Genomic DNA, 69,959 nt, shown 5'->3' with positions numbered 1-69,959 from the left:
GTTATCCTGGCTCTTTTTCTTTTAAAGATCTAGTTATTAAAAATTTAGTAGTAGGGGCACCAGGTAGGCTCAGTTGGTAGAGCATGTGACTCAGTCTCAGGGTCATGAGTTCAAGCCCCACACTGGGGGGCATGGAGCCTACTTAAAATAAAAATAATAATAATTTAAAAATAAAAATTTAGTTGGATTTCATGAGATAACTCTGGAATTAATCCTCGATAACTCTTTTCCAACACCTCTAAGCAATTCTCCAATTCTTATGGACACCAACCGAATGTCCTACAAATTTAACTCCATTCTGACACTGTCCACCTACAGATAGTGTCAGATCCCATGGGTTAAGGGCTCCATCCCACAAGATTGCCCTCACCTCAGATGCCATTCACAAGTCCAGGTTGTCACCTGGGCTTCTGATTGGCCATAAACCAGGGGGGTCCTATAACTCCCTCCTCAGATTCGATAACTTATTAGAATGGCTCACAAAGCTCAGGGGAACACTTCTTTACATTTACCCGTTTATTATAAAGGATATTACAGGTGATACAGATGAACAGGCGATGAAGGGGTACTTTAAGAGTGAGGTCCAGAAGGGTTCTGAGCACAAGAGGTTCTGTCTTCATGGAACTGGGGTGTGCCACCCTCCCAGCATGTAGATATGTTTACCAACCTGGAAGCTGATCAAATCTCCTAATTAAAGAGTTTATAGAGGGGCGCCTGCGTGGCTCAGTTGGTAGTGGGTTAAGCGTCTGCCTTCAGCTCAGGTCATGATCCCAGGGTCCTGGGATTGAGTCTCCAATCGGGCTCCCTGCTCAGCAGGGAGTCTGCTTCTCCCTCTACCCGTCTCCCCTGCTTGTGCGCACGCTCTCTCTCTCTCTCTGTCAAATAAATAAAATCTCTTTTTAAAAAAGATTTTATTTATTTATCCGAGAGAGAGGAAGAGAGAGAGATCATGAGCAGGGGGTAGGGGCAGAGGGAGAAGGAGACTCTCCGCTGAGCAGGGAGCCCCGTTCGGAACTCGATCCCAGGGCCCCAGGATCACGATCTGAACAGAAGGCAAATGCTTAACTGACTGAGCCACCCAGGTGCCCAAATAAATAAAATCTTTAACGAGTTTATAGAATTTAATCTACAGCTCTTCTCCTTCCCCTTCCCTGAGGTCAGTGGGTGGGGCTGAAAGTTTCAACTTTCTAATCACTTGGTCTTTCTGTTGACCAGCCCCATTTTAAGGCTATCTAAGGTCCCACCCTCAGTCACCTTATTATCATAAACTTAAGTGTGCTCATTAGGGGCTCCTTATGAATAACCAAAGACACTCCTATCAGGAAATTCCAAGGGTTTTAGGGACTTTGTGCTAGAAACGGGGAAAAGGCCAAATACATTTCATATTACACACAATGACCTAATAACTTCTGTATTAGTCAGGATTCTCCAGAGAAACAGAACCAACAGGATGTGGATATATATAGAGATTTATTTTAAGGAATTGGCTCATGCAGTTGTGACGGCTTGGCAAGTCCAAAGTCTGCAGGGTAGGCCAGCAGCTGGAGACCTGGGGAAGAGCCGCACTCAAGTCTGAAGGCTGTCTGCTGGCAGAATTTCTTCTTGCTTGGGGATATCACTTTGTTCTACTAAGGCCTTCAACTGATTGCATGAGGGCCACCCACATCATGGAAGTAATCTGCTTTACTCAAAATTCACCAATTTAAATGTAAATCTCATCCAAAAAACACTTGCACAAAGACCTCCAGAATATTGTATGTCTAAATATTTGGGCACCATGGCTGAGCCAGGTTGACACATCAAATTAACACCATCACACCGTCTAATTGATTCCATTTTTAGTTTAAACCAGCTCAAATTGGTGCTGTTACTTGCAAAAAGAAAAAAAATTAAATATTCTTGAATTGTTTAAAACTCTAATAATAATAGCTGCCAGGAACACAGGTTTTGTTCTACAATGATGAGTAAGACATGGTCCCTATCTTTGAAAAGCTCATAGGGTTTTGGAGGTATTTTTTTGCTTTTTGTTTGTTTTTTTGTTCTGTGGCGGTTCAAGATATTGTAGCCGGGGTGCAGGGGTGCAAGAGCACCCGGCTCCGGGGGGGTCCCAAACGGACTAGTAGTTTCAGCCACTCGCTGCCAACAAAATCCCAAAGGCGGAGAGATGAGTGGTGGTGAATCACGAAAGGAATGTATTTTGGTGAGGCCACCACCGGGGAGACCACGGACTAGCATCTCAAAGACTGTCTCCAAAGTGCCGAAAATATTTCCAGGTTTATATAAGGAAAATGTGGGACAGAGGGCAGTGGGTACGTGCAGGTGGGCCGGAAAGGGCAGGTGGATCGCTGTCTAGGAGTCACTGACACAGGGTCTCACTGGCTCAGGGCAGTCTTTATTGCTTGAGGGGGAGGTTGCTTTGCCTGCAGGGTCTTTTGCCTGAGTTAAGACGTAAGCTGGAAAGAAGAACTTAATCAATTAGAAAGTACAGACTGATGTCACCATGGGGGTAGTTGAAATCCTCTTGAAATACAATAAAAAATACATACATCATGAGGTGGTGAATCATTAAGTCCAATTGTCACAAACAAGAGTTCTATGTATGGAGACCTCTTTGAGGACTGGGATGGTCAAAGGCTATACTCCTTTGTCCCGAGAAAAGGTTACATTGCAATGTTCTTGGTGATTCATTGGGCACCCAAGAGACGATCTCACTTGAATGCTGGATTTTTAGAAGGGAGCAGGCAAAGACACATTTGGAAAGCCAGCTTGGCATCAGCCTGGGGAGAACCTTGCATCTCAGACTAAGGAGTCTAGAATTTTCCCTGTCAGTAGTGGAGAAGCCTCTGGAGGTTTCTGCATGACGAAATAAGGTGATCTTAATCCTTTCTGTGTTTTAGGAAGAAGAAAGTGATAGGTGTGAAGAGAGAGGGGGAGGGATAAAGCAGTCTGGGAGGCTGTGTCAATCAGGGGTTTTAGGTATAAGTAAGAAGTCTCAACTCTTGGCGAACTTAAGCTGGAAATAAAATGATTGAAAGTCAATTGTGCAGTTCACAGTATTGATGAGAAATATACAGAACAAGGCTCCAAAAATCCCTCCTGCTGCTTGTTATCCACATACATTCTTCTCCTATACTTAGTCTTCCAAAAAGTAATTCTATCTGACACATTTTAGATATTCTCTCCCTTTTTTTGAAAGATTATATTTTAGGGACGCCTGGATGGCTCAGTCAGTTAAGTGTCTGCATTTGGCTCAGGTCATCATCCCAGGGTCCTGGGATGGAACCCCAAGTCAGGCTCCCTGCTCAGTGGAGAGCCTGCTTCTCCCGCTCCCTCTGCTCCCCTGCTTGTGCTCACGTGCTCTCGCTCTCCAACAAATAAATAAATAAGATCCTTAAAAAAGAATTTTAAAAAAAGATTTTATTTTATTTGAGAGAGAGAGGGCGTGTGCATACAAGCACAAGCGGGGGGAAGGGGCAGAGGGACAAGCCGACTCCCCACTGAGGGCTCAATCCCAGGACCCTGAGATCATGACCTGAGCTGAAGTTGGATGCTTAACTGACTGAGCCACCCAGGCGCCCCTAGATATTCTTTAAACAAATGAAATCATTCACTCTTTCCTCCCAAAAAGACAACCTCAGGTTTCAACAGTCACTGCATCCAGCTCCAAGTCTAGTGTCGGCTGATGACCACTTCCCTCCTAGTTCTCATCTGCTCATCTGCTATTTCTCTAAACTAACTTGTAAAGTTATCAATCACCAATTACGGCATTTATGTTTTTCAAAAAGTGGGAAAATAGGGGCACTTGGCCGGCTCAGTTGGAAGAGCATGTGACTCTTGATTTCAGGGTCATGAGTTCGAGCCCCATGTTGGGTGCAGAAATTATGAAAATAAATAAATAAACTTTTTTTTTTTAAGTGGGAAAGGAATTCAAAGAAAAGAGAAATTAATTTAGATAGATGAATATATTTAGTAAAAATAGAGGAAGGAAATACGGGTGGAGACTACAATTCTCATTTCCACAACAAATGGTATAAGGCTGTGGGTATTTATGACTTCTGCCCTCTCTAATTGGTCCATGTTCTCTATGCCTTTAGGCAGAACTTCAGCTGGTTAATTTTCATCCAGGGTGTGTCCCAAATCTCATTTCTGAGGGATCCAAGCCCTTGGTGGTCCTGCTTATATAAGAAGTTGAAGGAGTCTTTCATTAACTTCTAGTACTGGTCATGGCTGTGTACGGGTGTACCGCTGGGAGCCCTCTGGGTCCCATCCATATGCCTCTTGACCCCATCATGTAGTCACAAACTTATTTCTCCTTGAAAATTAGGATTAATGATTCTAGTCAATGCTGGAAACTTTACTTTTCCCTGTTGACCCACTGCAATGAGGAGTCCAAAATGGTGAAGTGGCAACCTGGCCCTCTCTAATGTGCCAACTTGGTCAAACCAAACCTTTCCTACTAGCAGAGCACAGAGTTGATGTTGTGGTAGGCAGAATAATGGTCCCCAAAGATGGCTTTGTCTTAATACCTAAAACTTGTGAATATGTTAGGTTGCATGGCATGAGGGATTAAGGTTGCAGATGGCATTAAAATTGTTAATCAGTTGACCTTGAGATGGGGAGAGTGTCCTAGATTATCCAGGGGCCCAATGTAATCACAAGTGTTTACCTTATAAATGAAAGAGGAAGGCAGGAGATTCAATTTCAGTGATGAAGCCTGAAAAAGAGTTGACCAGTCATCACCAGCTTTGAAAATGGAAGGGGGTCACTTCCATAATTTGGCTATTGTAAATAATGCTGCTATAAACATATGCGTGCATGTATCCCTTTGAATTAGTGTTTTTGTATTTTGGGGGTAAATACCCAGTAGTGTGATTGCTGGATTGTAGGGTAGTTCTATTTTTAACTTTTTGAGGAAACTCCATAAAAAGTTTCCACAGCGGCTGCACCCATTTGCATTCCCACCAACAGTGCAAGAGCTTTCTTTTTCTCTACATTCTTGCCAGCATTCGTTGCTTCATGTCTTTTTGATTTTAGCCATTCTGACAGGTGTGAGGTGATATCTCATTGTGGTTTTGATTTGCATTTCCCTGATGATGGATGACGTTGAACATCTTTTCATGTGTCTGTTGGCCATCTGTATGTCTTCTTTGGAGAAATGTCTCTTCATGTCTTCTGCCCATTTTTTAATTGGATTATTTGTTTCTGGGGTGTTGAGTTGTAGAAGTTCTTTATATAGTTTGTGTATTAACCCTTTATTGGACATATAATTTGCAAATATCTTCTTCCATTCAGTAGGTTGCCTTTTAGTTTTGTTGTTTCCTTTACTGTGCAGAAGCTTTTTATTTTGATGTAGTCCCAATAGTTTATTTTTGCTTTTATTTCTCTTTTGCCATTTGCAATGACATGGATGGAGCTAGAGAGTACAATGCCAAGTGAAGTAAATCAAAGAAAGACAAATGCCATATGATTTCACTTATATGTGGAATTTAAGAAACAAAACAAACGAGCAAAGAAAAGAGAGAGAGAGAGACAAACCAAGAAACAGACTCCTAACTTTGGAGAACAAACTGATGGTTACCAGAGGGGAGGTGGGTGGGAGCATGGGGGAAATGGTTGATGGGGATTAAGGAGTGTGCTTGCTGTGATGAGCACAGTGTGGTGTATGGAATTGTTGAATCACTATATTGTACACCTAAAACTAATATAATACTGTATGTTAACTATACTGGAATTAAAATAAAAAATAAAAAAAAAAAAAAAGAAAGAAAATGGAAGGGGGCCATGATTGGCCAGGAAGCTACAAGGTCACCATGACATGAAGACAGCTTAAGTTTCCTAGAAGAGTTAGCACTGTGGGCAGTCTCTAGAAGTCAGAAAAGGCAAGGAAACAGGTTTGCCCCTAGAACCTCCAAGTCATACAGCCATAACGTCATTTGATTTTAGCTCAGTGAGAACCATTTCAGACTTCTTTTTTTTTTTTTTAAGATTTTATTTATTTATTTGAGAGAGACAGAATGAGAGACAGAGAGCATGAGAGGGAGGAGGGTCAGAGGGAGAAGCAGACTCCCCGCCGAGCAGGGAGCCCGATGCAGGACTCGATCCCGGGACTCCAGGATCATGACCTGAGCCGAAGGCAGTCGCCTACCCAACTGAGCCACCCAGGCGCCCCCATTTCAGACTTCTGACCTCCAGAACTGTAAGACCATAAATGTGTTGTTTTGGGCCACTAAGTTTGTGGTGATTTCTCACAGATGCAAGTGTAATTTTAAGGGGCACCACTTATGAATTCTGGGTATGAGAAAAATAGCTCCATTAGAGTTGGCCTCTGGTGCAGAGCACATGGCACATTCTATCGTATAGCACTCTAATATTACAAGATGTTGTCTTCTGGTTGGCAAAATAACTAAGACTGCAATAGGTCTATCTGATAAGGCCAGCTAGAATACATGATAAGTCAAAGGAGTACCATAAGGGTTAACTTGTGTATCCCGACTGCCCTACTTCTTTCACTGTGAATTCCCTGGATCAAAAGCACTGATGTGTGGAATGTCATCTTGATGTAGAAGGCATCCCATAACTTCCTGGATGACGGTGCTGGCAAAAGTATGGTAGGCAGGGAAAATATATAGAAATCCAAAATAGGTTTCTTCTATGGTGAGGACATTAGTGCCCCCTCCTAAGGGGTCCAAGTTGGCACTAGCCAGGTCCATCTTAGTATGAGAAAGTCCATATTGTTGAGCCCTTGCATAACCCCCACCAATCACCCCATGACCCCTTTGTTCATGAGCTCTTAGAGCAAGCTCTGGGCTAACTAGGGTTGAGGCTGGACACCATTCACAGAACAGGTCATGTTGTCCACCTGTTTAGATTGCTTAGAGCCTCTTCTACTCCTGGGACATAAATATTCTCACTACAGTAGATTGTTTGCTCAACACACATTCCAACCTCCTTCTAGTGTGCCTTTCCTCACAGTGGGGAAAGCTAAAACTCTTAAATCTTGTTGCAGTTAGGGTTCCAGATGTGATGGAGAATCTATCTTTTTTTTTTTTTTTTAAGATTTTATTTATTTGACAGAGAGAGAGACTGCACGCACGAGCAGGGGGAGTGGCAGGCAGAGGGAGAGGGAGAAACAGACTCCCCGCCAAACAGAGAGGCCCGAGAGCCCCGAGAGCCCCGAAAGCCTGATGAGTTGGGGCTCGATTCCAGGACCCTGAGATCATGACCTGAGGTGAAGGCAGACGCTTAACTGACTGAGCCACCCAGGCACCCCAAGAGAATCTGTCAATCTTGCACTTACATGAGACTTGAATTTAAAACTGAACTCACTGAGTTAAGTACACAGGAGGCAGAGTGCGAATTATCTACTTTGCTGCTGTGGATCATGGCAGAGAAACCAGCTCTGTGGTTACTAGTTCACTAATTTGATAGTTTCCTGTGGTGGCAGCCATAACTTACCCAACCATAGCCGAACCCGTGAGATTCTAGGGGCAGGAAGTTGCTCTTACAAGTCCCGTGTAAAACTTATTCCTCTAGCCCTTCCAAATATTGTATAAGCCACCTAATCCCTGATAGTAAATCCCTTTTCCCTTCAACTAGATAGAGTGATATCTGCAGTCTGCAACTGAAGCCTGACAGATAGTCTCACATTCGAGGCCCTTCTGAGAGTTTCATCTATATTCTTCCTCTCCAAACTACCCCCCCATTTTTTAAAAGATTTTATTTATTTATTTGTCAGAGAGAGGGAGAGAGAGCACAAGCAGAGGGAGCAGCAGAAGGAGAGGGAGAAGCAGGCTCCCCGCGGGAGCAGGGAGCCCGATGCGGGGCTCGATCCCAGGACCCCGGGATCATGACCTGACCCAAAGGCAGATGCTGAACCGACTGAGCCACCCAGGCATCCCTCCAAACTTCCTTTTAATATTACTTCTAATTCTCCATATAGCCAAACCATTAGCCTCTTTCCAAGAATCAGTGCAGGTTTTTACCTCAGGCCCTCTCTCCTTTTGGGAAAACTACATAGATGTAGTTCTTGAAGTTCTGCCTACCCCTAATGTCTTCCAGGGTCAACCTTGATTTGGGGCCATAATAGTTCAGCAGTCCATATCTTTCTTTTTTTTTTTTTTTAAAGATTTTATTTATTTACTTGACAGAGAGAGAGACAGCGAGAGAGGGAACACAAGCAGGGGGAGTGGGAGAGGGAGAAGCAGGCTTCCCGCTGAGCAGGGAGCCCGATGCGGGGCTCGATCCCAGGACACTGGGACCATGACCTGAGCCGAAGGCAGACGCTTAACGACTGAGCCACCCAGGCGCCCCTGTTGTGATTTAACTTTGCTTCATGATTGACTAAAGCTGACACTGTGGAAAGATACAACTTGTGTGTGTGCTTTCATAGCATTTGACACTTACCAATTTTTAAGAATTCTTCATATATTCTGCCAAGTCATTTGTCACCTATATGCATCACACATAGTTTCTTCCATACAGTGGCTTGCCTTCTTACTTTTTTTTTTTCTGCCTTCTTACTTTCTTAATGGCATCTTTTGATGTCTTAATCAACACTTGCATTTTAAAATTGCTATTTTAGGGGCACCTGGGTGGCTCATTTGGTTGAGTGTCTGCCTTTGGCTCAAGTCCTGATCCTGGGGTCCTGGAATTGAGCCCCACGTCGGGCTTCCTGCTCATCCGGGAGTCTACTTCTCCCTCTCCCTCTATGCTCTCTCTCTCAAGTAAATAAACAAAATCTTTATTTAAAAAAAAAATTCCTGTGTCAGGGAAGAAGGGGAAGTCAAAGGTAAGGCAAAGAACTTGGACTTTCAGAGATTTAAGAGGTGGGTGACTTGCATCTCTCTTCACCTCCCTCCCTTGCCATGCATAAAAATGTAGATGTGGTAATGTGCCCTAACTAGGCAAAGAGGGCATGAAACAGCCTCCGAAATTTCCTGAGACCCCACAGTGTTTCAGAAGAATCACGTTTCAGCTTGAACCAGGATCGTTCCAGGACATGAGTGAGACTCAGAGAGATCGTTAGAGCCAACAGGAGCCCGTATGAGACAGTTATCGGTGTATGTACCGCCGAGTCATAACTGAACCAAGAGATTAGACCAACTCATCGCATGCGGACTTCAAGGGCAGTAGCCAACAAGGTTCCCCGGTGATCAGAAAGGCAGAAAAGGAAAAGTACTTCAGAAACCACAGGTGCCAAAGACCCTGTGAGAGCAGATCTAAGACTCTCTCTCCCCATTTACCAGGAGGTCACACAGCCATTGCACACTCCAGAAGACATATCAGAAAGAAGAGGAGGAGGAGACAATCTCAAGACTTTAGAATTTGCCTGAAGGAATTGTTTTGCCACAAAGAGTCTGTTGAAACCGAAAGACACAGAGATTCTATTAATTGGCAAGTTTAAGGTACCAACCCACTAGTGGTATTGGGGTTGTGAAGATTTGATCACTTACAAAAAATGAACTATGTTTTCTTAGCACATGTGATTGTGTAATTTTGTAACCACGTAATGATTCTAATTGCTTTCCTGCCTCTGGAGGGCGCTTCTTTCACAATTATTCTCATTCTTTGGTACTAATTTACATGAGACCAGACTCAATCTCCTTGTGAAAATAAAAAAACCTAGCACAGTTAGGAGTTTTTATGTTTTGCATTATGCCAATCATCCTCTTCTGATTTGAGGAGACAGTATTTATACTTAGAGTATTTGCAGTGTTTAGGAACATAAAAATAGCAATTAGCACAATATTATTAGGGCAATAAATCAAACATATGATCAAGTAAGAAAACTAATAAGAACTATAGGTTTATTTTGTAAGTGATTTTCCCAGGACGAAAGTCTTTTATGACCCCTTTATTCAAATTACACTTCCAAGGACATATTTAAATTAAGAGAGAACATAGCAAGTTGATAATAGTTATCATCACCAAGTCTCCAATTGGCACAAATGGAAATGGAAAACAAGACCGACATTTTTTTTTTTTTTTTTTTTTAAAGATTTTTTATTTATTTATTTGAGAGAGAGAGAATGAGAGAGAGAGCACATGAGAGGGGGGAGGGTCAGAGGGAGGAGCAGACTCCCTGCAGAGCAGGGAGCCCGATGCGGGACTCGATCCCGGGACTCCAGGATCATGACCCGAGCCGAAGGCAGTCGCTTAACCAACTGGGCCACCCAGGCGCCCGACATTTTTTTTTTTAAAAGATTTTATTTATTTATTTGACAGTGAGAGAGAGAACACAAGCAGGAGGTAGCTGGAGAGGGAGAAGCAGGCTTCCTGCTGAGCAGGGAGGCCGATGCGGGGCTCAGTTTCAGGACCCCGGGATCATGACCTGAGCTGAAGGCAGATGCTTAACTGACTGAGCCACCCAGGTGCCCCAAGTCTCACAATTTTTAACAAAAGTGTCTGTGAAAGAAATGAAGATGTCCCCTCTTCCTTGCAGCAACAGAGGAAGGAATAGCATTCTGCATTATCAAAGTAGTTCAAAGAATCTGATTTGACAAGGAGTTAAATTGAGAACGTTTATAAAAATGTCAGTCTTGGGGTTCCTGGGTGGCTCAGTCGGTTAAGTGTCTGCCTTCAGCTCGGGTCGTGATCCCAGGGTCCTGGGATTGAGCCCCACATCGGGCTCCCTGCTCAGGAGGAGCCTACTTCTCCCTCTGCCCCCTGCTCTTGCTCTTTATCTCAAATAAATAAATAAAATCTTTAAAAAAAATTGTGAGACTTCCTTTTATTTATTTTTTTAAAAATTTTTATTTATTTATTTGAGAGAGCACGCACAAGCGAGAGAGCACAAGCAGAGGGAAATGGCAAGCAGAGAGAGAGGGAGAAGCAGTCTCCCCACTGAGCAGGGAGCCCCCCAAGACCCTGAGATCATGACGTGAGCTGAAGGCAGACACTTAACCGACTGAGCTACGCAGGCACCCCGAGACTTGCTTTTAAAGGCCAGGCTCTGGCATTTCATTAGTTAGCATTAAAAGCAAAATTCAGTCCTTTAAATCTTGATTTAACTGACTGAAGAAACAGATGGGAAGATTTTCTTTAATAAAGAATATACAGCAGAAATCTACCATATTAACCTTCCATGTTAGTGACTCTCCTCTTCCCCTGTTCATTGACTCCTTTTTCTCTGTCCTGTAATATACAGAAATCTTATCTCAAAAATTACCTGAACGTGATATATCTAAACGCTGGATTACTACTCAGCAACAAAAAGGAATGAGCCACTGACATATATAAGAGAATGTGGATAGATCTCCAAAACATTGTGACGAACGGAAGAAGTCAGGCCGAAGAGTCCATATTGCCTGATTCTGATGAGGGAGCAGAAGGCTAGCTGAGAACAAAGCAGAAGCTGACACCCTACACCCACCTCCCCCCATGTGGTATGTGTGACATTCCTCAGGTAGTCCCGGCTGCCCTAAAGGAAAAACAAATGGTTAACTGATAAGAGATCACAGTCCTGCAGGACAGAAGTCTCCCTCAGTTTACAAAAGTCTTAGCAATTTACAAGGACAAAGCATTTCTATCAATGGCCTAGCTTCCAGAAGGGAATGTAGATACAATGAAATGTCCTTATAATCTGTAGCCCATTGACAGACACTTGAAGTGGGCAAAGTGTAATGTCTCTCCAGGAAGCTCCCAACTATCTTGCTGTTAATGCCTTACTAGAAGGAAAAACACCTTAACTTGACAATGGCAAGCCCTCTGGTATCCTGTGAGTCTTCTTTAACATACAAAAATCCTTTTGAAACCTCCCTTTTCCTTACCTCCCCCCATTCTCAAGTATATAATCAGCCACCCCTCACAACCCCAGGGCAGCAGCTCTTTCTGCCCACGGGTCTTGTCCCCGTGCTTTAATAAAACCACCTATTTGCACCAAAGATGGCTTAAGAATTCTTTTTTGGCCATCAGCTCCAAATCCCAACCTTCAAACTACATCAAAAAAGATGCTCAACATCATTAGTCACTGAGGAAATGCAAATCAAAACCATGAAATATGGGGCAGCTGGGTGGCTCAGTTGTTAAGCATCTGCCTTCAGCTCAGGTCATGATCCCAGGGTCCTGGGATCGAGTCCTGCATCAGGCTCCCTGCTCAGGGGGAAGCCTCCTTCTCCCTCTCTCACTCCCCCTGCTTGTGTTCCCTCTCTCGCTGTGTCTCTTTCTGTCAAGTAAATAAATAAAATCTTTAAAAAAAAAAAACAAACCATGAAATACTACTTGACCCCACTAGGACATCTTTTTGCATCAAAAAGAATAAATTACTTATGAATAAATTTAACCAAAGAGGTGAAAGATCTGTATACTAAAAATTATAAGTCACTGATGATAGAAATTGAAGAAGACACAAATAAATGGGAAAATATTCTGTGCTCATCGATTGGAAGAGCTGATATTGTTAAAATGCCCATACTACCCAAAGCAACCTACAGATTCAATGCAATCCCTATCAAAATTCCAATGGCATTTTTCACAGAAATAGAACAAAAAATCCTAAAATTTGTATGGAACCATGAAAGACCCCAAATAGCCAAAGCAATCTTGAGAAAGAAGAACAAAGCTAGAGGCATCACACCTCTTGATTTCAAAATATATTACAAAATAGGGGCGCCTGGGTGGCGCAGCTGGCTGAGCAGCCCACTCTTGGTTTTGCTGGCTCAGGTCATGATCTGGGGGTCGTGAAATCAGGCCCCACGTTGGGCTCCGCACTCGGTGAGGAGTCTGCTTGAGTCTCTCTCTCCCCCTCCCTCTGCCCCTCCCTCCCCACTCTCTCTCTCTCAAATAAATGGATAAATCTTTAAAAATATAGATATAGATTACAAAATATATCACAAAGCCTTAGTAATCAAAACAGTGTGGCACTGACATAAAAATAGACACCTAGATCAATGGAACAGAATAGAGACCCCACAAATAAACGCATACATATATGGTCAGTTAATTTACAACAAAGGAGCCAGGAACATACAATGGGGAAAGGATAGTCTTTTCAATAAATTGTGTTGGGAAAACTGGATCGTCACATGCAAAAGAATGAAACTAGACCCCTATCTCTCACCATACACAAAAATCCATTCAAAATGGATTAAAGATGAACATAAGACCTAAAATCATAAAACTCTTAAAAGACATAGGGGGTAAGCTGGTTGATATTGGTCTTGGCAACAATTTTTTGGATTTGACACCAAAAGCAAAGGCATCAGAAGCTGAAATAAACAAGTGAGGCTACATCAAACTAAAGAGCTTCTACAGAGCAAGGGAAACAATAAATTGAAAAGGGCAAACTACAGAATGGGAGAAAATAATTACAAATTATTTATCTGATAATGAGTAAGGGACAGGCGGGGCTAGGTAGGGAGAAATAGATAGGGGGCTATGTGATCAGGCTCACAGAAATCCCAAAAATGTGGAGGTATAAGGAAACCAGAGAAAAAGGAACACACCAGACTACCCTGCCCTAGGTGTCTGGGGGTGGGGGTGGGGGGGGCTTATTTATGACAGTCTCCTGTGGTCAACAGAAAATAACCAGACCCTAAAAAGGAGTAAGCCATTAAAGATGTTATCACTAGTCCTTAATCAGTGGTGCTACCAGTAGAGAAGTCAAAAAGATTTAAGTTCTAGGGCGCCTGGGTGGCTCAGTCGTTAAGCGTCTGTCTGCCTTTGGCTCAGGTCATGATCCCATGGTCCTGGGATCGAGCCCCACATCGGGCTCCCTGCTCAGTGGGAAGCCTGCTTCTCCCTCTCCCACTCCCCCTGCTTGTGTTCCCTCTCTCACTGTGTCTCTCTCTCTCTGTCAAAATAAATAAATAAAATCTTAAAAAAAAAAAAAAGATTTAAGTTCCCTGGTTAGCCTTCAATAAGAGAGCAACCCTAAAAGCCCTCAGTGGCAACCCTGTTGGGATCCCTCTCACCCCTGAGATAGATTAAACTCTATCGCTTTGCTCACTCTCCTTTGTCTGCAAGATTCACTCTTCAACTCCATGAGACAAGAACCTAGCTCTCCGCTTCTATAAGAGATTAATATCCATATTATAAAAGGACCCATACAACTTAATAGCAAAAAAAAAAAAAAAAATCTGAATTAAAAATGAGCAGAGAAACTGAGTAGACATTTTCCCCAAGAAGACATACAAATGGCCAACAGGTACATGAAAAGGTGCTCAACATCACTAATCATCAGGGAAATGCAAATCAAAATCACAATGAGATACCACCTCACACCTATTACGATGGCTATCATCAAAAAAGCCTGGGGTGGCTCAGTCGGTTAAGTGTCCGCCTTTAGCTCAGGTCATTATGCCAGGGTCCTGGGATTGACTCCTGCATCGGGCTCCTTGCTTGGTCGGGAGCCTCCTTCTCCCCTGCCTGCTGCTTCTCCTGCTTGTGCTTTCTCTCTCTCTCTCTGTCAAATAAATAAATAAAATCTTAAAAAAAAAAAGAGAGATAAGTGTGGTTGAGAATGTGGAGAAAATGGAATCCTTGTGCACCATTGGTGGGAATGTAAATTGCTGCAACCACTATGGAAAACAGCATGAAGTTTCCTCCAAAAATTAAAAATAGAATCACCATATGATCCAGCAATCCCACTTCTGGATATAAATCCAAAGGAAATGAAAACAGGATATCAAAGAGATATCTGCATTCCCATGTTCACTGCAGCAATATTCACAGTAGCCAAGATAGAGAAACAAGCTAAGTGTCCATCAATGAATGAATAAAGATGTGATTATATATACGTGGCATATTATGCAGCCATGAGAAAGAAGGAAATCCTGCCACTTGCAGCAACATGGATAGACCCTGAGGGCATTATGCTATGTGAAACAAACCAGAGAAAGATAAACACTGCATGGTGTCACTTAGGTGTTGGGGGGGAAAATCGAACTCAGAAAGAGAGAGTAAAAAAGTGTTTGCCAGAGGTAGAAGTGGGGGGTGGGGGATGGGAGCAGGAGGTAGGGAGAGGTTGGTGAAAAGGTAAAAACTTTCAGTTATAAAATAAGTTAAGTTCTGAGGGTCTAATGTAAAACATGGTGACTGCATTTGATTACACTATATTGTATAATTGAAATTTGCTGAGAGAACTTAAATGTTATCAACAACAACAAAAAAGATAAATATGTGAGGTGATGGATGTGTTAATTAACTAGATGGGGGTTCCCTTCACAATGTATCCATTTATCAAAACACCATGATGTACATTTTAAATGTCTTACAAGTTTTTTTTCAACTACCTTGATAAAGCTGCAATTAAAAAAATAAATGCAATCAATGTACTTATAGAACAATTATACTTATGTTTGAGAGCATAAATGTATTTTATCAAAATAAGTACTAAAATTATTATGTATTATCTCCGTATTTCCTTTGTTTACAACTTGTTGACAAAAATAGATTTCTTTTTTTTAAAAGACTATTTATTTATTTGACAGAGAGAGAGAGAGCACAAGCAGGGGGAGTGGCAGAGGGAGCTGCAGAGGGAGAGGGAGAAGCAGGATCTCCGCTGAGCAGGGAGGCTGACGCGAGGCTCGATCCCAGGACCCTGGGATCATGACCTGAGCCGAAGGCAGATGCTTAACCAACTGAGCCACTCACGAGCCCAACAAAAATAAATTTAAATAACATTGTCACCAGCTAGTCCCCAAGACCTATCTTTACTGCCCACCTACTTGTACTCACCGACCTTTGTCCCACTTTTTCTTTAACCTCTTCTTTCCAGCTTATCTCTTAACTCAAGCAAATGGAAAGCAAAACTGCCCATGGAGAAATAATGACTGCCTTGACAAGACCTCCAACCAGCCCAGATGGCCCAGACCAGTTTGAACTTAACCCTGACTCGCACCTGCACAGATGGACCATGGAAAGACCATGGAATGACCATGGAATGATTGACAACTACCTTTATCTCATTATAATACTAAAATCTCCACCCAAGGAGGAACACAAGCCTCATTTACATAACATACAATGTGTGTGTAGGCATGTTTCCTTAGGCACATGTACAACCTTATGCCACCGCTACACATTACAAGGCTTCCTTATCTAAATACTCATCCTAACCCTAAATTAACTCAACCTGGTGCAGTTTCTGACTCACCAAGGAAGGAACTCGCGTAGGTTCCTTACAGAATCGTACAAAAAAAGGAAGGAAGAAATATGTTTGGTCTTTGTCCCCAGTTCCTGGTACAGAATTTCTAAAACCCTTGTAATCATCTGAGTGATAAGAGTATCTTTATATGCTAATGAGATGACTAGTGGCTGGGAACCTGTAAATGGCTTGGGGTGGGGGAAAGGGTTGGTTGCCGAAAGACCAGGGCTTCATTAGAGGGTTGGAACTTTCAGTCCCATCGGCCACTCCTCACCTCCAGGAAGGGGAGAGGAGCTGGAGATTGAGTTAATTCTCAATGGCCAATGATTTAATCAATCGTGCTTAAATAATGGAACCCCTAAATGATGGCGTTGGGAGAGCTTCCAAATTGGTGACCACATCAAAGTGCTGGGAGGGTAGCATGCCCAAAGGAAGCTCCTTGTCCCTTACCCCACATCTTGTCCTATGTGTCTCTTCCATTTGGCTAACCCTGAGTTGTGTCACTTATAATAAGCCAGTAATAGTAAATAAAGGATTTTCTTCAGTTCTGTGAGTCATTCCAGCAAATTATTGAATCTGAGGTGGGAGTTGTGAGAACCCTCACAAGTTAGAGCCAGTTGGTCAGAAGTGCAGGTGGTAACTTGGAACTTTTGATGGGTGTCTGCAGGCAGGGCAGTTTTGGGAGATTAAGCCCTTAAACCTGTAGAGTCCAAACTTACTCTGGGTAGTTAGTGTCAAAAATGAATTGAGGGATACCTGGGTAGCTCAGTCGGTTAAGCATCTGCCTTTGGCTCAGGTCATGATCCCAGGGTCCTAGGATCGAGTCCCAAGTCTGGCTCCTTGCTCAGCGGGGAGCCTGCTTCTCCCTCGGCCTGCCGCTCCCCCTGCTTGTACTCTCTCTCTCTGACAAATAAATAAAATCTTAAAAAAAAAAATTAACTGAATTGTAAGACACTCAGTTGATGTCAGCAGAAAATGCTTGGTATGGAAAAAAACTCACATTTGATGTCAGAAGTATTGTAAGTGAAAAAAAGATCATACAGCCCTAGCCAACTAATACAATACAGAATGACTTCACAGTCTCGGGGTAGACAAAGATTGATGGAATCTTTGTCTAAAGATTAGATGTGATGTAAAAGTCACTAGCCATAAAAGAAAAGAAAAAAGAAAAGACAAATTGAACTTTATTAAAATTAATAACTCCTGCTGGAAAACTGGAAACAACCCAAATTTCCATCAACAGATGAAAGAATAAGCAAATTGGGATTACATCTTTGCAGTGAAATATTGCATAGAAATAAAAAGAACAAACTACTGATAAACACAATAGCATGGACTAATCTCAAAAATAGGATGTTGAATCGCCAAAGGCAAGGGAAGCAAGGGCAAAAATGAACTATTGGGACTTCATCAAGATAAAAAGCTTTTGCACAGCAAAGGAAACAGTCAACAAAACCAAAAGACAACTGACAGAATGGGAGAAGATATTTGCAAATGACATATCAGATAAAGGGCTAGTATCCAAAATCTATAAAGAACTTATCAAACTCAACACCCAAAGAAAAAGAATCCAATCAAGAAATGGGCAGAAAACATGAACAGACATTTCTGCAAAGAAGACATCCAAATGGCCAACAGACACATGAAAAAGTGTTCAACATCACTCGGCATCAGGGAAATCCAAATCAAAACCTCAATGAGATGCCATCTCACACCAGTCAGAATGGCTAAAATTAACAAGTCAGGAAATGACAGATGTTGGCGGGGATGCGGAGAAAGGGGAACCCTCCTACACTGTTGGTGGGAATGCAAGCTGGTGCAGCCACTCTGGAAATCAGTATGGAGGTTCCTCAAAAAGTTGAAAATAGAGCTACCCTACGACCCAGCAATTGCACTACTGGCTATTTACTCCAAAGATACAAATGTACTGATCCAAAGGGGTATGTGCACCCCAATGTTTATAGCATCAACGTCTACAATAGCCAAACTATGGAAAGAGCCAAGATGTCCATCAACAGATGGATAAAGAAGATGTGGTGTATATATATATATATATATATATATATATATATATACACATACAGACACAATGGAATATCATGCAGCCATCAAAAAACACGAAATCTTGCCATTTGCAACAATGTGGACGGAACTAGAGGGTATTATGCTAAGCGAAATAAGTCAGTCAGAGAAAGACAAGTATCATATGAGCTCACTGATATGAAGAATTCTTAATCTCAGGAAACAAACTGAGGATTGTTGTGGGAGGGATGGGGTGGCTGGGTGATAGGCATTGGGGAAGGTATGTGCTATGGTGAGCGCTGTGAATTGTGTAAGACTGATGAATCACAGACCTGTACCTCTGAAACAAATAATACATTATATGTTTAAAAAAAAAAAAAGAAGAAGATAGTCGGAAGGGAAAAATGAAGGGGGGGAAATCGGAGGGGGAGACGAACCATGAAAGGCTATGGCCTCTGAGAAACAAACTGAGGGTTTTAGAGGGGAGGGGGGTGGGGGGATGGGTTAGCCTGGTGATGGGTATTAAGGAGGGCATGTATTGAACAGAGCACTGGGTGTTATATGCAAACAACGAATCATGGAACACTACATCAAAAACTAATGATGTAATGCATGGTGACTAACATAACATAAAAAAAAAAAATGGATGTTAAAGAAAAGAAGCCAGACACAAAAGAATCCACGCTGTATTCATATAAAGTGCAGAAGCTAGCAAAATCAATCCATGGTGATACGAACCAGAATTTTGGTTGCCTCTATGGGGGGCCAGGAATTGATTAGAAAGCGGTAGGAGGGAAATTTCTGGGGTGATGAAAATGTTCTAGAATTTGATTAGGGTGATGATAGTATATATTTGTCATCATAACTATTCAAACTTATTTGAGATCTGTGCATACATATGTGTATGTAAATTATATCTGAATGAACAAAAACAAAAAGGATTTTTAAAAGATTGTATGAGATACTACCTATAGCCACCAGTTTCTTAAAAACTAAGAAGTCTCATAATGCCCAGTATCAGAAAATATATGAAATTCTTAACCACTCCTAATAGGAATGTAATTTGGTTCAACTACTTGGCAAAACAACATGACACCATCTTGTGAATTTGAACACTTGGGAACCAATGACCCAGCAATTCTACTCAAGAAACACTTCCACTTAACTGACAGGCCATGTGGATTAAAGAAGATCCAGATAAAATAATAAAAATATAGAGGAAAATCATGGCAAACATTTGTATAACTTTAGGATGAAAGCAACTTTCTGAAGCAAGAAGGAAAAGACACACTTACCAACGTAAAATTTAAAATTGTATTGCAAAAGACACCATAAACGGAGTCCAAAGACAATAAACTGGGAATAAATATTTGCAACACATATGACAGGTAAAGGGTTAATACCTGTAATCAATGAAAAGCACCTGTAATTCCTGGGAGAAAAACACCTCAGCAGAAAAATAAGCAAAATATATGAATAGGCAGTTCACAAAAGAGGAATACAAGTGTCCAAAACAAAATAAAACACTGAAACATGTTTATCTTCACGAGTAATCAAAACACATTGTGTGGGGTGCCTGGGTGGCTTAGTCGGTTAAGCGTCTGCCTTCGGCTGGGGTCATGGTCCCAGGCTCCTGGGATCGAGCCCCATATGGGGCTCTCCGCTCAGCTGCAAGTCGGCTTCTCCCTCTCCTCTGTGATCTCTCTCACTTTTGCTCTCTCTCAAATAATCTTAAAAAAAACAAAGCAAAACACAACACAACACGTTTTGTTTTTGTGATGATTAACAGTGGCAAACATTTTCAATATTTTTTAAGATTTTATTATTTTTTTAAGATTTTATTTATTTGTCAGACAGAGAGAGAGAGAGAGCACAAGCAGGGGGAGTGGCAGGCAGAGGGAGAAACAGGCTCCCCGCTGAGCAAGGAGCCCGATGCGGGGCTCAATCCCAGGACCCTGACTTGAGCCGAAGGCAGACGCTTAATCGAATGAGCCACCCAGGTGTCCCTAAGATTTCATTTTTAAGTAATCTCTGCACCCAACGTGGGGCTCGACCTCACAACCCCGAAATCAAGAGTTGCACCAACTGAGCCAGCCAGGCACCCCTCAATCTTTTTGATGTCAGATTCCTCCCTGTCTTTATCCTCATGTTCTCCCCAATTCCCTGTAATTGGCTTTGACCTCGACATTCCACTGAAATTGCCCTTGGTGAGATCTTCCAAATACAAAGAGCACTCCTAACCCTCTCTAGAATTCTCCAAGGCACTTGGCCCCTCCACTTTCCTTCCAATACTCCTCCCAGGCTTCTTTTTTTTTTTTTTTAAGATTTTATTTATTTATTTGTCAGAGAGAGAGAGAGAGCACAAACAGGGGGAGCAGCAGGGAGAGGGAAAAGCAGACTCTCCACTGAGCAAGGACCCTGATGCGGGACTTGATCCCAAGACCCTGGGATCGTGACCTGAGCCGAAGGCAGACACTTAACCAACTGAGCTACCCAGGCATCCCTCCTCCCAGGCTTCTTGAAGAATCATTCCCACCGGGCTCCTGGGTAGCTTAGTCAGTTAAGTGTCTGCGTTTGGCTTGGATCACGGTCCCAGGGTCCTGGGATTGAGTCCTGTGTCAGGCTCCTTGCTCAGTGGGGAGCCTGCTTCTTCCTCTGCCTCCACTCCCCCTGCTTGTGTGCTGTCTCGCAAATAAGTAAGATCTTATTAAAAATTTTTTTAAAAAGATTTATTCCCACCATCGTAGACCACTTCTATCTCTTGACCAGCCATTCTCCTTCCTTTTCCTGCGCTCTAGGTTTGGCCAACGGTGGGTGGACATTTCTTTTTTGAGGGGTGGGCGAGGGAGGCTGCTCAGCATCTGAGAATTTCCCACCTTATGAATCTTTTATGCAGACCTCACTGTCACTCTAGAAGCTGAAAATGCCAGGTATGTGCTTTCCCAGCCCCTTCTGCAACGGGCGCTGGCACTGACCTGGGCTGGGCTGGGCTGATCAGATGCAGGTATGGTAGACTTTGACTCTGGACTTACTGGTGGAAAAAAGCAGAATCAATGGACCGGTGTTCCTGGCAGTTTCCCTGGCAGTCCTGTGGAGCTCGGTTCTCAGCCCGACCGTGTCAGCGGTGTGAGGTGTGACATCTAGTGGACAGTGGTATCCTCACCAAACAGTGTTTATAGAGTGATTTTTGGCTCTGGTTTTAGCCATTTAGGCTCTGAGCCTGGTTCTCCAGCTTTCCCAGTGATTCTGTGAGCTATCTATAGCTTAACTTAAAAAATCAGAATCTATTTCCGTTGCTTGCGACTGAGAACTCTGACAAATATAGCATTTCAAAAAGCTGTCCTCCATTCTGTGTCTCTATACCACTTAAAACCACACTTATCTACCTTCTAAACTTCTTTTTTTTTTTTAAAGATTTTATTTATTTATTTGACAGAGAGAGACATAGCGAGAGCAGGAACACAAGCAGGGGGAGTGGGAGAGGGACAAGCAGGCTTCCCGCAGAGCAGAGAGCCCGATGCAGGGCTCGATCCCAGGACCCTGGGATCATGACCTGAGCCGAAGGCAGACGCCTAACGACTGAGCCACCCAGGCGCCCTACCTTCTAAACTTCTATTTTAAATAAGCCATGAAACTCAGCACATTATCATTTGCTACCTTATACTTTAATATTTCATTTTCATATGTTTATTACAAGCCCTGTTATGCCTATAAATTATGTTTCTCTAACAATACCATCAACAATGAGCACAATTACAGTGAAAGATCACATAGCCTTATATATTTGCTAATGGAGATGACGGGAACAGGACAAACTGAAAACAGAGGGGTACACGGCTGGCAGGTGCAGTGTCCCCGAGCAGTGGAGAGAAGAGATCTAGAACCCAAGTCAAGGAGTTGGCCTTGGGAGCAGAGACGGTTCAGCTGTAGGAGGAGGGCAGACAGAGTGTAAGCGTACAGATGCTTTCAGTGGTAGGTGTGGTAGTGAGTGCCTTAATTTTCTCTGTGCATCAGGCAAACAAATGAAACTACCCAAATTTCCATCAACAGGTGAAAGGATAAAAGAAATTTTCACCTACTAATCTCCACTCTTCTGCTCTCTACTATCAAAGCTCCTCCTGAGGGAAGGTCCCGTGAGAACAAAGCAAACAGAATGTAGGTAAGAAATACAGCAGATAAAGTCACTTTATTTTGTTCAAGGATAAATTCATGGCAAGTAGCCATATCTTCTCAGGCTATTTAGCCGTTAAACTTCAGAATGAGATATTGTTGTTATTACAGGGCTATCATTAACCTGTTTATTTCAATTGGAAGACAAAGTATTTGACAGAGGACAGACTTTGTCAACACATTTAGCAGACACTTTCCGTAGATTGAATGAGTTAAAAATATAGAGCTCTGAGACTTTGACCAAAAAAAAAAAAAAAAAAGTATTTAAAATATGTCATAAGATAAACATGATGTATTGTAAATATTTTTTAAATTTTCTGTAAATTATGACATTTTGATGTATATTTGACATTATGACATTAAAAAACCTTTCTGGCTAGGGAGAGACTGCCCCTCCCAGAGTAGCCTACGAGCACGCCTTTTGTATGCCTACCAACCAATTCAGAGTTCATACTCCCAACTACCTTCTGATCTCTCACACACTAAGCCAGTATAGTTGGTCCTTGAACAACACGGGTTTGAACTGTGTGGGTCCACTTATAAATGGATTTTTTTCAATAAATATACTACAGTACTATAAAGGTACTTTCTCAGTCTTCTATTTTCTCAATAATATTTTCTTTTTCTCTAGCTTACTTTATTGTAAGAATACAGTATATAAAATATATAACATACAAAATATGTGTTAGTTGACTGTTTATGTTAGTGGTATGGCATCCAGTCATCAGTACGCTATTAGTAAAATTTGGGGGGAGTCAAAAGTTATATGCAGATTTTTGACTGCGCACAGGGTGGGAGACAGGGTGTCCTGGTGCCCAACCCCCACACTGCTCAAGGGTAAACTGTATTGCCCTTGCCCTAAATGATTCCAGATCCCAGTACCAGGTAACTAGGGACCACCCCTAGAGCTCACAGCTGACGAAAATTATTTCAAAACTAGCCAATCCTAAACTGTTCGTCCTGCATTGTCTTTTCCATGGAAAGCCCAGAAAGGGCCATGGACTAGGCTCTACCTTCTGATCAATGCCGGTGCTTGCTACGTGGCCCTGCCTAGTGTGTGGTGACCTCTCTCTAGGATATGGGAGTATAATAATTTTCTTCCTTTTGGGGTACCTGGCTGGCTCAGTCAGTAGAGCATGTGACTCTTGATCTCAAGAGACCCACAATGGGCATGGAGCCTACTTAAGAAAAAAAAATTCTTCCTCTCAAGCCTCATTCTCGTCTCCTCCTGTGCCTGTACTGACTTTACCATACCATATCCAACATGTACATTCTTTCTTTTTATTATTATTATTGAAGTATGGTTGACACATAATGTTACATTAGTCTCAGGTACGCAACATAGTGATTCCACAAGTCTATATGTTATTCTATGCTGACCACAAGTGTAGCTACCATCTGTCACCATACGATGCCATTAAAACATAGGTCTTGTCAAAACAACACAATTTAAAAATGGGCAAAAGAATTCAATACACATTTCACCAAAGAAGATATATGAATGGCTAAAAAACACATGAAAATAAGCAGTTGAGGGGCACCTGGGTGGCTCTGTTGGTTAGGCGTCTGCCTTTGGCCCAGGTCATAATCTCAGCATCCTGGGATCGAGCCCCACGGGGAGTCTGCTTCTCCCTCTCATGCTCTCTTTCTCTCTCTTTCAAATAAATAAATAAAATATTTTTTAAAAAAAGAAAATAAGCAGTTGAAAAAATGTTCAACATCATTATCCATCGGGGAAATGCAAATTAAAACCACAATGAATAACGGGGCACCTGGGTGGCTCAGTTGTTAAGCGTCTGCCTTCGGCTCAGGTCATGGTCCCAGGGTCCTGGGATCGAGCCCCGCATCGGGCTCCCTGCTCCGCAGGAAGCCTGCTTCTCCCTCTCCCATTCCCCCTGCTTGTGTTCCCTCTCATGCTGTGTCTCTCTCTGTCAAATAAATAAAATCTTAAAAAAAAAAACAAAACACAATGAATAAAAAAGAAACCACAATGAGATACCATTTTGCACCACTGGAATGACTAAAATTAAAAAGAGAAACAATTAGGGCGCCTGGGTGGCTCAGATGGTTAAGCATCTGCCTTCGGCTCAGGTCATGATCCCAGAGTCCTGGGATCGAGTCCCGCATCGGGCTCCCTGCTAGGCGGGGAGCCTGCTTCTCCCTCTGCCTCTGCCTCTCTCTCTCTCTCTGTCTCTCTGACTCTCATGAATAAATAAATAAAACATTTAAAAAAAAATAAAAAAATAAAAAAAAAATAAAAAAAAATAAAAAGAGAAACAATTAAAAGTGCCGGCCCATGGAGAGGAAATTCGCAATGGTTATCTCTATGAAATGGAATTTTAGATATCGATCATGTATTTGTGTACTTTTTCATATGTCCCTAAGTGTCTTTAATTAATATCTTTAATCTGTAAAAATCTAAAAAGAAATGTTATTATTAATAATTTTAAAACTAAGCTGGGGTGCCTGGGTGGCTCAGTCGGTTGAGTGCTAACTCTTGGTTTCAGCTCAGGTTGTGATCTAATGGGTCATGGGATAGAGCCCCGTGCTGGGCTCTGTGCTCAGCGAGGAGTCTGCTTGAGAGTCTCTCCCTCTGCCCCACCCCCACTCGCACACACTCTCACTCTTCCTAAAATAAATAAATGTATTTTTAAAACTTAAAAAAAAAAGTGCTGGCCCAGATGTGAAAAAACAGGAGATCTCAGACACCGAGAATATAAAACGCACAGCAACTTTGGAAAATAGTCTGTCAGTTTCTTAAAAGGATAAACATAAAGTTACCATTAAGATCTAGCAATTTCACAACTAAGTATCTACCCAAGAGAAATGAAAACCTATGTCCACACAAATACTTTTACATGAACGTTTATAGCAGTGTTATTCATAATAGCCCAAACTGGAAACAACCCAAATTTTCTTCAATGGATGAATGGATATACAAAATGTGGTATATCCATACAATGGGATACCATTCAGGAATAAAAAGGAAAGCACTACAATGCCAGGATGGTTCAACATCTGAAAATCAATTCATGTAATACATTCTGTTACTAGAATAGAAAAAAATTACATGATCATCTCAATATACAAAGAAGAATTTGACAAAACCCAACACTCTTTCATGCTAAAAAACACTCAACAAATTAGGACTAGAAGGGAACTTCCTCAACCTGATAAAGGTCTTCTATTAAAAACACACAGCTGGGGTGCCTGGGGGGCTCAGTTGCTTAAGTGTCTGACTCTTGACCTTGGCTTAGGTCTTGATGTCATGGTTGTGAGTTCGAGCCCTGCATTAAAAAAAAAAAAAAATCAAACCCACACAGCTAATATCATACTTAATGGTGAAAGACTGAATGCTTTACCCCTAAGATCAGGAACAAGACTAGGCTCTCTGCTCTCCCCACTTCTATTCAACATTGTACTGGAGGGGCTGGCCAGGGCAACTGGGCAAGAAAAAGAAATAAAAGGCATCCAAATTGGAAAGGAAGAAGGCTATCTCTATTTACAGGTGACATGATTGTGTAAATAAGAAATCCAAGGAATCCACTAGAGATTCTTATAACTAAGAAACTAGTTCAGCAAGATTGTAGGATACAAGATCAGTATTTTTTTAAAGGATTATTTATTTAGTACCTTCTACACCCAAAGTGGGGCTCGAACTTACTACCCTGATCAAGAGTCACATGTTCTTCCGACTGAGCCGGCCAGGTGTCCCAAGATCAATATTTTAAAAAATTCTATTTTTATACACTTGCAATGAAAACCCGGAAATGAAAGTTAAAAAAAAAAAAAAAAAGTTAAGTGGAATAGGCTAGTCACAAAAAGACAAATTTGTATGATTCCACTTATATGAAATACCTAGACTATTCAAATTTATAGAGAGAAAACAGAATAGTGGCTGCCAGGGGTTGGAGAGAGGAGGAATGCAGAACTAGCATGTAATAGGTATAGAGTTTCAGTTTGGGAAGATGGAAAAAGGAGTATAGATAGATAGTGGTGATGGCTGGACAACAATGTAAATATACTTAATACCACTGAACTGTATGGACAGTTAAAATGTTTAAAATGGTAAATTCTATGGTATGTGCATTTTACCACAATAAAAGGAAGTAAGGAATGAAGTATTGATACGTGCTACAACTTGCATGAACACTGAAAACATTATGCTAGGTGAAAATAAGTCGGTCACAAAAGTTCACATATATTGTGCCTGAAAGTCTAAAATAGGTAAATCTATACATACAGATAGATTAGGGGTGGGGGCGGGGGGGGGGGGGGAGGGGGGTGGTGAGAGGAGGTGATGAATAAAAGATGGATAGCTAAAGGGTACTTTAGGGTTTACTTAAGTACTTTAGGTATTTAAAGTGTTTCTTTTTGAGGTGATGAAAATGTTCTAAAGTTCACTGTGGTGGTGACTGAATATTTATGTGAATATAGTCAAAACCACTGAATTGTACACTTGAAGTGGTACAATTTGAATGAGTTGTTTATGTGAATTATCTCTCAATAAGGCTAGTTTTTTTCATTAAAGATTTTATTTATTCATTTGAGAGAAAGAGACAGAGCACAAGCAGGTGGAGAGGCAGAGGAGAGGGAGAAGCAGATTCCCCACTGAACTGAGAGCTCAATCCCAGGACCTGGAGATCATGACCACAGCCAAAGGCAGAGGCTTAACCATCTGAGTCACCCAGGTGCCCCAATAAGGCTGTTTTATAAAAAAAGAATGGGGGCGCCCGGGTGGCACAGTTGGTTAAGTGTCCAACTCTTAGTTTGGCTCAGGTTGTGATCTTAGGGTCATGAGATTGAGCATGCATCAGGCTCTGTGCTCAGTGCAGAGTCTGCTTGAGATTCTCTCTCTCTCTTCCTCTCCCCTCCCAACCCTACTCTCTCTCTCCCCCACCTCGAAAATAATAAACAAATCTTTTAAAAAATAAATAAAAGAAGAATGAACTATCAATATATACTACAACACCGGTGAACCTCAAAAACATTACGCAAAGTGAAAGAAGCCAGACACAAAAGGCCACATACTGTATGATTTCATTTATATGAAAGGTCATCTTTGGAAAAGAGAAGCCGATGACCGGTGGGGTGGGCAGCCCTAGTTCCTATTGCCTTCCTAGTTCCTATTCCCTTCGAAGCCTTCAGACTAGCACCACTCAAGTGACCTCTCAAATGGTGACCTCGCATGAAGAAGATGTGGGTGGGATGAACATCTGGGTGAGGCAAGAAACTTGCGCAGATTCAGCAGTAGCCACACTTGCCCCCTTACTCTCCAGCAAATCACCTTGCTGATAACTGTGGAGCAAAGTGCAAGCAGCAAGGAGAAAGTAAGCCAAGAGGGGACCTGGGAGACAGAACCTATTGCCTTGGGAAGCTACCATCTGAGAAAGCTCTTCTTCATTCCTCAGAAGTACCTCTACTGCATTCTCTTCCCTCCCAGCCCCTCCTAGGCACTCAGCTGAATCTGCTCACACCCACTCCCTCTATCTCTGTGAGTGCTTGGGCACCCATGCTCAGTTCTGTGAAAATGAATAAAGGAAACCTCCTTCAAAACGGAATAGGGAAGCCACGAAGGGGGGGCTCTCATGCACCACGACTCATGGAAGCTTGCAGCTCAGTAGGAAGAAGGAAGTTTTCCTCCCCGCCCAGCAACAGCAAGCTGCCCTCACCTGCAGCCACTTCAAATGCTCATTTTCTTCCAATGGATTTCTGTTCAAAACCACCCCTTCCAGCTTCCTCCTTTCCTCTATAAAAGGACCCTCTCCTTCTCTGTTCTCTGCACGTGCCTAGGGTTCGCCATCATTTGGGTGTCCTGAATTGCATCTCCTCTGCTATTCCTGAATAAACTCATTTACTGCTCCATAACCTTTGTTTAATTTTTAAGGTGGACGGGTCACATCAGATCTGGATGAGTGTGAAGTCGGTTTTCAAAGTTGTACAATCTTCCTTTAGCCATCCAGATTTTGGAGAATTTGGCCATCCTTTCTCTATGGAATGTGAATTATCTAGTGACCAATGACTTCCTCTTCTCTCTCTTTACCTCGTATTCGCACCTGGTGGTCGCTCCACTTACCAACAACTCCCCAAAGTGTAAGGAAGAAGACAAATTTATACTTTTAGCCTCATTTTTTAGAAACCATGGAGTAAAATTTCTCTGGGAAACTGGCTGAAACTAAGGGGTCAAAGGACACGGACTGGAGAAATTATTTGTTTCAAATGATCTTTCGTCCTCTATGTTCTGGGAAAATGTAAATTATTTGGTTGTTTGTAACAGTCAGAAATTATCCTGTCAGTAGTGTGACTCCTTTGCCAAACTTCCCATTGAAAATTAGGGCATTAGAGTGTTATGCAAATGAGGGGGCTTTGGGGCACCTGGGTGGCTCAGTTGTTAAGTGACTGCCTTTGGCTCAGGTCATAATCCCAGGATCCATGATCCCAGGGTCCGCAGGAAGCCTGCTTCTCCCTCTCCCACTCCCCCTGCTTGTGTTCCCTCTTGCTGTGTCTCTCTCTGTCAAATAAATAAATAAAATCTTTAAAAAAAAATGAGGGGGCCGAATTCTGCACCACCTTCTTCAGATGGGCAGTGGGAACTTGGGCTTTCCCAATGTGCCTGAGCACCTAGTTGACCCTGGGTTGGGGCAGAAGGTGGCAGAGCAGGAGTAATCTTTAACAGGAGTGTTAACTGTCCCTCTTACCCTCTTTTTAGAAGTGGCCTCTCTAAAGAGCCCTCTTGTCCTCTGGCACTTAGATCTCCACACTTAACTTCACCCCATCCTGCTTGGATAGAGGCAATGAAACACCCTTTAGCTCAGACCTCTGGATAGGATGATGTATTTGTCTCCAGTGGCTAATGTAAATTTGCAAACAGCTGCTCACTTGCAAATAGCCCTGTAGTATTGCTTAACTGTCTCCTGTATCTCTTGCCAGTAGATGATTAGATAGAGGGGCTTGATTCAAGTTAGATTTTTTTGACGAGAATATTTTATTTTTCACCAGGAGGCATCTAATGTGTGGTTGTCTCTCTTTTTGTGAGTCAGCAGCCATTGACGGTCATTGCCTAAATGATCCATTAATTATTAGCAGTTATGAAATGCAAATCTACATTTTGTTATTTTCTTTCTTTCTTTCCTTCTTTCTCTCTCTCTCTCTTTCTTTTTTTAGAGAGAGAGAGACTGTGGGGGGGGGGGAAGGGGAGCGAGAGAATCTTAGGCAGGCTCCATGCTCAGCGCACAGCCCAACTCAGGGCTCGATTTCAGGACCTTGAGATCATGACCTGAGCAGACATCAAGAATCTGACGCTTAATCGACTGAGCCACCCAGGTGCCTCACAAATCTACATTTCTTTTTTCTTTTCTTTTTTTCGGAATCTAATCTTTATTTACAGGACACTGCAACATAGGAGATTCCACATAGAAATAAGAAACCCACTGAGAGGAGGAGCTTCATATAGTTTGCACAGTTTGGAACTAGTCAAGTATAGTTTCATTGTAAAAAGTGCTACAGTAACAAAACATATTTAAAAAGAGTTCCTAGTAGAGAAAGAGTAAGACAAACTTCTACCAAACGGAGTACACAACAAACAACTTTCTGCCTCGGCTGTACCATCTAAAAGTTAAAGGTCCCAGGAGTGCCATCCTGAACCTGGAACGTATAGCCTTCAGAGGTGTTTCTGGCACAACATTCTGATCTTCCTCTCCCTCTACAGAGCAATACTTCTCAATCAAGTTTAACGAAGCTTCGTACAGAGGCTCATCTTCATGGTTTTGTAGAGCTTCAATTTTGTCCAAACCTCCACATTCTTCAATCATTATAGTAAGTTTCCCAGTTTCACCTAATTTCTCAGCAGCCTGAAAGATGTTTGAAATGGCATCCAGAATAACCAGAATAATTTGGTATCTTTTGCAGTTAAGAGGTTCATCCATGGTTCTATTATGCCACCATGAATGAGGTATACAATCTGTTCAACTGTTCTGCTACTTGTATAGTTGGTCACAGCCCAGACAGCTTCCTTTGGTGTCTTAAAAGTCTGCCTTAGAGAGAACACCAACAAGGAATGGGACTAATCCATGATTCACAACTTGCTGTATCTGGTCCTGGCGACCAGCTGTGATGTTTGACATTGTCTACATAACTTCCTTGGTTTGGGGGTTCGTTAGCAGGCTGGGAAAGACAGCAAGTGCTCCTGCATCTATTACAACCTGAGTCTGTTCATCTGGACCAGTGACAATATTTCCTATGGCTCTTAGCGCAGGAGTCACAGTGGGCAATTCAGTAGCTCCTAGAAGCCTAAGGTTACCTTGCTTCTGTTCAAATCTACATTTCTTAATTTGTAAAAATAGGAACACTAATACCTGACATTAGAGATACCAGGTTTCTTACTGAGATTAAATGGGATAATTATAGTTGTTTGTTAAGCTATTTTTCTTAGGATGCTGTACATACTTTCATAAGGTACCAATACCATGTCCAATAAACGGATAATAAAACTAGTATGAAGAAGCCACTTGCCAAAGATCACACTGCTAAATATTGGTGGAGTCAGGATTTAAAGCCAGGTCCATCTAACTACAAAGTTTATGTTCTTCCCACTGCTTTTCTAAAATGTATTTTATTGTGGGACTACTCTCAGCAAGGCACTTGCCCTAAACATTTTATTCAACTGTCTCATCAGTATCTTGGTATTGGTATTGCCCACTTTGCACGGACAAAAAAAACCCCTGAAGTTCAAAGAGGTCAGGTAACTTCCCCAAAGCCATGAAGCCTTGGAGTAAAGAAGGACATGGCCTAAGTGTCCCCAAGGACATGGCCTAAGTGTCCCCATTATCCGTCCGTGTAGCACGCACGTCTGGCTTCTCAGTTCGGTAAGCTTTAAGAATGAGTGCAATGCACGTGCCTGCTAGTTAACAGTAGACAGATGGGAGCGAGTACTCTACCTGAGCATGTATAAATGACGTGGCACTAGAGCTGACATCTGTTCCTATGCAAATAAGGTATAGCATAAACCCGCTGAAACACAAGGAAGCGCCAGCAGCGGCGCGCCGGCTCTTTGAGACCTTGGACACAGCAGAGAAGTGCGCACGCGCGCAGAAGCCCGGCGGAGGGGCGGGGCGAACGGTGCCTCAGAGGTCATCCCGCCTATAGGGGGTGCCAGGCGAGCCTGGCTAGCACCCTAACCCAGCAGCAGGCTCTTCTGCATTCACCAGCCAGTGCTCGGGATCTTGGGATCCGGTGGCAAGCAGCTCCTTCAGGTAAGACGTTCCGGATCTCTGGGGACGGAAACACAGCGGGAGGGGGAGAAGCGAGGCCGGGTAGGTGACCAGCCCAGAAATCGGCCAGCTCCGAGAAGCCAAACCACTTCCCTTAGAGGTAACGCGAGAATGGGCGGGGTCTGGCCCCGGGGCCCAAGCGAGGGGAGGTGCCGGTTCGGGGGGCGGGGTTGGAGGCGGGGAGACTCGGCTGTCAGGGCCCGCCTACACCAGCCCCGCTTCCTGGTCTGTGTCCCCACTCCGTCCCACCGGGTGCCGGCTCCCTACCTGGACCTCGCAGTTGGGAACACGGATTCCTCCCTCTCTGGGAGGACCCTTTCCTCCCTCCACCCTCGGCTATCCTCTCAGGTGAAGCCTCCATGGAGCGGTTCCTGGCCCAGCTGTGCGAGACCAGTGTGTTGCAGCCGCTGCCGGTGTGGGAGGGGGACACCACGGGCCACTGCTTCACCCAGCTGGTGCTCAGCGCCCTGCCCCATGCGCTCCTCGCCGTGCTCAGTGCCTGCCACTGGGGCACTCCGAGGTGGGTAGAAGCAGGTGCAAGACATCTGTCCATGTGTGCCTGCGGACCTCAGCCGAAACCCACATTTCCGCGGTAGTGTAACCAGAATAGTGAGGTCTATGGAGTGGGGCAAAAATAGAATAAAATCTGCGCATTAGCACCTTGCAGCAGCGCAGCCGTTTTGGGTCGAGTTACCTATCTTCTCTGAGCCTCATAGCATTGTTGGGAGGTTTAAATCAGATAATGCATTAAAGCATATAGCGCAGTGCCTGGTACATTTTTAAAGTCCGGATGCGTGATAGAAAGCATCACGTCTGTAGATTTTCAGATACCCAAACACAACTGTCATGATTGGAGGCAAAATTGGGTGAACAATGTTTTTAGCCAGAAAGGATAGCTTCTGTTGTAGTTGTAGGACCAGTTTCTCACCACTTCCATCCATGAAAACTCCGTGTTCCCTAGACTAAGAGAAGTATATGTACCCTGCTGGAAAGGAAGCAGTAGGTAGAAGAGAAGAGCAAAACCAAAACCTTAATCTTCCTAGGTTTGGGGCTCTACCGTGCAAGTATCAAACTCACCTTGATTTTGTATTTATTTTCTGTATGGCTGGATACGTCTGAAGTTATTCACTCTGGCTACTGACAAGGCAGGAGAGAAGTCTAGTCTCTGCCTTTTGGAGTCCCTAGTCTGATAGACGGAATGTGTCCCTATCCAAGATGAATCAGGGGGCTGATGAATCCTTTCCTTGAGGAGGAGAAGCTTGGGATCTGCTTGGTCTGGGGGGAATCCTGATTTGCCTTTTACATAGAATGAGGCAGAAGTCTAGGGAGGGTTAATCAGTTAGCATAGACATCCAAAGCCTGCTCAGAGGAGTATCTATTAAAAATAGACACAGTGCTTCTGGGAACCCACAGTCTAAGGAGCAGGCAAGAAAGACCATCATATAATCAATAGAAATTGTGGTTTTTGCACTTCACTTGTCAGACTTTTTGCACATTGCTGAAAATGGTTAGAGAGATCCAGAATCTCAGACAAGAAAGGACCTGAGAGGGCTCTGGGTCCAGACTCCTCACTGCTCACTGTACTGATAAGGAAAATGAAATGCGAGAGGGAAGGAAACCTTACCCAGGGGCATAAGAAGACTGGCTGATGGCCACCTTGGGGCCTCCAAGGGCCCAATGTTTTGTCCCCACATCTTAGGAAATAGAATTCTTAAAGGTTAGCTTTTATCCCAGTATAAACCGCTCCACATTACTGTGATTAACTGGATTTTTTAGAGGAAATCCAAAGCATTCTAATTTAGGATTAAACTTTTTCAGTACCCCAGCCCTGCCAACAAAGGGAACAATAGATTTAGTCTTCTCATTATGTAAACCTTCAAGGCATTCTAATATTTACTGCTGCAGGTGTATTATCCTGTACTTGATTTTTAAAGTAGACAGATCACCCTTTTGTTGACTGAAAACGTTTTTTGCATGCCAAGAAGATAGAGACAAAACTAAAAAGAGGTTTTTGTTCAGCAAATGGAGTCACAAATATGATCTATACCACCTTCTACAACCGCTGGAAAGAGAGTAGAATATTTTGAGGCTTCATAAAATTTAGGCTATTGCATTAGAGTGTAGAAGCCATATATAAGTCAAGTTTTTATTCATCTAATAGTGCCTTGGGTGAATTTAAGGGTTATTTTAGGTAGATACTTTCATAAAAATGAATACTCATTTCTTGGTTGTTATCTGTATGAAAACTTAGGATTTTTTTTTTCTAATTAGTCTTCACGTTCCAGACATCCTTAACTAAAAATTGTTAGTTTCTGTGGCAAAAGAATGATCAGAAATGGTATGGGTAGATTGGAAAACAGATTTAGGTTGTGCCAGGAAGACTTCCTGGAGGAAAAGCCCTGCATTTCAGGGTAAAATGGGATAGAAATAAGGTATAAAGGCAGGAAAAGGAGCTGATTACCTCGAGGTAAGTGACTTATTAGAGGTGTGTCTGGCCCTCAGTCAGCCGTTATGTGCCTCCTTTTCTTTTGCCCCCTTGTCCCTAGGAATCCAGGTTACATCCTGCACTGCGGTCCCGGCTGGCGCCTCCGACTCACAGCCTCCTTCCTGCTCTCCGTCCTTCCATTGCTAGACCTCCTTCCAGTCACTTTGCCACCTGGGGCAGGCCCAGGGCCCGTAGGGCTAGAAGTGCTGGCAGGGGGGGTGGCGGCGGTGGCCTGGACCAGCCACTGCCTGGCCTTGTGGGCACTGGCTCATCCCGCCCGCGGCCACTCCCGGGGACCGCTGGCTGTGGCTCTGGCTGCCTTCCTGCCGGCCCCAGCCCTGGTTTTGACCCTGCTGTGGCACTGCCAGCGAGGCACACTTCTGCCCCCGCTTCTCCCAGGACCGCTGTCCCGCCTGTGCCTTCTCATCCTGCAGCTGGCTGCGCTCTTCGCCTATGGACTGGGCTGGGCAGTCCCCGGGGGGCCCCGGGAGCCCTGGGCCCCGGAGCCCCTCCTGTCTCAGGGACAGGAGCCTGAGGTAGCTGAAGATGGGGAGAGTTGGCTGTCACGCTTTTCCTATGCCTGGCTGGCACCCTTGCTGGCCCGAGGGGCCCGTGGAGAGCTCCGGCAGCCCCAGGACACTTGCCGCCTCCCACGCAGGCTGCACCCAATCTACCTGGCTCGTGCCTTCCAGGAGCACTGGCAGGAAGGGGCCCGGCTGTGGAGGGCCCTGTATAAGGCCTTTGGCCGGCACTACCTGGCGCTTGGACTACTGAAGCTGGTGGGGACCATGCTGGGATTCTCGGGGCCCTTGCTGCTTTCCCTCCTGGTGGGCTTCCTGGAGGAGGGGCAGGAGCCGCTGAGCAATGGACTGCTCTATGCCCTGGGGCTAGCTGGTGGGGCCGTACTGGGCGCTGTGCTGCAGAATCAGTATGGGTATGAGATACGGAAGGTGACCCTTCAGGCACGGGGGACTGTGCTGAATATTCTGTACCGAAAGGCTTTACAGCTGGGGCCCAGACGCCCTCCTGCCGGGGAGGCCCTGAATCTACTGGGCACTGACTCTGAGCGGCTGCTCAACTTTGCTGGGAGCTTCCATGAAGCCTGGGGCCTGCCCCTGCAGCTGGCCATCACCCTCTACCTGCTGCACCAGCAGGTGGGTGTGGCCTTCGTGGGTGGTCTGATCCTGGCACTGCTGCTGGTCCCTGTCAACAAAGTGATTGCCACCCGCATCATGGCCAGCAACCGGGAGATGCTACAGCACAAGGATGCGCGGGTGAAGGTGAGGGCTGCTTAGGGTCCCTCAGCAATCCGGAGACCCCACCCAGCATCCTGGTCCCTAGGTCCTCCCATGCCCAGTGCCCGAGGGTGTGAGCATGATCTAGAAGTTAAGAGCTCAGACTGGAGAAAGACACGGGTTCATTTTTTTTTTTTTTAAGATTTTATTTATTTATTTGACAGAGAGAGACACAGCGAGAGAGGGAACACAAGCAGGGGGAGTGGGAGAGGGAGAAGCAGGCCTCCCGCTGAGCAGGGAGCCCGATGCGGGGCTCGATCCCAGGACCCTGGGACCATGACCTGAGCCGAAGGCAGACGCTTAACGACTGAGCCACCCAGGCGCCCGAAAGACATGGGTTCATATCCCAACTCTTCCACCTACTAGTTTAATTACCTCAGACAAGTCGCTTAACCTCTTTGGGCCTCTGTCTCCTCATCTGGGGAAATGACCGTAATAATAGCTTGCTTCATAGGGTTGTCGTGAGGATGGTATGAGGTAACTCTGGGTATGGGGCCAGCACAAAGTAAGCACTAAATAGACGTGGCCTATTTGTAATACTATAGTATTAGCTCATGCAGCCCTAAGCGGCAGCCCTAGGAGGTAGGAAGCAGCCTGTCTGGGACCAAATGGGCTTTTAGTATTAGTGCCCGGAAACGAGTCTTCTACCTCTTCGTCTAGGGCAGAGACCATCTCATAGCCACATGTGGAGAGGCCTAGGAGAACCCCAGCTACCTCTCAGGGATGGGCTGTGGGGAAGGGAGTAGGTCAGTCTGCCTGGGCCAGCTGTAGGTGTTGAGGGTCTGGCTGAGTCCGTTCTGGGTTCTGCAGTGACTGGGGGATGGCAGGCCTGGCGATCCACACAGCATAGTTGTCAGCCTCTTACGGGGCTAGCTCAGAGTGCTAACAGGTCCCTCGTAGTTGGTTATGGCCCGGGCCCTTTTCCCCTACCCACGACAGCTACAGACTAGGGTCCCGGTGCCTCGCTGGCTTGCGGGCTGGGGATGTGTGAATGTGGGGATGCAAGGAGTTCCTCTAGCCCTTGCCCATCTTGCCTGGACTCGTCTGAGCCTGGGCTGTGGTGTGGGCCTCCTACACCTGTATGCTCCTACAGGAATAGTTCCCATCCCACCCAAGCCATGGGCCAGGCTGGCGACTAGCTCCCGAAGCCCTTTGCTTCTGGCTTTGGGAAAGAGTCCTTAGTCCCTCATCTCACGGAAGGAATGATTTTACCCCAGTGTGGTAACCCTCCTGTATTTTTACCACTTCCTCTCCTAAGAAGGTGGGGGGGATTCCAGCTCTGACTTGGTCCCCGCTCAGGAGCACACATGGAGGAGAAGTAAAAGACTGGCAGGAGAAGCAACTCAGGGCTGAAAGGGATTTGAGGGCAGGATTTCCAGAAAGGGCTGAGATGAAGAAGGGAGGGGGCTAGGGAAGTACAGAATATCTGGGCGCTCAGAGAATGGACACACAGTAGCAGGGTCTCCACTTCACACTGCTCTGTTGTCTCCAACCCTAGCTCATAACAGAGCTGCTGAATGGCATTCGGGTCATCAAGTTCTTCGGGTGGGAGCAGGCGCTGGGGGCCCGAGTAGAAGCCTGCCGAGCTCGCGAACTGGGGCGACTCTGGGTCATCAAATACCTGGATGCAGCCTATGTGTACCTGTGGGCCGCCCTGCCAGTTGTCATCTCCATTGTCATCTTCATCACCTATGTCCTCATGGGGCACCAGCTCACGGCCACCAAGGTGAGGGCCAGGAGAGGAGGAGATGGCTGTAGGAAAGTGTGGGGAGAGGCAGCAGCAAGGGGAACGCAGTGGAGTCGGGAGGGGGGCTCAGGCCCTCGGGGCTGCTGGGAAGGAGGATCTCTGGCTGCCTTAACCTTTCCCAACCCAGGCGGAATTCTCTGAAATTTCTGGGGCCTCGGATATACAACCCTTTCCTCTCTGAAGGAATTCCTTTTTTCCCTCTCTTCCTTCCTCCTCGACTTTAGCCCCAGGCTCCATGTTAGGTCCCCTTACCCTCATTTCGATGACCTTGGGGAAAAAAATCCATGATCCAGTGCTGGCTCTGGCCAGGACCAGATGATGGTTGTACTTCAGAAATCTCAGAATGCGCCCGGACTGTGTGCTTATCGAGGGGCAACCTGGATCTCTGGAGGAACATCTGGAATTTCTAGGGTTCTGAGGTGGCTCCCTTTGCCATCTCTAACCCAAGGATTTTCCTGCCAACCCCTCAGTTCTGCTGCTGCCCCATTCTTCCCTCCACTCCCCTGTCCCCAGGGCCACTCATAGAACAGGCCTTCAGATAGCTCCTGGGCTTCAGGTGATGCTTCATCCCCCTTCTGCCCTACTTAGGTGTTCACGGCATTGGCACTGGTGCGCATGCTCATTCTTCCCCTCAACAACTTCCCTTGGGTGATTAATGGCCTCCTGGAGGCCAAAGTGTCCTTGGACCGGATCCAGCGTTTCCTTGACCTTCCCAACCACAGCCCCCAAGTCTACTATAGCCCAGGTAATGGGGAGCTAGAGGGAAGAGCCCGGCACAGGTGAGGAGGGAGCTGTAGCCCCTAGGGTGCTGTACACAGGTGCTGGCGAGAAGAGCCAGAGGCCCCAGCATCCAGGCAGAGCAAGTGGGGGAGAATCCTCAGACCAGGACAAAGGCTGACTTAGCCCTGGGCCGGTAGATACAGGACAGGCAAGCCAACAACACGCTCCTGGTTTACCCTCCCCAAGTAGGGAGGTTGTGCCTGAGAAGCCCACGTCAAGTGGCTTTTTCCCTCTTCAGATCCCCCCACAGATCCATCTACAGTGTTGGAGCTGCATGAAGCCCTGTTCTCCTGGGACCCGGTCGGGAGCAGCCAGGAGACCTTCATCAGTCACCTCGAAGTGAAGAAGGTTTGTTGGTTAGACCACCTCGGGGAGTCCCCAGGTGAATGAGAGCTACAGACTCAGTGACAGATAAACACGCCCAGGGCCCATCATAGCTAGATGGCCTGCATCTCGAAGTACCGAGAGAAAGACTGGAGGGGCTCTGGTGAGCAGGTTCTGCGCTCCTCTCTGGACGTCATCCCATTTAGCACAGTGTTCTCAGAGTCGTCTACTCTCTCCCTGGTCTTTAGACCACTGTATCCACGTCGTCCAGGCCAACAAGTGCGTCTGTCTCTCCATTGTCCCTCCGAGGCCAGCAAGTTCAGAACAGACCCCAGAGCTTATTCAGCTGCCCCAGGCTGGGGACCAGGGGAAAGGCCCAGCAGCCTCTTCTGAGAAGGATTTTGCAAACGGGGTAGATAATCCTCTATTTAGCATGCTGAAAAGGGATCACACCCTGTGATTCACACCACCGCATACATCATACATCATCAAAGAAACACGTGAAAGAATATTCCTGGCAGGACAGTGTTTACCCCAGGCCTGAGTTTTCCCTCTCCCCTGACCCCTGTCCAACCCTTTGCCCCACAGCTCAACTCAGCGTTCTCTCGTCTCTACCACATTTGGCTCACATTTCTGGCATGGGCTGTATATTTTGTTTTTCTTCTTAGTTCAGGCAAGACAAGGCTGGAATTTTTCAAAGGAATTTTACTAATGTTGTCAGTTGGGGCTTTTTTGGATATAAGTCATAGAAACCCACTGGAGCTAGCTTAAGCAAACAAGAATTTATAATAAGGATATAGAGATGAATTGCAGAATTCAAAGGCATGCATGCAGCTGGATCTCAGCAGCAGCCCAGAATCAGGACGCAGCTCAAAGAGCTCTCTTTCTGTCTGCTTTTCTCTGTATCTGCCTCATACTTCTCTTTCAGTGGACCTGCTCTCCACTGAGCAGAAGCTGTGACTGCAGAGAGCCCTCCCACTTACAGGCTACCGCCAGAAAGAGGGAGGATTCCCAGGGGAGGGTCTCAGCTTGGTCTGGTGCCCCTTGGAGATGGGTCAATCCTGGCTGACAGACTGGGGGCATCACAGACAGAGCTTCTGAGAACCCCACCTGTTTCTAGAAAAGCACTGTACTTCTCTGTGTCCTACATGGTGTCACTCAGTGAGGTACAGCTCAGTTTGTGGGCTGGAGAATTCTTTCCTTACAGGCTAACTGGGGCCCAGAGAGAAGCTTCTGTGGAAGGATTGGCAGCCCAGGGCCTCAGGAGGGAGACCTGATGTTACTGTCTGGCTTCCTTGCAGGGTGCCTTGGTGGGTATCGTGGGGAAGGTGGGCTGTGGGAAGAGCTCGCTGCTGGCCGCCATTGCTGGGGAGCTCCACAGGTGAGTAACCTCTAGGGCCCCCCTGTCCTCAGCTTTGACCTTCAGCAAACACTTGCCTATCCCCTACCATGTGGTGGATGCCGTTTTAGGGTCCAGGGATGTCAAGGGTCAGAGATGAACAAGACCTTGTCCCTTTCTTGGGAGAGTTTTCAGTCTGGAAAGGGGAAGGCAGTCAAGAAAGTGAGTTATCATAATCCTCACACCAGAGGGCTGTGAGTGCTATAATAGCGAGTAAAGAAATAAATGGAAACATCCCGCAAAAGCTCCTCTTTCAGAAAATGTGGTTATGCAGGGAGGGATCCAGGGAGGAGCAGAGGGATGAAGGAGGACCTTCTTTACAGTGAGGATGAATGAGTGCGGGGTGGCGGCCATGCTCTCCTCTGAGCTTCTGAACACATCCAGATCTGACAGGCACTTGCCCGTAGCCAAAGAGCAATTTCTTCCCTTCCCAGTCCAGAATGAGCCTCCAGCCTCGTTAGGACCCCTCAACCCCAGTGGCTGCCCATCCAGAGACCCATGTGACATGAAGGGGGACCTGACATCGAAGACAGCAGTCTGGAGAGGCTTCTGGGAGGCCAGGGGCTGGTTATGGAGGGACCCCGTTGGGAGCTGACCCCCACATGCTGCTGGCCTGGCTCTCTGCAGGCTGCGTGGGCGGGTGGCAGTGTGGGGGCTGTCCAAAGGCTTTGGCCTGGCCACCCAGGAACCCTGGATCCAGTTTGCTACCATCCGAGACAACATTCTCTTTGGGAAGACATTTGATGCCCAGCTGTACAAGGAAGTGCTGGAGGCCTGCGCCCTCGGTGATGACCTCTGCGTGAGTACCTGGCCCTGAGGCCTCCTGGCTGCCTGCTTCCCCGTGCCCCTGACACCTCAAGTCAGAGACTCGCTTCCCTGGGAAGGGGTTGCTTCTGCTCAGGCAACATCAACCTAAGACTGGCTGTCGTCAGGCTTGGCCCTCCCAGAGTGTCCAGTGCGTGGTTCCCCTTTCCAAGGAGGACCCAGAGGGATGGTGGTGATGGGGTGTTCCACGCAGCAGCTAGGGGAACTCTGAGGCCTCTAGGCTAGGGTTCCCTCGGAGGCTTTAGCTCTAAGTAGGTTGGGCTAGTGGTTCTGATTCAAGAGGCTCTCCCCCACCTCCCACTGGGGAGGCTTCAGAGTCAAAGTTACTCTAGGCAAGTCCATTAGATCCCCTACGTCCAGAGTACTAAATTTAGGGGGGTGAGATTTCAGATCTTACTCATGGCTTCCCCACTCAATCCCCATGTCCCCTGTAGGACTGTCCTCACCACTGCCCTGTCCAAGTAAATGTGGGACTTCCCTGGAAAAGAGGGCCTTACTTTGACTATGGGGTACCCTATACCCATGTATCATTTGTTTCTACAGCAAGCATTTCTCAAATGCCTGTCAGGTACTGGGAGCGGATCTAGGCACTAAGAAAAGAGGTGAATTACCAAGCTTTTCCCTCAGGGGGACTCACAGTCTGGTAGACCAGAGGTGCTTCCGCTGGCGTGGGTCCCCCTGAACTAAGGAGACCACTCCTGAGGCCACACGAAGGCTTGGGGTACAGTCCTTGTATAAAGACCTATGAAAGCTTTCGCATTGGATTTGCCCACCTTCATCCTGGCCTTTAGAAGGGCAAGGTAGTGAGTGTGGCAGGGTGGCTAAGAATCTACATGTCCTGCCAGCTTACTAGCTGTGGAACAACCTGGGCCAAGGGAGTCACTCGGAACTTTGGTCTCATCTGTGAAAGAGAAATAATACCAACTTCATAAGGTTGTCGTGGGGATTGGACTGTTGGAATTACACATTATCCCCTGTGGCTCGCTCACCCCAAATTCAAGTCCATTCTCCTCAAGCTCCCTGGCTCTCTTGACCCCCTCCACCTCTTCCCTGCAAAGGGATGGAGTAGAAGGTATTGGGAAGACCACTGACCAATGCTGGGGGGGCCTGTCCTATCAGATCCTGCCTGCTGGCGACCAGACAGAGGTGGGGGAGAAGGGTGTGACCCTCAGCGGGGGACAGCGGGCCCGGATTGCCCTTGCTCGTGCTGTCTACCAGGTAAATTAAAAATGGGGGAGTCTGCAGTCTTGGAGGGAGGGATGTTTTCCTCAGCATCTGGTTTCTTTCCCTCCCCCCTTCACGTTCCTGAGGTGTTGGTCCCTTGGGCATCCCATCTCCCTTTTGCAGATTGGAGGCAAAATTAAACACCCTATAAAAAACATATGTGACTTGAGGGCACCTGGGTGGCTCAGTTGGTTAAGCAACTGCCTTCGGCTCAGGTCATGATCCTGGAGTCCTGGGATCGAGTCCCGCATCGGGCTCCCTGCTCATTGGGGAGTCTGCTTCTCTCTCTGACCCTCCCCCCTCTCATGCTCTCTCTATCTCATTCTCTCTCTCAAATAAATAAATAAAATCTTTAAAAAACAAACAAACAAACAAAAAAAAACATATGTGGCTTGAAACACTGGGACCCAGTAAAGCTGAGCACTGGCCTTGCTTGACTGGAGGGAAGTTCACCCTCAAGTCTCCCCTGCTTCTCTACTGCTCTAGGGGTGGCCCCCAGAGTTCCTCTCAACTGTCTTCTCTGACTGCCTCAAGATTGTGTCCTAGGAGAGGTCTGGGTTCTGACCAGAGGACCCGGGACTTGGTGCCCATGGTGTCCCCACCTCTTCCTAGGAAAAGGAGCTCTATCTCCTGGACGACCCTCTGGCCGCTGTGGACGCCGACGTGGCCAACCACCTGCTGCACAGGTGCATCCTGGGAGTGCTGAGCCACACCACCAGGCTGCTCTGCACTCACCGGATCGAGTACCTGGCGAAGGCGGATGTGGTGCTGCTGATGGAGGCCGGGCGCCTTGTTCGGGCCGGTAATGGGGGCCGCCAGGGTGGGAGCCCAGCCCAGGGAGGGGGCTGTCTGCCCAGGTGTGACTCTCAATTGTCAGAGGTAGACTCTGCCACCCCTTTCATGTGTGGCCTGGGCCCTGTCCTCCCCCTGTCTCATGGGAGACCCTGTCCTGCCTCCAAAGAATAGGCGTGAGGCCACAGAGAGGAGAGAAAAGAGCACACTGGTGAAATGCCAGGGGATCTGGGACTTGGGCTGTCTGACTGGGTGCTTTGGGAACACAGAGGCCCAGGGTCTCCGGGAACAGTGATGTCCTTAGAGAAGAGACAGCAGTCAGGTTTAGAACAGTCTTTTTATTAAAAATTCAAACAAAAATAAACAAAAAGCCCACTGCTGATGGATTAATATGCAGAGGGACATAACTCTCTGCAAGTTCGCTGGGAGAGAAACAGGAGGAAATGAGCCTCCACCAGAGCGTTAGAAATGTCATGAAGCATGAGGAGAAAGCTCTGCAGTAACAAGAGGTGACTCTGGACAGAGTGCTCTTGGGTGGCTGTGACTCTCCTTATGGGGTGAACGTGTTCTGTCTGAGCTGGTTGGACTGCATACACAGAGGGATGGACTTGAGGGTCCTGCTCAGAGTCTGGGGGTCTGGGGCAGGGCCCTGCTAGGGAGGGTCAGGGAAGGGGTCCAAAGAGAATGGGAGGTGGATTGGCACACTCAATGAGAAAGGCAGAGTATATAGTATATACCCAGGACAGGCTCCCGATGATCTCCCTGCTACCTTCCAGGGCCTCCCTCTGAGATCTTGCCATTGGTCCAGGCTGTCCCCAAAGCCTGGGCTGAGGATGGACAAGAGGCTGACTCAGGTATGGCTCAGGGCTGAGGAAAGGGCTTGCCCTTCACCACCACACCGTAGAGATACGTTTTCCTGTGTGTCTGAAACCCTGAGCTGTCGTCCCACAAACTTAATCAGAGCCCTGCCCTCCCCTCGCATCCTCACAGCCACAGTGCCGTCAGCTGGGGACTTGGAGAAAACAAAGGAGGGGCTGGGAGGGGACGAGAACGCGCGTGGCCGCCTGCTGCAGGAGGAAAGCAAGAAGGAGGGTGCTGTGGCCTTGCACGTGTACCGAGCATACTGGAGGGCCGTGGGCCGGGGCCTGGCCCTAGCCATCCTCCTCTCGTTGCTCCTCATGCAAGGTAGGAGTGAACCCCCGAGCCCCTCATCCCACCGCAGCCCTAGGTCCCTGTCACAGCCATCGCCTTGTACTGATCGCCACAAAGCCCTGAGCCTCCCCAGGCATGGGCAGCAGCTGGGACGAGAGGCAAGCCGCCAATTCTGAGAGTCCCAGGGACCCAAGGGGTGCGCTCTGTAGCCATCTTCCGATCGGCCCCCACAGCTAGCTCCCACTCTGCAAATTCCAGATCATGCGCTCCTCAGAGCTAAAGGGTGATGGGCCCAGGAGAGAAGTGCACACTAGGGGCATGGGAGGACATGGGAGAGTGGCAAGGTGGGGAGGGCCAGGGCGGGTGAAGAAGACGAGTCGCCAGAGTCAAGGACAGAGGAAGGGGCTGTTGGAATGGAACAAAGGGATGAGTAGTCTCTCTCACAGCTTTTCCCTCCCCATCCCCACCCAGCCACAAGGAACGCTGCTGACTGGTGGCTCTCCCATTGGATCTCCCAGCTGAAGGCCGACAAGAATAGCTCCCAGGAGGCGCCAGCCCCCACCAGCCCGGGATCCACAGGGCTCCTCTCTGCCCAGCTGCTCCTCTTCTCCCCCGGAAGCCTCTAGTGAGTGGCTGGGGCTTGAGCAGGCCTGGTGCCCTCGGAGGGGTTGCCAGGCAGGGATTGGGGGGGGGGGGGCTGGGGTTCCAGGGGTCTGTCTTCTGGTGGGGAGAGCTGGTGTGGGGGAGGGGAAGGGACCCCCGAGGGGCCCTACTTTTGGTTATCCACAGCCCCCTCCTCACCCCCCAGCACCTCAGTGTTCCCACTGCCGGGAGCCGCCCCCAATGGCTCCTCAGACATCCGTTTCTACCTCACCGTCTACGCGACCATTGCTGGGATCAACTCCCTGTGCACGCTTCTCCGGGCAGTGCTCTTTGCGGCGGGCACCCTCCAAGCGGCCGCCACCCTGCATCGCCGCCTGCTCTGTCGAGTCCTTATGGTGAGGGGATGGGGGGGGGCATGGGGGAGCCCTCCCAGCACCTGAGCCCCATCGGGGCCCCCATCCTACCTCCTAGCCCTCAGGAGAAGACAGCCCTCCCAGGTGGGTGCAGCACTTGGCAGCTTGAGACCTGGAGAGGCCGAGAGCGGAGCGGCTGCCTGGGTTCAAGCCCAGCTCCTTAAGCCTGTAGCGTTCTCATCTGTAAAATGGGGAGAAGAGAAGCTTGCTCAGGGTCGCTTCTGTTCTGGCCTGAATTACTCACCTCTTACCCACGGGACACAGGACACCCCTTAGATCATGCAAGATCCCTTTTTAATTTTATTTATCCATTCCCTTTTATCTGCATACCCTATTTCCTTTTCCCCTCCTTTCCTTGCTAAGCAACCATTCTAAGTGTGTTTAGTATGTATCTTTGTGTTTGGGTTTGTTTGTTTGTTTGTTTTTGCAAAACGCCTATGTTTTGTGTGCCGGTGTTTTTATTCATTTCTTACAATTTTTATTTGGCGCTGTTTCTAAGATCCATCCCTGTTGCCATGTGCATGTCTAGTCTGTTGCTGACCCCATAGACTTATTATGAGGATTAAATTAATTAGTACACGGAAAGTACTTAGGATAGTGCCGGGCACACACTAAATACTCAATTAGCAATTATTGTTAATGATGTTATTATTATAAAGCCCTTTCTTGTCCATTATCTTTTTTTTTTTAATTTTTATTTTTTAAGTAATCTCTACACCCAGTGTGGGGCTTGAACTCACAACCCTAAGATCAAGAGTATCAGCTGTGCTCCACCAACTGAGCCGGCCAGGGGCCCCTCTTGCCCGTTATCTTATCAGGGCCTCATAATAACCCTGTGAGGTAGGTACTGTTATCCCCATTTTACAAATAAGGAAACTGAGGCTCTGAGAGTGTAAGTGACCTGGGCAAGGCTAGTTCTGTGGAGAGTCAGGCTGGGAACCTTCCCGTTGCCTGTCAGGGAGCAAGCTGCCCACTGTTCCGCCTTTCCTCCAGGACCAGGGCCTCTTCAGGCTGTGAAGGAATTCAGTTCTTATAAATTGGCATTAGGAGGTGCTTCCAAAAGTCCTTTGCCCTCGTCCCCTGCCCTAAGAGGATTATTCCCCAAGTACAGGCGGAGAGCTGGGGGATGGAGAAGGTGAGGAAGGAGACTGGCTCTCTCTGAGACGGTCCCTCCGAGGAACAATCTAAACAGCTGGTGGCTGCTGAGCCCTGAACTCTGGGCCAGGCAGACTGTGCTAAGCACCGGCCTGCTGTATATGTGGCTCTCAATCCTGCCAGCAGCCTGGGAGCTGCAGTTGTGTTGTTATCCCTGTTGTGGAGATGAGGAACAGGGGCCTTTAAGAGATGAAGCTCCTTGCCTGGGGTCTCCCATCCAGTAGGTGGCAGGGCTAGAATCCGAGGGGCAGTCTGATTCCAGAGCCCCAGTGCTTAGCCATGAGATCATACTGACTGAGACTGCTGTCCGGCCATGGGCAATCGGAATGATCCTCCTGACCTCCAACTAAATCCCACTCACTGGCCTCAAGTCCCCTTCTTCTGGAGAGAGACTGGCTCCCTGCCCTGGAAAGGGGAGTAGGCCTGTCTAGCACAGAGGTAGAGGAGTGGCCAGCATGGCCTCTCAGGGTCACCACTGGCCAGACGGATGGGAGAGTTTCCATCTTTCCCGCCCTGGGATAGTCTCCCTTTCTAGCGCCCCCAGCCCCTCCTCTCTGCCCCCAACCTCTGGGGACACTTTCCTCCTCTCCTGTTCTCTACTTTGGGCCTCTCCCCCCACGCCTCCCCCCCCCCCCCCCGGGCTGTCCCCAGGCCCGGCCCTTGCCCAACCACACCCTGCTCCCCCCAGGCGCCGGTGACTTTCTTCGCCTCCACGCCCACCGGCCGCATCCTCAACCGCTTCTCCTCAGACGTGGCCTGTGCGGACGACAGCCTGCCCTTCATGCTCAACATCTTGCTGGCCAACGCCGCCGGCCTGCTGGGGCTCCTGGCCGTGCTGGGCGCCGGGCTGCCCTGGCTGCTGCTGCTGCTGCCGCCCCTGAGCGTCTCCTACTACGGTGTGCAGCGCCGCTACAGGGCCTCCTCGCGGGAGCTGCGGCGCCTCGGCAGCCTCACCCTGTCGCCCCTCTACAGCCACCTGGCCGACACCCTGGCTGGCCTCCCCGTGCTCCGGGCCTCGGGGGCGGCCTGCAGGTGTGTGACGTCTGCCTGCCCGCCGCAGCCGGGGCAGGGGGAAGAAGGGCACGGGGGGCCGGGCCCCAGGGCTCCCGAGAACGGAAGGGTGGATGCGTGCCCGAGGGGCAGAGGAAGGGCACAGAGAAATGGGATAGGGGAGACCAGGCAGAGCACTGGCCCCTCTGGGCCCCTCTGTACAGCCGCGGGGGGTAGATCAGCTCCTAGAGAGACGCGTCTGCGGGGAAGGAGTCTGGGTGGGTCCGCGCAGCGATGGAGCGGCCTCACCCCCCTCCTGGCCTCTCGCAGGTTTGAGGACGAGAACCAGAGACTGCTGGAGCTAAACCAGAGGTGCCAGTTTGCCGCCAGCGCCACCATGCAGTGGCTGGACATCCGGCTGCAGCTCATGGGGGCCACGGTGGTCAGCGCCATCGCGGCCATTGCCCTGGTGCAGCACCAGCAGGGCCTTGCCGACCCAGGTGCCACCCCGGGGAGCCTCACTCTCACCGCAGAAGCATGTCAGCCCCCCCGCCCCAGACCTCTCCCTGCACTCTCCCCGCAACATTTCACCTCCCACCCAGGGGTCCTGTGAGGATGTGTTGTGATGGTCATCGCCTCCATTTTAGAGTTGAGGAAACTGAGTCCTGGGGAGAGACTTGCCAGGTGTGGGGGCTCTGGGACTAGAACAGGTCTTCCGATCTTCATCCCTCCCCTGCTCCGCCCCATCCCCGGCACTCTGCCTGGCCCATCTTCCACTGCCTTCCCTCGAAGCCTCTCCAGGCCCACTGCCCTCCCTTGTGGCTCACCTCCTGTGGTCCCCTTCTGGGTCCGGGCGTCTTCCTGCTTCTCTGCTGGCTTCCTTTACATGCCTGCAGTCCGCAGCTTGGAATTCTCCCGTTCTGCTCCACCCGTGCGCCCACATGCATCCCAGTGTCCAGGCATCCCCTAGTGGCTTGTGCTTCTCTCCCCTAGGACTGGTGGGCCTGTCACTGTCCTATGCCCTGTCCCTGACGGGCCTGCTCTCGGGCCTGGTGAGCAGCTTCACACAGACAGAAACCATGCTGGTAAGCGTCGAGCGGCTGGAGGAGTACTCCTGTGACCTGCCCCAAGAGCCCCAGGGCCAGCTGCCACGGGTAGGCCTGCACCCCCACCCCGGACTGGGGCACCAGAACCCCAGAGGACCCTCCTGACAGTCCCCGCCTCCCCTAGTTCCTTTCCTTTTGCTCCTCACTATCTTTCTCAGCTCCTCTCATGTCGCCGTGTGATCCCACCCTCTTCACGGTGTCCCTCATCTCTGTGTCCGTCAAGAGGGCCCCACCTCTGCTACACGTGCCCTTTCCTCTTGCGCCAACCCTTTCTCCTTCTTCTCCCCCTTTTCCATTCCCCATCACCCCTCCCCCTCCTCACCCATCTCCCTCTCTCTCCCCCCCACGGACCCCACCAGCTGGGCGTCGGCTGGCTGACCCAGGGGAGTGTGGAGTTCCAGGATGTGGTGCTGGTGTACCGGCCAGGGCTGCCGAACGCCCTGGATGGGGTGACCTTCCGTGTGCAGCCCGGAGAGAAGCTGGGCATCGTGGGCCGCACTGGCTCTGGCAAGTCTTCCCTGTTGTTGGTGCTCTTCCGGCTGCTGGAACCCAGTTCGGGGCGAGTGCTGCTGGACGGTGTGGACACCAGCCAGCTGGAGCTGTCTGAACTCAGGTCTGGGGGAGGGAGAGGAGGGGAACCAGACTGCTGGCCCTTGGAGGAAGGTCCAGCTAGGAAGGCTTTCTATCAGCTCAGGGCGGCCAGGGCCAATCCGGGGCAGGACGGAGGACAGGACAAGCAGGTGAGGACAGCAAGCTCCTAGTGCCCAGGTCCACACTCATAGCTGTGGTCTCAAGGTCTGCAGTCTGACCCAGGCCCACCTTCCCAGCTTTGCCTTATACTTCCCAGCGCACAGCCTCCGCTCGAGACTGCCAGTCACTGCCTCCTGAACCAGAGTCTTCCAGGGGCAGAGCCCCATACTGATGTCCTTAGCCCTGAGGCTCAGCAGGCCGTGCTTGGGACAGCTTGGGACCTGGGCCGGTTGCCCCCGGCCACAGGTGGCCTCTTCTGGGCCTAATCATCTCCCTACCCCCACCTCCAGGTTTACCTAGTATCATTTTTGCTGAGTCCCGTGACATGCACGAGGTGGGGCAGCTCTGTCCTAAAGCCCATGGCTGATGCCAAGCCCCGGCCCTGCTCTTCCTGCCTTACCTTCTTACCTGTGGTGGCCTTACCTTATAGCCCAACCATATAGCTCCTCAGGACCCAATTCCAGGCCCGCCTCTGACCTTGACGTGTCCCCTCCCCACTCGTGCCCTGGTCATTCCTTGCCCACTGCTGCCCGAGCAGCTGCTGGAGTTGGGCCCACACAGTTTAGCCCCCTCCTGTTTTTTTTGTTTTTTTTTTTTAAGATTTTATTTATTTATTTGACAGAGAGAGACACAGCGAGAGAGGGAACACAAGCAGGGGGAGTGGGAGAGGGAGAAGCAGGCTTCCTGCAGAGCAGGGAGCCCGATGCGGGGCTCGATCCCAGGACCCTGGGATCATGACCTGAGCCGAAGGCAGACGCTTAACGACTGAGCCACCCAGGCGCCCCAGCCCCCTCCTGTTTTGTACCTCAGTGTTTTGTACCTCAGTGAGATGTAAGCTCTTTGAGCATAGAGTCGAGGCCTTTGGTGTCTTTGATATTTCTCGTAGCACTGGCACAGTTCTAGATACATGGCTGACCAACTGGGGAGCTGGGGGGGGGGGGGGTTGTTCTGGTCTTACCCCCCCCCTTTTTCTGGGAAAGCCCGCGGAAAACCCGAGCCCGGAACCAGAGCGGCCCCAACGCCCATCCTGATCCCCTCCCCTCGCCCCCTCCCCCCCCCCCCCCCCAGATCCCAGCTGGCTGTCATCCCCCAGGAACCCTTTTTGTTCAGTGGGACTGTTCGGGAAAACCTGGATCCCCGGGGCTTACATCAGGACGGGGCCCTGTGGCAGGCCCTGGAGCAGTGTCACCTGAGTGACGTGATTATGTCCATGGGTGAGTAGTAGGCCCTACCCTGCAGGGTGGCAAGAGGGAACAGGAAGGGATCGGGGAGAGGGCTGGGACCCCGGGAGTGAGGACGCTGTTCCTTGCAGGTGGTCTGGATGGTGAGCTGAGCGAGGGGGGCCGGAGCTTATCCCTGGGGCAGAGGCAGCTGCTGTGTCTGGCTAGAGCTCTCCTCACGGATGCCAAGGTAAGGCAATAGGAAGGGACATGCAAGAGGGCCAGGAAGAAGGCAGGGGATAGTCAGGGTGAAGAAGTGGGTTGGGGAGAGGTTTCGGGAGACTAAGTTAGTTTTCCTTTTAGAGCTGGAGGTGGGGAGTTGTAGGCTGGTTGGGCCGGGCCAGAAGGTGGGGGCTGGTGCTTGGGTAGGAGTCAGGGCTAACCCTCTTCCTCCCTCCCCTCCCCAACCCTCTCCACGTGTTCCAGATCCTGTGTATCGATGAGGCCACGGCGAGCGTGGACCAGAAGACAGACCAGCTGCTCCAGCAGACCGTCTGCAAACGTTTTGCCAACAAGACAGTGCTGACCATTGCCCACAGGTGTGCAAGCGTCCAGAGGGAGAATCTCATCAGGGGCTATGGTGACATGAACCCAGAGCCTCCCTTCCTTTCAGGGACCCCACGGGTCAGGGCTCTAGAGATTCCAACCCCCGATGAATCTCAGCTCCTTGTTCTCCAGGTCTGCGGGTATCTGCAGTCTTCCCCAGCACAGAGCCAGGGGCTAAAGCCTGTGGGGCAGCCCTGTGCTGTCCAGGGGGAGAAGAGGGAAGAGCAGGTCAGCTTTCTTGTTCAGGGCCTTGCCCTCCATCCCCCTGCACTGACTGCGCTCTCTCACACAGGCTCAACACGATCCTGAACTCTGACCGGGTGCTGGTGCTGCAAGCAGGGAGGGTCGTGGAGCTGGACTCCCCCGCCGCGCTCCGCAGCCAGCCCCACTCACTGTTCCAGCAGCTGCTGCAGAGCTGCCAGCAGGGATCCCACTCCTCTCGCTGAGGCTCCTGAGCCCGACCCCCGTGTCCTACCGGGTCTCCCCTCTGTCTTAGCCACTCCTGAGCAGGCGCAGGGGTGCCGGCTGCTGGTTTACATTCTCCTTTGTGGCTCTACCTCTCCCTCACTCCCCAGAGGGGAAGAGGGTACCCTGGGTTCTTCTTTGGAAACCATGTTCTCTTGGGGGGGTGGAGGGGCAGAGTCCTGAGGCTTCTCCAGAACCAGGCCTCCGCTCTGGCCCTCTCGCAGCTGGGACTCCAGGCAGGTGCACTTTCATAGTTTTATTGGATAAAATTTCCATCTTACATTCTATGTATTAAAAAAATAATATTTCTGGTGTGAGGCTGAGGTCCCTCTGTGTGTGTACCCCAGGAATGGGGCGGCAGAAAAAGGCCTACTCCAGTCCGAGAAGCTGAGGAGGTGAAGGTGGGGGCCGGAAAGCCCCCACCTCCATCACAGTGCTGTGGTCTTCCCAGGCTCCAGGGGCAGGTCGGGCGACAGGGGGAGCCCTGCCGGCAGCATGCTAACCTGACATTCCTGGTCCTGGCGTGCCGGGGCATAGTGTGGGGCAGGGCAGCAACAGGGTCCAGGGGGGCAGACGCCCCGGCGCCAGGCCCTCAGGGTCAGCAACATGGTGGACAGGACCAGGGCGGCAGTGAGGGCCCCAAACACCACCACGGCCACCAGGCTGGACGCACCTAGCCCCGCCTCTTGCCTCCGCACCACCTCCTTCACTGAGATGCGCAGCAGACCCGCCCCCACGCTGTGGGGGGCAGGCCCTGTGGCAGGTACCACCATAGCCGGGGTGGGCCCCGGGGGGATGTCCGCTGTGGTGGCAGCGTCTGGGACCGGTAAGATGAGCTCACAAGTCTTGCCACCGTAGCCACTGGGGCAGAGACAGTCAAAGTCGTGGACACGGTCCCGACAGCGGGCCCCTCTCTGGCAAGGACGGCTGGCACAGTCATCCAGGTTGATGGTGCAGAAGCGTCCAGCAAAGCCCTCAGGGCAGAGGCAAGAGAAGCGGTTTATGCCATCCAGGCAGGTGGCGCCATTGGCACAAGGCCGCATCAGACAGTCGTCGACATTGACCTCGCAGCGGGCACCCACGAAGCCCGCCAAACAGCGGCAGGTGAAGTTGAGAGCAAAGCCCTGGTCGTCCTGGCACTGCCCGCCATTCCGGCACGGGGAGCTGCAGTGGGGGCGAAGGAGGTCATTGAGGCCAGCTCGCACCTTCAGGGTAGCCCAGGCCGGCATCCTGACCACTGCCGCCCTTCTACCCCTTTCTGGCTTTGTCGCCGTGAGCTCCTCTCTCTGAGCCTTGAACGCCTTGTTTTAAAAATGAGAATAAGAATGGTCCCCTGGCTTCCCAAATTGTGAGGGTTAAATGAGATAGTCCAATGTCAGGCAGTTAGCACGGGGCCTGCCCCAAAGGCAGGGCTCAAAGGCAAGTGTGCTATTATTCTCCTCGAAGCCTCTCAAGCCTGAGGCTGAAACAAGGACAAGTCCAGCCCTGCCAGCCCCGTTTCCTAATTCACAGTGAGGCAGAAAGGTGCTGTGTGGACGGTCTCTAGGAGCTTCAAGCCGGCTTTCCCGAGGGGACGAGGGGAATCCTAGGTGCTCAGCCTCCCCACACCCACCTTCCCACCCAGAGCAATCCCACATTGATGCGGTACCCCTCCAGCTCCTACAGATCTTTGTTGTTGGAGAAATGGTTCAAATGATACCCAAAAAGTTGAGAAACCCTGAACTAGGGACACTTTGGCAGGCTGGGGTTTTGTCATCGGGTACTCCCGTGAGGGACTTCTGACCCTCAGACCTAGTTCTTCACCACCACCCTCTCTACACTCCCTCTCTCTCCTGCCACCAGCTTCTCCCGTAACCTCCCTCCCACCCACCCACGGGCCAGTACTCACCCTGCCTGCTCACAGGGTCCAGCCTTGTGCTCGCAGTCACGCCCGTGGAAGCCTGGTGGGCACACACAGTGGTACTTGCCGCCGCCATCATAGACGCACTGGCCTCCATTCCGACAGGGGGTCTGCGTGGTACAGACGTGCTCATCTGCAGAGGAGACGGGGAAGGCTCGAGGAGAGTCCCTCACACCTGGCACCCAGACCTGGCCCCCAGGCCCCGCCCACGGCTCTGTGGGCATCACCCGTACTACAAACCCACCCAGAGTGTGTATGGTGGAGTGGGGGAAACCAACAACACTGAATTGGAGTCAGGAGGCTCCTGGCCCTGGCACTGTCAGTCGGCCTCAAAGTTATTGGGCAGGTTGTATCTCGTCTGTGGGTCTCAGTTTCCACAGCTGTAAAAGGAGTACGTTTTTGGCAGCTGCCTTGCCCACCTCACCGGATTAGGTTGAGGACCAACTAAGGTAACAGGCATGAAGTCTAAAAGGATAAAATACCACGTATTGGGGGGTGTAAGCCAGGCACATTAGGTGCTTGATAAATACGGATGGATGTTCTCCCAAGACACACGGGGCCCCAGCCCAACAGCAACCCTCTCTGCTCCCCTACCTTTGTCACAGAACTTGCCCGCCCAGCCAGTATGACAGATGCACTGCCAGGGCTGGTGGCAGGTCCCGTGCTGGCAGCCAGGCATTCTTACACAGCGCTCACAGTGCAGCCCTTCCCAGCCTGGGTCACACCTGATGGGGAGAAGCACAGGGGCGGGGCTCTGGGGAGGAGGATCTGAGGAAGTGGAGGAGGCAAGACCAGAGCTTCTAGAAAACAGAAGGACATCTGAGAACCCCCTAAGGGAAAGCAGGCCTACTCCAGGTAGGTATAAGGTTGTACAAGGTCATAGGATGTACACATGGAATCAGACCCTCAGATACCAGCATTCAAGTCCCGGTTCTGCGCTTTGTCTAACCTTTCCGGGCCTCAGTGTTCTCATCTGTAATGGTTTGGGTTGGGCTGGGTTGAGGAAGAAATTAAGATGACATTTGTAAATAACCCCAGTACCATTCCTGGCATGTCTGAGGTGCTCAGAACCAGTTTAAAAAGAGTGACCTTGAAAGGTCATAAGGACCCTCTTCCCATCCTAATTCCAGGGCAAAGACCTGAACTATTTCAGTGTCCCAAACACAGCCGGCCCCTCCAGCACCTTGCCCTGACAGCTCCTTTCCTTAATGTCCAGACACACTTTTTTCCTGCTCCAGAATTTGCCCAACCCCCACCCCGTGAGTCAATTACTCAAATTCATCAAGAAAGATCCTCTTTTGTAAGTGCGTCTCCCCAGCAACCCTCCCGCAGCCTTTCTTTCTCAGGCTAAACCCATTCTCTTTATATTTTTATCTCCCCCTTTCCTCATGGTCCCCAATCTCCAAACTCTCTCAAGCTTCAGGTCTTTCTCCTGGTATCTTGAGGAGGAACGTTTCAGAATTCCTGGATCAGCCTTGGGAGAGTAAAGGAGTTGGGAGTGGGGAGGCATAAGCAAGAAGAAGCAAAAGAGAGGCAAAGCAGAGGGGAACTGGGGGCCGGGCAGAAGCTAGCCAGTCTGCCCTGTGGCCATGAGGGAATGGGGAGCGAACCGCAGGGCCTTCAGCCCCTAGACACTCTGCCCTGGGGCTTGACCTGGTTGTGGGTGTGGACCTGCTGGGAAATGGGCAGCAAAGGGTTTGGGAGCACGAGAGAGAGAGAGAGAGAGAGAGAGAGAGAGAGAGAGAGAGAGAGAGAGAGAGAGAGAGAGATACCTGCAGGAGCCGTCCGGCGCACAGCAGCCGTGGGCCAGGTCACAGTGGGAGCTGCAGTCATCCGCTGCAAGAGATTGACGTGGGAGGGGTGAGCCCGGGTCAGGGTTCGGCTCCCTGAGACGCGGGGCTCGGAGGATGCGGGGTCTCAGTCATTGGCTGGGCTCGGCTCCGGGCTAGGGCAGAACAGAGACTCCGCATTGCAAGGGGACTCCTTGGGTCTGGTCAACCCCGCGGGTCGAGCGGCTGCAGTGCCGTCTCTGGCCGGCAGAGGTCAACGCGCTAGCGAAGGATGGCCGGGCAGGGCCGCGACCTGAGCCCGGGGGCGCGCTCACCTCGGGCAGGCTGAACGGGTGCCCCCAGGATGCACAACAGGCACACGAGATGCAGACAGCGGCAGCCGCTGGGCATGGTCAGCGCCGGCCCCAGGAGGGACGGACGGATGGACGGCCGGACGTGCGGACACCTGTGGGACGGCACAGGCTGGGAGGCGGCCGGACCCGGAGATGGTGGCACGGATTCCGGTTCCGAGTGACAGGAGCCGAGGGGGAAGAGGGGCGTCCGGACAGAAGAAGGAGGTGGGGGCAGCGGGAGGGCGGAGGCGGGGAAGGCTGAGCAGGCGAGGGGACTGGAGACAGGAGCCCCGGGGCGGGCTCTGTGGGAAGGAGGCGAAGGATGGGCAGCGCCGAACGAGGTCCAGGCGCTGGAGGGGCCCCGACTGGGAACGCAGTCCGCACGGAGGACTCCGCGGGAATGGGGACAGCGCCGAGAGGCGGCCTTGGGCACGGAGGGGACGCGGGGGCCGGTTCCCGGCAGCGAGCAGTCTCCGCCTCCAACCTCGACTCCCCCACCCCCACCCCACCCTCCCGGACATGCTCCCACGTCCCCTTCCCATCTCGGTCGCCGCGGCCTGGAATCCCCAGAGCGCCCCTAGCCCCGCGCGCCCCAGCCCTCGCGGTCCTCACCTCGGGCTGGGAGGCAGCGCGCCCCGGGACGCAGAGCGGGGCCGGATCCGACGGGCTCCGCCGAGGGGCCGGGGCGCGGGGCCGCCCCTAACGGGCCGCGGGGACCGGCGCCGAGTCGGCTGCCATGCGAGCGGAGCGCTCGGGAATCTGGGGCTCAAGGCGACCCCGAGCGGCGGCTGCGGCGGCGGCTCCTCGCGCGCGCTCAGGCCGCCTGCCAGGGGCGGCGTGTGCCGGCGGAGCCCGCCTCCCCCTCCCGGAGCTGCCGCCGGCCCGCCCCCCACCCGCCCGCGTCCGGCGCCCTCCCCCCCTACCCCGGCGACGCAAGGCTCCCACCTCGCCCCTGCGCTCGCCTGTTCCCCCCGCGCCCCGGCGCCCCCTGGGGCCCCCACCCTCCGCTGCCACCTAACCCCTCCGACCCTCGCTTTCTTCAACGAAAGGAGGAAATTAGGGGAATCTAAAAGGGAGCCGACTGCCAAGTGCCGGCCAAATGTGCACAGCCGTTATTCTCCCATCTTGCATCCCTGCTATCCTGACCCGCGCCCCTCATCCTGTGCCCCACCTCTGCTCTCGCCAGTCAGCTTCCCATTACGCTTCTCTTTTATATCTCAACCACGCTCAGGGCACCCTTGCGGCTCCAGGCCCTCCTCCTGTCACCAGCCCACGCCTCCTCCGTTTGTACATCCTACATCACCTGCTTCGTCTGTGTGCTTCTCTCCTCCTCCACGCCCTCCTCTTCTTTCTCTCTTCATTGCCATCCACAGCCTTCCAGGATCGACCCATGCCTATCTAAGGATCAGCCTGGGGCACCGCCTCCCCCCGCCCCATCCCTCGCTCTGTCAAAAGACTGTCTTTTCCACCCCATTCCTTTCTGCGACCACTACTGGGAAACCTCCCTGGACTGGGAACGCCCCCGACTCTGTAGATGTACCTCCCGGTTCCCACTTCTGTACCCTGATCACATCCGTTCCTGGTCTCAGGCTAATGGTCAATTGCCCAAACCCAGAGCTCAGACTGAGAGAGTTTGGGGGGAGGGGGGAGGGGAGTGGGACAGGACTACTCCTCCAGGTTAATGGCTCAGAGACACCCGTGCAAGACAAGGACAGGAAACAATTTCTTGTTCTCGTAGGGCAAGAGGGCAGAGGGCAGGAATGCCACTGCCCATCTTCTAGTCCTTCAGATCAAGAGTTCCCTATCTTTAATTTCAAAACATTGGAAGGAGGGGTCCCTGGCCCATGCAGAGCAGCTGCCTACAGCCGCCACCAACACACACAAGGGCGGACTAATTTTTCTTGCAGCCGCCGTTGGACGTAACGGCCACACCCACCCCACCTCTTCGCCAACTTCCCCGAAACTCTGATCACCTCTTTTCTGAAGAGCTTTCTGAATTTGAGTGACGCCGTGGCTCTCATCATTCGTTTGGTTGTTTTTTTGTTTTGTTTTGTTTTTTTGTGTTTTTTTTAATGAAATATTGCAAACGACCTATACTGTCCAAAATTACTGTAGGCCAAATAGATTATGGTATGTAAACACTATATGACTACTAAAAATCACCTTTTGAGTCTGAAGATGTCCAAAGAACTAAGAATATGTTAAGTATGTGTGGAGGGGAGCAAGAACAAAGAAAAACCTATCTCAATGTTGGCAGTGATTTTTTTTTCCCGAATGATGGAATTATAGACTTTTTAAAAAGATTTATTTATTTATTTGAGAGAGAGAGAGAGAGAACGTGAGTGGGGGGAGGGGCAGAGGGAAAGAGAATCCTCAAGCAGACTCCCCGCTGAATGAGGAGCCCAAGGGGAGGGCTTGATCCCAGGACCCTGAGATCATGACCTGAGTGGAAACCAAGAGTCTAATGCCCAACCAACTGAGCCCCTATTTTTTTTTCTTATTGATGCTTTTCAGCATTTCCCCCTTTTCCACAATGAGTGTGTACAACTTTTTTTATTATTGTAGAAATTCAGGGGCACCTGGGTGGTTCAGTTGGTTAAGGGTCTGCATTCCTCTCAGGTCATGATGTTGGTGTCTTGGGGTCCAGCCACCCACCCCCTACCCCACTGTGGGCTCCCTGTGAGCAGGGAGTCTGCTTGTCCCTCTTCCTCTGCCCCACCACTCATGCTCTCTCTCTCAAATAAATAAATACAATCTTTTAAAAAAAGAAAAGAAATTCAATAATATTAAAAAATGTTTAGGATAAAATAAAAAGAAAAAATCACTCATGATCCTCCTGGCGTGATAAAACCACTTATTGTTGTTTTGAACTCTTTTCCTGTCCAGGTGTTTTTATACAATACCTGTAATGTACCCTGCTTTTTTTTTTTTTTTTTAAAGATTTTATTTATTTGACAGAGAGAGACACAGTGAGAGAGGGAACACAAGCAGGGAGAGGGGGAGAGGGAGAAGCAGGCTTCCCGCCGAGCAGGGAGCCTGATGTGGGACTCGATCCCAGGACTCTGGGATCATGACCTGAGCCGAAGGCAGACGCTTAACGTCTGAGCCACCCAGGCGCCCCTCCTGCTTTTTTTTTTTTAAAGTAGGCTCCACACCCAGCATGGAGCCCAATGCAGGGTTTGAACTCACAACCCTGAGATCAAGAGTCAGTCGCTCAACCGACTGAACCACCCAGGCGCCCTATCCTGCCTTTTTTTTTTTTTTTTTTAACTGTATGTCCTATATTGATGGTCCTCCAAAGCATAGTTTTTTTTGTGGCAACATGACATTCCATTAATAGACCATCATTTTTTTTTTTTTTAAGATTTTATTTATTTGACAGAGAGAGACACAGTGAGAGAGAGAACACAAGCAGGGGGAGTGAGAAAGAGAGAAGCAGGCTTCCCGCGGAGCAGGGAGCCCGATGTGGGGCTCGATGCGGGGCTCGATCCCAGGACCCTGGGATCATGACCTGAGCCGAAGGCAGACGCTTAACGACTGAGCCACCCAGGCGCCCCAATAGACCATCATTTTTATTTAACCTAGCCCTCACTACTGGATATTTAGGTTGTTTCTGTTTTTGCCCTTATAAATTCATTCAACAAATATTTACTGAGCACCCATGTGCTAGTACTATGTGCCAGACAGCATCATAGGCCCTGGGGGTACGGCTTCCAGATAAATAGTAGGGCCACAGATTTTCATGCCTATAGTTTTTTCCCATGGTTTAGGTTCCTTTCTTAAGATAGAGTCTAAATTGATAAGTGACTGAGTCAAAGAAGTTGTGAAAAATGAACAGTTCTTTTCCTTAATGAAATTCATTGACATTCACTGATGAAACAGTAGATATGTGAAGCTCTGGGAGTTGATGGCATCAGATTACATCACTCCCGCCTCCCTTATGCTTTGAAGATTTTAGCACCTGGCTTGTTGTCACTCTTTACTCCCACTTGCCTCAAATTCTTGGTGATTCTTGATGATTTAGTATCACATAGGCAATTCTTCCAATACGCGTGATCAGTGTGTTTGCAAAGATGGTCGCCACACTGGCTCCTGCCCCACATGACCCTTGGCAGTGATTTTGCCACTTCTGCCAGCAAGAAGTGGAGTCTGTTTCTGTAACGCCTTGAATCTGGGCTGTCCTTATGACTTGCTTTGAGTAACAGAATGTGGCAGAAATGACACTGTGTGGGTCCCCAGAGTCTGGACCTCAAGACACCTTGCATCCTGCCCCTTTGTCCTCTTAGAAAATTCATGATGTAAAGAAGTCCGGTCTGGCCTACTGGAAGACGAGAAGCCCCATGGAGGAGAGCTGAGGTGCCCTGGCCAGCCACCATCAGACACGTGAGGTCCTATTACCCAGCCCCAGTCAAGCTTCCAGATGACCACAGCCATCTGGATGAGCCTAGGCAAGAGCCGCGGAAGAATTGCTTAGCAGAGCCCAGCCCATATTACCAAGCTATGAGCAGATGAATGGTGGTTGTTTTAAGCCACTGAATTTAGGAGTAGTTTGTTAACATGGCAATAGACTGATAAAACCAGCTTCCCATTTCCTTGATTTCTTCTTCTCCGCCATTGGGAAGGATGGTCACTAAAACTTTGTTACTATAAGTAGTTTCATGCACTTCATAATCTCAATTTTAAGTATCATACTTTCTTATTACCAACTCTTGTTTTCAGCCCATGCCCTCTAGTACCTGGACTCAAACAATTCTAGATTTAGATTACATTTAGCAAATATTGAATTGGATCCACTGGGATCACTCTAAGGGCCACATTACAATTTTTGTGGGCTCTGGGCACTTCATCTTCATGGGCCTCTCTGTAAAAAGATATTGAAAATTATATTTTATGGGGCACCTGGCTGACTCAGTCAGTAGAGCATGCGACTCATGAGCTCAAGCCCCGCGTTGGGCATGGAGCCTACTTAAAAAATAAAAAACAAAAATAAATCCGTTACAAAAAAATTATATTTTACAATCGCATTGGTGAAGAGATGAATACAATCCAGGCTGGATTTGATATTATATATTCATTTTTATTATAGTCATCTTTTTCTTCTGATTTTAAAATAAATTAAAATTAAAACATTTTGTGGGAGGACGCCTGGGTGGCTAAATCGGTTAAGCATCTGCCTTCGGCTCAGGTCATGATCCCAGGGTCCCGGGATCGAGTCCCTCATCAGTTCGGGCTCCTTGCTCAGTGGGGAGCCTGCTTCTCCCTCTGCCTGCCGCTCCCCCTGCTTGTGCGCGTGCTCTCTCTCATTCTCTCTGACAAATTAATTAATTAATTAATTAATTTAAAAAAACACATTTTGTGGGCTCCTAAAAATATCGTGAGCCTCAGGCACGGTGCCTCCAGTGGATAAATTGGCCCTGTCTCTTCTCCATTGATACTACCTCCTTTTGGTTGGTCCCCTCTCCCCACCCAGCCTTCCCTCCTGACCCAGCTCTGATTCCATGATTTATTATTATCATCTGTCCCTTGCCCCTTTCTCCCATTGTATTCATCTGGCAAAATTCCATCCCTGTGCCTTCTCCAGCCTGCACCCAAGCAGCTGAACGTGGCTGGAAAGAACATGTCTCCAGGCTGACTTGTCTCCCCTTAAATTCATGCCCCTAAAGGTCCTTTGCGTTAACCTCCAATGCTCCTGCATTTCCTTAGTTCTGTGCGTTCTCCCACCCTCCCTGAAAGCTGTCTTTACCTTCTCCTCTCTCCTCCAAACTCCAACCACTCCTCCTTTCTCCTCACCCTGCTGGTGGTCTTGCTTCCAACTTCATGGAGAAAATAGAAGCAGTCTGAAGAGAATTTCCACGGGCTTCTATCGCCTACATGCAGCTGTTTCCATAAACCCTGCCCTCCCTCCTGTTACCATAGATGCACTGCCTGCGTTCTTACCGAGGTGAGCCCCTCCACGTGGGTACTAGTTTCCATCCTTCTCCCTGTGTAACTACAGGGCTCCCCAGTTCTCCCCATCTCCGCCGCATCGTCAGTCTGCTATGGGATCATTTCCAGCAACCTGTCGCCCATCTTAAAATAAATGTCCTCCTTCAATCCCATATTCTCTTCCAGCTACGTTTCTCTGCTCCCCTTTACTAAAAACTCTTGGAAAAGTATTTGTCTGCGCTTGCTGTCTTTACCTCTTCTCTCATTTTCTCTTGAACCCTCTCACCCCACCCCTACCACCGGGATAACTCTTGTCGGTGTCCTCATCTCGGTGGCCCGGAGGCCAGGTAAAGCTGCGTCTGACCCAGCTGTCACCTGGGCTTCTAGGATCCCGCTCACTGGCTTTTCCACCTCCCTCAACAGCTTCCCCTCCTGTCTCCTTTGCCTTTTCTTCGTCCTTCCAACTTCTTCCACAGCCTCAGGGCTCGACCCTCAGACTTCTTTTCTACCTTCACTCACTCCGGTCATGATCTCATTCAGCCTAATGGAGTCCTAATTAAGGCCGAGCTAGAAGCTGAGTTCCTATTTCCCGAGTTCATGTTTCCAGCCAGGATTTCTCCTTGAAATCCAGACTCGTGTATCTGACGGCCTACTTGACACCTCCCCTTGGATTGCCCAACAGACAACTCGAACTTAGCCTGTCCAAATGCAGACTCCTGGCTTCCAGCCTCAAACAGGAGGCTTCCTATGTCAGTCTACCGAGATCAGTAAATGGCTATTTCATCTGTTCAGTGTTTGAGACCAAAGTCCTTGGCATTGCACTGACCTCTCCTTTTGCTCTCACATCCCACATCCTGCAAATCCTGTTGGCTCTGCCTTCAAGTTCAGCCAGAACTTGACCACATTTCACAATCTGACCTCTGACATCTGGTCCAAGCCCCACCATCTCTTGCCTGGACTACTGCAACAGCTGCTTCTTCTTCTTTAAAGATTTTATTTATTTATTTATTTATGAGAGAGAGAGAGAGAGAGAGGGCACAGGGGGAGGAGCAGAGGGAGAGGGACAAGCAGACTCTACACCGAGAACAGAGCCTGACACAGGGCTCGATCCCACGATCCCGAGATCCTGACCTGAGCGGAAATCAAGAGTCGGATGTTTAACCAACTGAGCCACCCAGGCTCCCCTACTGCAACAGCTTCTTTCTTAATGGGTCTTTTATTATCATGTAGGAGCCAGGTTGATCCTGATAAAATAAGAAGCCAGCAAAATGTGATGTGGTGCACTAAATCCTAAATCAGATTCTGAAACAGAAAAAGATCATTAGTGAGGGGCGCCTGGGTGGCTCAGATGGTTAAGCACCTGCCTTTGGCTCGGGTCATGATCCCAGAGTCCTGGGATCGAGCCCCACATCCGGCTCCTGGCTCAGCGGGGAGCCTGCTTCTCCCTCTGCCTCTCCCCCTGCTCCTGCTTTCTCTCTCTCTCTCTCTGTATCTCTGTGTCTTGAATGAATAAATAAAAAAATCTTAAAAAAAAAAGATCATTAGTGAAATAACAGGCGAAGTCTGAATTAAGTCTGGAGTTGAGTTTACATTAAGGTACCACTGTCAGCTTCTTCAGCTTGACAAATGTATCACGGTAACTGCTAACACTAGGGGAATCTGGGTGAATGGTACATTCTTTATTATCTTTGCAGCTTTATTGTATATCTAAATTTATTTGAAAATAAAAAGTTTATTTAAAAGATGGAAGTTAGATTATGTCATATCTCTGTCAAAACCTTCCAGTGGATCCCATCTGGCTTTATCCCCTGTACTCTCCCTGCTTTACTCTGTTCCAGCCAAACTCACCTCTGCGTTGATTATTGAACATCAAGCATATCCCCTGCCTCAGGACATTTGCACTAGCTATTTCCTCTGCCTGGAATGCTCTTACCCAGATCTTTTCATAGCTCACTCCCTTATTTTATTCAGTTCTCTGTTCAAGTTTCATTGTAGTAAAGAGGCCGCCCACCCTGATCACCCTATGTAATAATCCCACCCTCACTCCGGCATATTTCCCTTATCCTACTTTATTTTTCTTTACAGCACTTTTCTCTACCTGACATACATATCTATTAGCATATATTTACATGTTGATAGGTTCCTTTCATTCCATGAGGACAAGGACTTTGTTTTAAGATTTTCTCTTAAGATTTTATTTATTTATTTGACAGAGAGAGAGAGAGTGCAAGCAGAAGGAGCGGCAGGCAGAGGGAGAGGGAGAAGCAGGCTCCCCGCAGAGCAGGGGGAGCCCGAAGCTCGAGCTGAAGGCAGACGCTTAACGACTGAGCCACCCAAGCGCCCCTGTTTTAAGATTTTTTAAAAAATAATTTGTTTATTTGTTCCATAAGTACTAAGTTACAAGATCTTTGTAGATTTTATCTATGTTTTAAGATTTTTTTAAGTTGTTATTTATTTATTTAAGTAATCTCTACACCCAATGTAGGGCTCAAACTCACAATACTGAGATCAAGAGTTGTATGTTTTCTCGACTGAGCCAGCCAGGGGCCCCAGCTTTGTTTTGTTTACTGCTATAGGCAGCTCTTGATTTATCATGCCACATCTTGTAGTGTTTGGCACTGAATTTGCACTCTTATTTGTCTCAGTTTCTGTCTTTATTGAGATTTGAGTCTGTTTCATGGGCAGGAGGAAGGATTTTGGTTGATGGTGTGCTCACTGCTTTCTCATAACCTGGAAGAAGGAAAAACAAACTTTCTCTGGGCCAGGCCCTCCCCTAGCATCCTCACCACAGCCCTGCAGGACAGACATTACTATTATTTCAGTTTTATGGATGAGGGAGGAGAATTGAACAAGGGGTTAGGTGACTCCCCCAAGGTCACAGAGCTAGCTGGTGATGAAGCCAGGGTTCAGACCCAGGCCTGCTTGCTCCCCTGCCATGCTATTGATCTAGGCAATTATGCATGGGGGGCGGCAGAGGGTATTTTCCAAAGATGGCTGCCATAGATCTCCCACCCCACATGCTCTTCTTCTAATGTGGCTTTGACACTCCTCCCGTCGAGAGGTAAGTTCTGTGTTCCCCTCCTTTGACCTCAGGCAGGCTTGTAACTGTGGTGGAAGGGATGCTCTGTGACTTCTGGGGTTGGGTCACAAAAGATGATCCAGGTTTGAAGTGATTCTCTTGAGACACTTGCCTTTGGAGACCGGAGCTGCCGCGTAATCCGTGTGATCGCCCTGAGGTCACTGTGAGGAAGCCCAAACTAGCCCCAGTGGAGAGGCCACAGGGAGAAGACCTGAGACTGTGTGGAGAAAGAGAGAGGCCCAGGCAGCCCACGAGTGCTCCAGGTCCTACTATTTCAACTCCAGCTGCTGACTGACTGAAGTTTTATTCATGAGGGACAAAGTCAGAACTGCTCAGCTGAGGGGCACCTGGGTGGTCAGTCGGTTAAGCATCTGACGCTCGGTTTCGGCTCAGGTCACATGATCTCAGGGTTGTGGGATTGAGCCCGAGTCGGACTCCACACTCAGCATGGAGTCTGTGTGAGATTCTCTCTCTCTCCCTCTCCCTCCGCCCCTCCCCCAACTCGTGTGTGTGTGTGTGTGTGTGTGTGTGTGTGTGTGTGTATGTGTGTGTGTGTGTGTTTAACTAAATAAATAAATCTTAAAAAAAAGAACTGCCCAGCTGAGCCCTTCCTAAATCCCTGACCCACGGGAATCTGGGACATAAAAAATTATTGTTGTCTTAAACCACTAAATTTTGAAGTAATTTGTTATGTGCAATGATAAATAACTGGAACAAAGGGATGACAAAGTGTCAGAAGTATTCAGTGGGCAAGTTCCTTCTTTCTGGGCCTAAGTTTCCCTTGTAAACAGTAGGCATTAATTCCATGGTTTCTTAGAGTTGTTCCAACCCTGATGTTTAGTGCTTATCCATAATGTTGCCACATCTCCAACTGTCCATTTTCACTGCCTCCTTAATACCAGGTCATTATCCCACCATTCTGTTACTCCCAGAGAGAAAGCTAATGCCCTTGGATGCCAAGGGATGTCCCTGGGCCTCTGGCCCCCATCTGCTTGAGATATCTTAAAGTGGAGGTGTGGTGTACTGAAGTAAAATTAACAGGATTTGGAATATGGTCACTGACTGACATTGGCTGTGTGACCTTTGAGAAAGTCTCATAACATTTTTGTATCTGTAAAATGCAGAGAATAGTGCCAGCCTTACCCCCATTGGGGCTGCTGTAAGGAGAGAAGGAGATAGTGTGTGTGAAAGTGTAAGTGTGTTAACCGGAGGCAGGAGAGTAGGGCCTGGGGTGAGTGGTTGCTGAGGCTTTGGAGGTCCCTGGTAAAGTCTGTTCCCTACCCTGGAGTAGGGAGGGGGTTGGTGACTAGATCAATGATGGGAAGTTGAACTGGGCTGTTCTGAGCTGTGCTGAGTTTGTCTCTTAGCAACTTTTTTTTTTTTTTTTTTTTTTTTGAGTTTTATTTATTTAAGTAATCTCTACATCCAACTTGGGGCTCAAACTCATAACCCCTAGATCAAGAGTTGCATGCTCCTCTGACTGAGCTGGCCAGGCACCCTTCTGATCCAGTATCTTTTTTTTTTTTTAAGATTTTATTTATTTATCTGAGAAAGATAGAACAGGAGGAGCGCAGATGCCGTGCTGAGCGCAGAGCCCGGAGCCTGACATGGGGCTCGACCCTAGGACCCTGAGATCATATCCTGAACCGAAATCTAGAGTTGGATGCTCAACCAACTGAGCCACCCAGGCGCCCCTGACCCAGTATCTTTGAGAATCCATCTACTACAAGGGGTGGAAACTCCTTGGCATAACAGGCAGCATTTAGTCTCTGCAAAACAGCTTCTAACACACACTGCTTCTGCCATTTAACAATCCCCCAAGAAAGAGGGGCTTGACTCACTGCTTGGATTTCCAAGAATCCTCAGGACCAATCACCTGTTTCTGCCAGAGATCCCGCTATTCTCTGGGTAACTGAGGCTTGAAACCTTGAGGCCATCCCTGACTCCTCTCTCTTTCCCACTCCCCTGTTCCTGCTGCTCCCCAAAAGTTGTTGGGGAGCTTTCTATCCCACTGCCCCAGCCTTGTCAACACCTTCCTCACTACGCCAGACTCATGACAAGTATTTCCTATGTGGTCCCTTGGGTCCGGGCCCACCCCTTTCTCCCATGCATCCATTCTCCAAGGTGCCTTGAGGATGAATGTTCTTACTCCACCCTTGTCCACTCACTGCCTGGCTCAGAGCAGCCCAGGATCGCTCCTGCTTCTCTCCAGGCTGTGTGATGTCAAGGCAAGAGTACCACAGACTGCTCCATCATCCATAGCTGGGTGACCTTCGGAAGGCATCTGGCTTTTCTGAGCCCCAAGGGCCTTGCTGGTAAATAGATGGGTATCCCGTGCACCGGGCACCGTTCTAAGTACTTTACGTGCATGAATGCATTTGAGCCTCACGACAACGCTGTGAGGCAGGTACTATGCTTAACCCGTTTTATAGATAGGAAAACTGAAGCACAAAGAACTTCAGTCATTTGCCTATGTCCAGGCAGCTAGTTAAGTGATAGAGCCAAGATATGAACCCAGGCAGTCTACTTCAGAGACCCTGCTCTTAAACACTGTCTTATCCTTGGGAGAAGTGACTGGTATGGGCTGTGTGGTGGTGAGAGCCCCCTGGCTGATGCTAGCTAACTCTTAGCTTTAATTTTTGCTTCACGGTACAATTTAGGGAGGACTTTGGCAGCGGATTGGGCAGGAAGCCTGATGACTTTAGGGTTCTCCTAAGCCTACCTTAATAGTGGCCTCTGTTTTGGGTGGGGTGCCGATAGACATATGAGGTTCATTTCTGGCTTTGATCCAGACCTGAATGGTAAACTCCTGCTCTAGAACACCCCATTCTCCCAAGCCTGTGGGGGTTCCCCACTTTCCTAGCATTTCTTTTCTGAGCACCTGCCAATAAATCCCTCCTCCAGGGCCCCCAGGCACATGGATTCCTCTTTCTCGGCCTCTCTGCTGCTCACCTGAGGGGTGGGTTCTCACATTACCCACCTCTCTCCCTAGCCTCCTTTCCAAACAACGAGTTATGTGTATTACCAAGACAAAATCAGGGTGCAGAGACAAGAAACTGGGGAGCAAGGGTAGGCACTCATTCATTCACACATTCATTGACCCACTAACAAATATCTCTCCTCATCGCTGTCGGAGCCTAGCATGATAGTCAGCACTGTGGTCAGAGGTTAGGAGGGGACCCCAGAAGCTAAATAAGCATTCTTTGAGTGAGTGAATGAATTAATCTGAATGAAAAAAAGTGCTGGACCCAGACTTCAAACAGCTCATAGACTAGTAGGGCAGGCACACCCACTCACTGCCACACACTCCAGATGAAGGGGGACCAGACACACCTGCAGGCCCTGGACCTCATGGAGACCCAGGGGCATGCAGGCCTGGTCCCAGTCCTCACCAGCTAAGGGCCAATCAGCTACCTGATGGTTTTGTCCTGCTACCATCTCTCCAAGCCAGTCTGGGCGGCCCATCAAGGGGAGGCTGCAAGTGGGAGCTGAGCTGGTACAGAGAAGCAGTCAAGCATGTCCACGTAGGCCACCTTCCACCGAGACTTTCTGCCAGAGCAGGGCCTTTAGGCATGTCCTCCCCCTTGGTTGTTTCCTGTCCTCCACCCTCACTCCAACCTCACAGAAGGAGTTGGAATCAGTTGCTCAACGGCTGAAATCCTTACCAACCATTGTGCCTCACCTTTTGGCTGTGTGTGATTCATGTGATTCCTGTGTGTGTGTGTGTGTGTGTGTGTGTGTGTGTGTGTGTGGGCAGGGCCTACTGTGTGCCTCAGGGGCTGAAGTGCCAGGTCTCAGGCCCTTGGATGCCAGGCTTGGGGCACCAGGAGATACTTGCTCATGGAAAGGGAAGAAGCTGGGCAAGGCCGACACTGACTGTGTGCTTTGGGGTTAGTTGAGAAGTGGCCAAGTTTCAGGTGTTAATTTAAGAAAGAGACTGGGGGCTGCAGAACTGTCCAGCCCCTACTGGCCCAGAGTGAAGCAGGGCCTGACAAATGGGTCCCAGTACCATCCAGAAGACGGAGACAAGCTGTTTCTTCTGTACTTTCTGAGCTTCCCCAGGACTCAAAATTGAAGTCTGAGAGGGGAGGCACAGGATTGCACCTCAGGGTACCCAAAGTCTGAAGGGAGAGACCTAAAGTCTGCCCCAGGGGGTCCCTGCCTTAGAGTTGGGAGAGATAAGACTCCACCAGAAGCCAGAAAACAAGATGGAGCCACCCAGGTGTCACACCATTTGAATCATTTTTAAGTGTACAGTTCAGGGGCGCCTGGGTGGCTCATTTGGTTGAGTGTCCGACTCTTGATTTCGGCTCAGATCATGATCTCAGGGTCCTGGGATTGAGCCCCATGTCGGGCTCCATGCTCAATGCGGAGTCTGCTTGTCCCTCTCCCTCTGCCCCTGCTCCCGCTCTCTCTCTCCCTCTCAAATAAATAAATAATTCTTAAAAAAAAAATAAGTGTATAGTTCAGTGGCATTGACACTGATTACCAACACTCACGTTGTTGGGCAACCATCACTAATATCCAGCTCCAGAACTTTTTCATTAAACCCTGTACTCATTAAACACTAACTCCCTATTCCCCTTTGCCCCACCACTTGGCAACCACCATTCTATTTTCAGTGTCTATGAATTTGACTATTCTAGGTACTACCTCATATGAGAAGAATCATATAGTACTTGCCCTTTTTTGACTGGCTTATTGCACTTAGCATAACGTCCTCAAGATTCATTCATGTTGTAGCATGTGTCAGAATTTCCTTCCTTTTTAGGGGCGCCTGGGTGTCTCAGTCATTAAGCGTCTGCCTTCGGCTCAGGTCATGATCCCAGGGTCCTGGGATCGAGCCCCGCATCCGGCTCCCTGCTCCGCCGGGAGCCTGCTTCTCCCTCTCCCACTCCCCCTGCTTGTGTTCCCTCTCTTGCTGTGTCTCTCTCTGTCAAATAAATAAAATCTTTAAAAAAAAAAAAGAATTTCCTTCCTTTTTATGGCTGAAAAATATTCCTTGTATGTGTATACCGCATTTTGTTTATTCATTTATCCACTGATGGGTACTTGGGTTGCTTCCACCTCTGGCTGTTGTAATAATGCTGCTATGAAGAGCATTATTGCATATATGGGTATAGAAATATTTATTTGAATTCCTGCCTTCATTAAGTATTTTCCAAGAGTTAAGTGGCTTTAAGAATATTAAAGAACGCAAGATCCCACCAAGTTTCAAAATCTTTAAAATGATATTTCTGGGGCGCCTGGGTGGCTTAGCTGGTTAGGCATCTGCCTTTGGCTCAGGTCATGATCCCAGGGTCCTGGGATCCAGGCTCACATTGCATCAGGGTCTCTGCTCAGTGGGGGGCCTGCTTCTCCCTCTCCCTCTGCCCCTCCCTCAGCTTGTGTGTGTGCTTGTGCACGCTCTCTCTGTCAAATAAATAAAAAAATAAAATCTTTAAAAAAACAAAATGACATTTCTTAGGCTCCCATCAAATTCAACATCTTGAGTTAGGAAAAAGACATTTACATATAATAAAAGCTTATCCACCAGGGTGGCAGTTGTGGATTTCTATTAATAGAAGAATTAGGAAATATGTATTATTTAAATTTGGAAAGCAGACTAATTTATCACCTCTTGAATTTTTTTTTTAAAAAGATTTATTTATTTATTTATTTGAGAGAGAGAGAAATCACATGAGAGGGGGGAGGGTCAGAGGGCGAAGCAGGGAGCCCGATGCGGGACTCGATCCAGGGACTCCAGGATCATGACCTGAGCCGAAGGCAGTCGCTTAACCAACTGAGCCACCCAGGTGCCCCACCTCTTGAAGTTTTGAAATCATTCTCCAAAGAACCATGTAAATAGGGTCCAGCATGTCCAACCAGGGTCATAAATAAGAATATAGGCAGCCTCCTGGCTTCAAACTATTAGTACATAATGTCAGTTGCAACCAAAGAAGCTGCATATGGCCAATGGCCCTTCTAGCTATCATGATGAACAGTTCAAAAGACTCTGGGGCTGAGTGCAAGACAGTTTTAAGTCTTTCCCCAGCAGTTTCCTCCAATACCTGGAGCTCAAATTGCTGTCTTTGTCCAAGATGGCACTTCTAGTCCAAGCCCCTCCTCTGCCTATGC

The 69,959-nt window shown here is 48.6% G+C and overlaps 2 protein-coding genes across 5 annotated transcripts; one reads left to right on the top strand and one right to left on the bottom strand.

The window, feature by feature from the left end:
• Positions 1-31,388: 31,388 nt before the first annotated feature.
• On the top strand, positions 31,389-50,851 carry ABCC10 (ATP binding cassette subfamily C member 10). 2 transcript variants are annotated; one of them, XM_032409772.1, is made up of 22 exons: positions 31,389-31,527; positions 31,894-32,065; positions 34,092-35,310; positions 36,824-37,051; positions 37,661-37,817; positions 38,091-38,200; positions 39,478-39,557; positions 40,203-40,374; positions 41,520-41,618; positions 42,237-42,426; positions 43,193-43,270; positions 43,407-43,601; positions 44,040-44,193; positions 44,377-44,566; positions 46,428-46,771; positions 47,060-47,229; positions 47,723-47,883; positions 48,195-48,448; positions 49,654-49,799; positions 49,898-49,995; positions 50,232-50,344; positions 50,644-50,851. In XM_032409772.1, the coding sequence occupies exons 2-22, from the start codon at positions 31,905-31,907 to the stop codon at positions 50,795-50,797; spliced, it is 4,473 nt and encodes a 1,490-aa protein (XP_032265663.1). In that variant the 5' UTR covers positions 31,389-31,527; positions 31,894-31,904; the 3' UTR covers positions 50,798-50,851. The 2 variants fall into 2 exon arrangements, with proteins under 2 accessions (XP_032265663.1, XP_032265665.1); XM_032409774.1 differs by lacking the exon at positions 31,389-31,527 and adding an exon at positions 31,544-31,645.
• Positions 50,852-51,229: 378 nt separating this feature from the next.
• DLK2 (delta like non-canonical Notch ligand 2) lies at positions 51,230-56,209 on the bottom strand. 3 transcript variants are annotated; one of them, XM_032409777.1, is made up of 6 exons: positions 56,142-56,209; positions 54,821-54,951; positions 54,489-54,552; positions 53,311-53,441; positions 52,705-52,849; positions 51,230-51,980 (listed from the first exon to the last, which is right to left on the bottom strand). In XM_032409777.1, exons 2-6 carry the CDS (start codon positions 54,894-54,896, stop codon positions 51,245-51,247), a joined length of 1,152 nt encoding a protein of 383 aa, XP_032265668.1. In that variant the 5' UTR covers positions 54,897-54,951; positions 56,142-56,209; the 3' UTR covers positions 51,230-51,244. The 3 variants fall into 3 exon arrangements, with proteins under 3 accessions (XP_032265668.1, XP_032265667.1, XP_032265666.1); XM_032409776.1 differs by lacking the exon at positions 56,142-56,209 and adding an exon at positions 56,010-56,086; XM_032409775.1 differs by lacking the exon at positions 56,142-56,209 and adding an exon at positions 55,451-55,525.
• Positions 56,210-69,959: the final 13,750 nt, after the last annotated feature.

The sequence above is a fragment of the Phoca vitulina genome, unplaced genomic scaffold (assembly GCF_004348235.1).
Source record: "Phoca vitulina isolate PV1807 unplaced genomic scaffold, GSC_HSeal_1.0 scaffold11, whole genome shotgun sequence".
In the NCBI taxonomy this organism is placed as follows: domain Eukaryota; kingdom Metazoa; phylum Chordata; class Mammalia; order Carnivora; family Phocidae; genus Phoca; species Phoca vitulina.
The sequence above is the reverse complement of the archived record's forward strand: the minus strand, read 5'-3'. Positions and strand labels throughout refer to the sequence as shown.

Bases quoted from the DNA above. Each gene is read 5' to 3' on its own strand.
- DLK2 (XM_032409777.1), bottom strand. From the start codon at position 54,896: ATGCCCAGCGGCTGCCGCTGTCTGCATCTCGTGTGCCTGTTGTGCATC. The intron at 54,553-54,820 runs GTGAGCGCGCCC...AATCTCTTGCAG, and splicing joins ACCCGTTCAGCCTGCCCGAG to CGGATGACTGCAGCTCCCAC. The intron at 52,850-53,310 runs GTAGGGGAGCAG...TCTCCTCTGCAG, and splicing joins GGGCAAGTTCTGTGACAAAG to ATGAGCACGTCTGTACCACG.
- ABCC10 (XM_032409772.1), top strand. From the start codon at position 31,905: ATGGAGCGGTTCCTGGCCCAGCTGTGCGAGACCAGTGTGTTGCAGCCG. The intron at 41,619-42,236 runs GTAAATTAAAAA...ACCTCTTCCTAG, and splicing joins TTGCTCGTGCTGTCTACCAG to GAAAAGGAGCTCTATCTCCT. The intron at 49,996-50,231 runs GTAAGGCAATAG...CACGTGTTCCAG, and splicing joins CTCTCCTCACGGATGCCAAG to ATCCTGTGTATCGATGAGGC.